Source organism: Numenius arquata, chromosome Z (genome assembly GCF_964106895.1).
Source record: "Numenius arquata chromosome Z, bNumArq3.hap1.1, whole genome shotgun sequence".
Lineage (NCBI taxonomy): Eukaryota > Metazoa > Chordata > Aves > Charadriiformes > Scolopacidae > Numenius > Numenius arquata.
This window is the reverse complement of record NC_133616.1, coordinates 30,763,780-30,835,868: the sequence shown is the minus strand read 5'-3', so window position 1 is coordinate 30,835,868 and position 72,089 is coordinate 30,763,780. Positions and strand designations below refer to the sequence as shown.

Below are 72,089 nucleotides of genomic sequence, written 5' to 3'. Positions count from 1 at the left end.
ATCAGCGACTCTTATCCAGCATCAGATAGCAAAAAAAATAATCTTAGAGACAGAAAATTTAAATTCACATTTTAAGATTTAAAGATTTTGTCTTCGAGTAAGAGATATGGCACAGTATAATACAAAACCAAGCCCCCATTAAATGGAATAGAGGCATCAGTCTCAGCATGTTCTTCAGGTCAGAATCCAGCAGCCACTGAGCTGTTCCACCTGAGAAAAAACAATAACTTTACAGCCCAAAAACCAGATACCTGCAAGAGCACTTTATCCAAAACACTTCTAAGCTTCTGAGCAACCAACTATTTAAAGATGTCCCTGCTTACTGCAGGGAGGTTGGACTAGATGACCTTTAAAGGTCCCTTCCAACCGAATGCATTCTACAGTTCTATTCTATGATTCTAATGATCTCTGAGAAAAGTGGGCTTAAGAATCAGCTTTGAGAAACAGATTTTTCATAACAAACCTTTCATAAAAGGTTTCAGACTCAAGAATAGTCAAGTTTTTTGGACTTGGAGTTGAGAGTGGAAGTTAAGTGTCTGTGAGAGCAAGCACTCTGTATTGCAGAAAATGCTTTCATGATGCTGGGCCTGAAGTATCTGTTGTGAAGTTTTCCACCTCCTCTTGTTCTCAACTTCTTGCTAAACAAGCTTATGACTGGATAGTGAAATTTCTCACTGTTGTATTGTAAGTATAAACACATTAGCAAATGCCATTTCAGGTGCTGAAGCAAACAGTGAGCAATCACACAACAGGCAAATTTAGTGGAGAAATACCAGAAAAATACAGACAAATTTAGTGGAAAATATCATCTGAGGTCTTGGGGTTTGGTGATGTAAACTTCCCCAGTTGACTTTCTCCCAGCTGAGATCCAAACCAGAATTTACCCTACCAAGGCACCTCAATCCCCGTCTGCAGTTACATCATTTGATCACTTTGGGTACATTGTTTCTAATGCCTTATTTGTCACATTGTTTCAAACCATCACGGTGATCCCTTCCTCCCCTCATATTGAATCTTTGCATAGGGACACACACAAATAATTCTTTTGTCCCTTTTGCCCTTCAGACTACTTATTTCTTCCTACCTTTTTCCTTATGTTTTATACTCTCAGTGGAGCTCTTACACCATCTCCTTTATCTCCAGCTCTTGTTCCAATACTACCTTCCAGACTTGTTCTCTTTTCCACTGCATTCAAGGCTCTCTTCCCTGTATAGTCATGCTTCCTTACCTCATCCTTTCCTCCAGTCCTCTCTGCTTCTCCATGTATATTCCGTGAAGTTTATTGCCCCACACCTCTGCCCTTCTTTCCTCTCTTTCTCCTTTGACAATCCTTTCTCCTCCCCTCCTCTCTTCTCCTGCGAGCTGCCCCTGCCCCACGCAAAGGTTCCATGGGGAAAACGCAGTGCTTCCACCTCACCAGGAGAATAAAGACAATGGCTGCAGGCAAATTCTAGTGCCTAGCACAGGTGATGGGATGCGGTATGGGTCACTTCAAAATTAATCTGGCTTCTCTGACAGCACTGACTGCAGGTTAGTGTGTGCGCTGTTAAGCTCATGTAAAACTGGCCGCATGAGAGCTCGGCATCCAGTTGTGACTCCTCATCCGTTTTAGATAATCAATGAAGAGAGGTAAGCACTGCTACAGTCCGATACACCCCAGTGTCCTCCGATGGTGATTTTATGAAAGAGCAAATTCTATACAGAAAGAGCTGAACTGTTTAGCTCAGACTCAGTGTCAAACCTGTTTCTGGCTTTAAGTACCTTAGATGATTGCTATTTCACTGTTGTCCATTCAGTGTTCTTCCTGATGTTACTGAAGATGCTCGTTCAATTACTAATGAAGAAGCACTAAAACCAGAAGAAATAGCATTATATTTGGCTCCGCCAGCGCAGTGCTACAAAGGCTGGAGTCAATGAAGAATGGGCAGACAACGACCAAGAATGAAGCACAAGAGGAGGAAACATTCCTTTCTGCTACAAGTTTGGTATTTTGGCTGAGCAGTACTTGGCAGAGATGGCCAGGAAACAAACCTTTCAGCACACGACTGTACCTGCAGATGCAGAGCAATGGCTCTAGAGCCTTTTCCTGTCAACACTAATTACCTTCTGCTGCTGCTAATCTAAGGCAGGTTTGAATTCATGACTGGGAGTGAAGCAACCCTCTATCATATCGTTATAATGACGTGTCCCAGCTATGGGGTTTATGTGAAAGACTTTTGCACATTTGACATGGCTACAACTTCTTGGGTCCAACTGCCGTGTTGTCTGATGTAGCAATGCAGCAAAATGCTGACCTGGTCTCAAGTCAGTTCCAGTCTTTCAGTGCCCCAGCAGGGACGTTCTTTAGCAACTGTACAAGGAATCCGAGAACGAAAATAGGATTTGCACAAGTAATTCCCAGTCAAGATCATTATGACACTGGTTTTGCTGCTGCTAATACTCAAGCAAGTTAGACTAGTGCTGACATAAGTATGTTTTTACTTACTACATCCCCACGTGAAATGCAGATGCTGGCAAAGAGCCCTTTGCTCTTCTCCATTTTGGCCTTGCTGTAGGCTACTTACAAGCTAAATTTCTCTACAGTTTTTGTTAAAATGTCACCTGTAAAGTTGTAAACAGCTGTAGACAGTAAAGTAAAGTTGGGCAGGGAAACATCAGTATAGTCTACCACTATTTTTTTTTCACAATTAAAGGTTTGAGGGGATTTTTAAAATTTTTTTTCAATAACTTTGGTTACTTCTGTGGGTCTTCCATTTTTGCTATGCCAAAGTATCATGTCCCTCACATTATCTCCATGACAGATAACTAGAATTACCCAATATTGTTTTCTGAACCACCAACCCCCCTCATGGAACTCTTCCGTTAGTATACATAGTAACAGAAGAGACCATTTTCCACTCCTTATTTTTCCATTTCGTTAACTCAGGTAATTGATGCTTCATAGTTATCAAAAGATGAAGCTAAAAAAAAGAAAAGAGTGTATCAGTGACTATTATTGGCACTTCATCTTAGCTAAAGTAAAAAAGAAACCACGCAAAATGTTTCTTGCAGGAAATGCTCTTTGTAATCTCCATTACATTATGTACTTATGTTGCAGTCTTCCCATCTGGAGAAACTGCTACTAAGAAAACGCCTCCATGAGATAATACCTCTTAAATTTCTGGGTACTCTAAAGAAATATGTGTGGATAAGAAGGACCGATTTGTACCAATCTATCTCTCAGAACAGAAGTACACAGATCTTCCGGGACTGGGTGACTTTTTTGTAATTTTCCAGTATGCTGACTGGATTATGAATAGTTTGCATATGGCGAGGGACAGAACAGATGTCACATGAACACTGATACAACATCATACTGACACAGGGATTCTGGCTGCCCATGGCTTGGACAGGAGCACTCTTTGCTGGGTAAAAAATAGGCTGGGAGGCTGGGCCCAGAGAGTGATGGTGAATGGAGTTAAATCCAGTTGGCGGCCAGTCACGAGTGGTGCTCCTCAGGGCTCGGTATCGGGGCCAGTTCTCTCTAATATCTTTATCAATGATCTGGAGGAGGGGATCGAGTGCACCCTCAGTAAGTTTGCAGACAACACCAAGTTGGGTGGGAGTGTCGACCTGCTTGAGGGTAGAAAGGCTTTGCAGAGGGACCTGGGCAGGTTGGATCAATGGGCCGAGGCCAACGGGCCGAGGTTCAACAAGGGCAAGTGCCGGGTCCTGCACTTGGCTCACAACAACCCCATGCAGCGCTAGAGGCTTGGGGCAGAGTGGCTGGAGAGCTGCCTGGCAGAAAAGGACCTGGGGGTGTTGGTCAACAACCCACTGAGTATGAGCCTACCTAAAAGGAGGTCATGGGGAGGTGGGGGTCGGTCTCTTCTCCCAAGTAACAGGTGACAGGACAAGAGCAAATGGCCTCAAGTTACATCAGGGGAGGTTTTGTTTGGATATTAGGAAAAATATCTTCACTGAAATCCTTTCAGTGATTCAGGGATTCAGGGATTATCAAACATTAGAACAGGCTGTCCAGGGAAGTGGTGGAATTGGCATCTCTGCAGATATTTAAAAGATGGGTAGATGTAGTGCTTAGCGATATGGTTTAGTGGTGGTGGTGTCATGAAAGGAGGTTGTAGAGAGGTGGGTGTTGGCCTCTTCTCCCAAGGGAATAATGGCAGCACCAGAGGAAATGGTCTGAAGTTGCGGCAGGGGAGGTTTAGATTAGATATTAGGAAGAATTACTTTACTGAGAGAGTGGTCAGGCACTGGAACAGCCTGACCAGGGAGGTGGTGGAGTCGCCATCCCTGGAGGTATTTAAGAAATGTATAGACATGGCACTTTAGGGCATGCTCTTGTGCCCAAGATTGTAGGTTTGTGTTCGTTTGTGGGGTTTTTTTGGTGTGTGGTGTTTTATTGTTTGTTTGTGTGTTTGTTTGTCTTTTTTTTTTTTTGGTGGTTGGACTCGGTCATCTCAAAGGTCCCTTCCAACCATGAAGATTCTGTGATTCTGATAGTTTGACTCGATGATCTGAAAGTTCTCTTCCAACATAGGCAATTCTAAGATTCTATGATTTTACCCCCCTGTAAGTATTTCTATTCATGTGAGTGGACTTTGGATGAGGACCTTCAGAGGGCCTCATTGAAACAACAAACAACTGGAGTAAATACAAACTGAGTCAGAGAAGGAGAAAAACATTGAGATCCCATTTTCCTGAAATGACTTCAAGATCTGTTGTCTTCAGAGGAGTATGATGCATAACAAGGGGGAAATCCCTTGGTGGAACTCCTGCCTGTGTTCATGTTCTGCTCCTTCTAGCCAGGTATTGCTACCTGTCCAGCCCAAACAGCGTTTTCTTTCGTGAACAGTTCATCCGAACTGAAAACCAGTACAAGCCTACATATAGTTTTAAAAAGATCTGTTTGAGATAGGTGGCAATATCAACAGCGGTATTAGCCCTGTTCTGTTATTACTAGCAGCAAGTTACAAGTACCTCGTTTCACGTGGGATTTAAGAGAATGTCTTGCTGATGTAATACTTTGCCTTACGGTAAGGTAACGGTGAGGTTACTTCACTGAATAATTTAGAACTGCCCACCTAAAAGCAAAGAAATAATATGAAGATGCACTTCTTAACATACAATAACTTGGTTTAATGTAAAGCATCTCCAGACCTCACAGGCAATAATAGATTCATTCATCCTCCCTTTCTTATTCTTTTTTTTCCCTCCTCAAAAGTGCAAAAGTAGGTATCCAGCGTAACGCAAACATTTTTTTGTAAAATCACCTCCTCTAAAGACACAGTTTGCTCAACTTTGTAGATTTAATTTTATAACTGGAGACTTCCCACACAACATAAAGTTTCAGGACAAAATGTACAGCAAGAAACATACAAGTTTGAAGAAGCTAAAGGGACATAGTATTTCTGGAAGTGAGAACCACTTTTTTACTCTCAGTTTCCTACACTGGCCCTCAACTCTCTGCTGTGACAGTCATTCTAAAGCAAGATGTCTTCTTTTAAGAGTGAAGTAATGCTGCTATGAAAGAAGCAACCAGAGTTGTTACTGTGAGAGGCAGGTTCTTTCTTCCTCAGAGAAACATGTTCTCGGCTCCCAATTCCTGTTGACTTGATCCCTGCTCCCAGGGAGGAAAAAGACTCCTTTTCCCCCCTTCCAAGCACAGATTACCTCAGTAGACAGCCCCTTAATGCCAGACCAGTTGTCCTGATAGCCCATCACTGCACTTTCTCTGCTTTCCAGGCTAAAATATAAATCCCCTCAAAGGACTGGTAGCGATCCCCAATGCCAGATACAGGCTGGAACTCTCCTGTGATCTCATCAGCTCTCACTGCCCACTTCCTCAAGGGGGACAGCAGAAGGGCAGGTGCTGGTCTCCTCTCTCTGGTGACCGCTGATAGGACTTGAGGAAATGGAATGAAGCTGGGTCTGGAGAAGTTCAGAGTGGACATTAGGAAAAGGTTCCTCTCTGAGATGCTGGTGGGCAACTGGAACAGGCTCCCCAGGGAAGTGATCACGGCCCCAAGCCTGTCAGAGTTCAAGGAGTGTCCGGATGATGCTCTTAGTCATATACTTTAGCTTTAGTCCTGCAAGGAGCTGGACTCAAAGATCCCTATAGGTCCCTTCCAACTCCAGATATTCTGTGATTCTACAATTCTATGATTCTTTTTTAATGTGTTTGGCAGTAAGATGGCAAAGAGTATGAAGACAAAGCCCAGGTCAGCAAGATTAGGAGTCTGTTGCTGTGGCTAAATATTGTGCAGACATTTCAGCATGGTCATGAGATGCCATGTTATTGGTTAATTCAGAATGGAAACTGTCAGTAATGTATGATACATAAGAAGCAGTGTAGAAGCAACCTGCCCCAGCCAGCTTGGATGAATAGGGAACCTCTGACTGAGTTTATCTATCCATGAAGAATAAGTACACAGACAGTGTACTGTGATGTGTGTAAGCAGTGATGGGCCACCAGGCAGGAAAACAAAGATGTTGCCTGAGCCTGCAAAAATGACGTTAGAAAAGCCAACTTCAGCTGAAGTTAATACTTGCAAGACAAGAGAAGGGCGAATTGAATGAATTCTGTAAGTAAATTGTTGGGAAATTAAGTACATTACTAGGACTAGATGACCTTTAAAGGTCCCTTCCAACCCAAACTATTCTGTGATTCTATGAAAATTAGGGCTGCAGTAAATAGGACTCTTCAACATCATGTTCAGAGAACCATTACAAAGGACACAGGAAAGGCTGAGGTACTTACTGAAATTTCTGTCTCTGTTTTCACTGGGAAATCCCCTCTCAGGCCTCTTGCCCTCTTAGCAAGGTGCAGGGCAGTGAAGCTGTACCCACAGTAGAAGAAGACACACTTAGGGATCACTTACTGTGGGTAAAATGCATCTGGGGATGCTCAGGGAGCTGGCTGATACCATTTGCATGGCAGCTCCCGTTTTCTTTGAAAGGTCACGGCAACTTGGTGGAGAATCCTGACAAGAGGAAGCAAATGTCACACTTGTCTTCAAGAAAGGCAAGAAGGAGGATACAGGAACTACAAACCAGTCACCTAACTTCAGTCCCTGGAAAGTTTATGGACTAAATCCTCCCGGAAAACTTGTCCAGACACACAAAGAACTACAAGACATGTAGAACAATGTTCCCCCAGCAAGCTGACAGACAGTACCAAGCTGGGAGGAGCACTTCATATACTAGACAGCAGGGTTTCTATTAAAAGAAACCTTAAAAGGCTGCACAAATCTTATGGAGTTCAAGAAAGGTAAATGGAAAGTCATACATCTGGGATGGAACAACCCCATATAGAAGATGAGTGTTAACTGGCTAGAAAGCAGCTTTGTATAGACCTGCGAGGTCTGGTGAGCAGGTTGAGTCTGAGCCACCAGTATGACCTTCCATCAAGGAAGCCCAGCGCATATCCTGGGCTGTTGAAGTGCACCCAGCAGGTTGAAGGAAGTAGTTCTTTAACTCTATTCAGCACTTGCAACAACACATCCGGAGGGTTTGGCCCAGTTTTAGGCTCCCCAGTATAAGACAAATATTGGCATATGTGACAGGCTAGCAGAGGTACACCAGGATGGATCAGGGGGCTAACACACGTGACATGCAAAGAACTGGAGAGTCTGAGAAAAGTAGATGAGGACTTCTTCAAACAGGAAGAAGCCAGATATTCACAGGTGCTGGTCTTCACTAGGGACTTGAACCACCCTCATATCTGCTGTAAGGAAAATACAACAGGGCTCATGCAACCTGGGAGGTTTCTAAGCTGCACTGATTACAGCTTCCAGGCAGAGGTGATCAAGGAGCCAACAAGTAAAAGTGCTCTCCTAAACCTGGTATTCACAAACTGGGGAGAACTGGTTGTGGATGGGGCAGTGTTGGCTGCAGTGACCAAGAGACACTGGAGTTCAGGACCCTGAGAGGCAATGTCAAGGCAAAAACCAGGAACACAACTCTGGATTTCAGGAGATCAGACTGGCTTCTTCAGGAATCTGCTTTGAAAAATGCCATGGAATATGGTCCAGGAAAGAAGAGGGCTCCATGAGAGTTGGCTGATATTCAAGGATCACCTCCTCCAAGACCAAGAAAGAGGCATCCCAGCAAGTGGGAAATCCAAGGGAGCAAGAGACTGGCACGAGTGAGTAAGGAGCTCCTAAGTGAACTCGGACCTAAAAAGGAAGTGTGTAAGGAGTGGAAGTGGGGACAGGTGACCAAGCAGGAGTATAGAGTTACTGTCTGATCTTGCAGAGGTAGTACTAGGAAAGCCAAGACCGACCTGGAGTTGAATCTGGCAACATTTCTGGATGTAAACACATGGAGTTAAGTTTTTGTTGTTATTATTATGTTATCCCTTACAAGTTATAAAGAGAAACAAGGTCTTCAAGGGAAACTAATCCTTGCAGTTTTAAATTTGGATTTCTTCTGAAAATGCAGAAAGTGTTATCAACACGTCATGATTTCTTATTTAATAATAAATTAGCAGGTACAGTGACCATGGAAACCCATGGAGCAGTCAATTGGTTTTAATTATAAAATTTAGCTCCTATTGCTACAGCATAGTGGCAGTTATTTATAAAGAGAAAAGAGGGTCTTCATGGGAAACTGATCTTTGCAGTTTTAAACTTGTATTTCCTCTGAAAATGCAAAAAGAGTCATCACCACATAATTATTTCTCATTTAATAATAAATTAGCAAGGTGCAGTGACCATGGAAACCCATGGAGCAGTCAATTGCTTTTGTAATTTTAGCTTCTATTACTGCAGCACAGTGGCAGTTGTTCTTATTGGAATTGGATTACTGACTTGTTTTCTTGGTTTGTCTTTGAATGTTGTGGTTGATGACATGGTTTCACAGTTTTTTAATCCCTAGTGGTAATACCAGGGGATAAACAGAAGATATTAATTGCATGTCTGCCTTTATTACAGAAGATAGCTTGTAACAATGTTCTGGCGACATTCTGTTATACTGAAGCCCCTATCCACCCCTAAAACATACAGTCACACCATTCTAAATTCAAGAATTTTTGGTAAAAGAAAGTCAGTGCCCTTCCTGCTAATGTGCAGTGCGGTTCTTATCTGGAGCTTACTGAACAGGAGAAGAGCTGTATTTTTGCCTCATACTGTAAATTGTCTCAATACACTGCCTACAACTCTGGTGTTGAAGAAAATATTACCCTGCTAGGTCCTTGATGCTTTGCTTTAATAAGCAGGAAAAGCATATTGATCAAAAAGAGGCTGGTTACACATACACCCGTAAAACAAACAGCCTGTGCAGGACCTCTGAGAACAAAGAAAGAGACTATGTCATCCTACGAGGAACCTTGGGCAGGAGAGTGTTATCAAAGCTATCTCCTGTCCTTGGCAAGAATGAGTCACTTAGTGGGTGACTAAGAGTTGGAGGGTTATGAAAAAGGATTAATAACATATATCTTGGCACATCTTTTATTTAACTAGCATTAAGCTGGAAAAAGAGTGTGAGCATGGAGTCCCAGAAGACTTATGTATACTTAGAGCAGTAAATCCCAACCGTCAATCCAGAAGTTGGAGTAAATGTGAGGTACATTGTTTTCTTCTCTTCTTTTCTTTTCCTGTGTGTCTAGCCAATGTGTCATGCAGTTAGCATACCAAACTTATATCTTGGTCACTTGGGACCTGGGTCTGTAGGACTGATATTCCTTCCAACAGCAACAGGATGGGTACCCCTCCAGAAAAGGTCCATGGCAACTGAGTGGCTGTGCGTATTCTTTTGATTGCACTTGCAGTCTGTGTTTGCTCCACTATTGTGATTTCTTCACCGGTTTTGAGCCTACGTTTTCCATTCTATAATCATTCACTACATGTATGTGATGGGCTGTACTGCTTTCCTCTTTCTACCTAGAACAACATGTTCTCCCTTTTACTGAGCTATTCTGTCAGGAGGGGCTTCCACTGATTTCAGAGCTCCTTCATTTGCCTTAAAGTCAGAGAAGGCCCTTCTTCAACTGTTTGCTCATCTCTGGCTGCAGCTCAGCACTCCACACCAAGATGCACCAGTATTTTTCTGTCTTAAAGGTATTTATATTTTTGCTGTGACTGTTGCATTATCCCTATGTACCTTCTTTAGCTCCATTCAAAATTTCTTCTATTCTGTTTGCAAACATGATAGGCCAGATTTTGTTACCCTGATGTAGCCAGAGTAACACCTTTCTTAGGGACACTCTCACCTTCCTCTTAAAAAACACTCCTCCCCAGCACTGAGGAGGCATTTGAACGCCCAGATTTATCCCCCCCCCCCCCCCCCAAATGTAGCAGGAGTGGTGGAGGAGGTGACAGACCATCCCATGACTTGTGTGGCACATATTCATCAAGATTCAAGATTCAAGGCTAAACTGTATGTAGAAGAATGTATGTAACAGCTTAGTTAATTTAGATCAGGTGTCACTACATGAAGCTTATGAAACATTTGTTTGGGGTGTAAAGCAGATTTTTGTTCATTTACACTGGCTGTTTGAACCTGGTGATTATGCTCGGCTCTGTCTTGAAACTGCCAGGAGAAGTAACTCTTTGTAATCTCGCACTATAAATTTATGCTATATCAAGACTGTGAAATTTGGGTCAGTAAAGTTTTGCAAAGTGAAAAAGAACTGTGTTTTCATCAGTCTTTCTGCCTAATTACCATTATGGTAAAAGTCATTAGGAATGAGGTATGCAGAATCCTGCAGTCTATCTTCCATTCCAAAATTATGGATAAAAAGTGATGTTATTCAGTTCATCTAAATAGCAGCCACAATAATCTCTGTTTTGCTGGGAGTCTTACACAGAGCTTACAGCTGTGAGGGATGTAACAGATGCAGAATTGTTAAGCAAAGCAAACGAGCTACATGACAAACTAGGCTGGGCTGTGCACAGGAAGGTCATGCTGAGTGACATCTCCTAGTCTGAGAATCTTCAACGTGTAAATACCCCTTCTGTCCGAAGGAAAAAAAGGGTTGGGGGACTTTTAAGCCAAGTCATGGTCTTTGATATCGCAAGATCTGTTTCCTGCTTTTACATGATTAATATTATTATGATATTAAGGATGTCGGGAAGCTATTTGGGGTAGGAGACTTCTGTGACTTTCCCACCTCTCCAGGAGGACAGTAGACCTCTGCTAACAGAAGCTGTGACACAGAGGTCTACTCACATGCTATTACACACGCTTATGAGAGGAAGCACGAGACAATCAATTTAACTCAAATGCAGGGAAACTCTTCTAACAGGGTATGAGAGGAGTTGGTTGTGAGTCAGATTTCTTCAGGCTTTTTCCTTTTTTTTCCTTGAACGCTGCTGTCACTTCTGTGGCTGTCCTCCTCTCCTTGGATGCTGCAGGCCCAGACAAGAAAGCAGACCAGCCATGTCACACTCCCTCCCGAGCCCCACTTAGTCAGACAGAGTTTTCTGAAACCTTTTGTAAGGTCATTGACCTAAAGAGGGAGACAACATATATAGCAGCAGCCTGCACCCCATAGTGGTCTTGCAGGTGTCTAGAAGAACCCCTATAACCACGGGCAAAAGGAGCTCCCCCCTCCACTTGTCCTTTCTGTGTGACACCTCCAAATACAGTTTGTGGTTCACAAGCCCATTGGCTGGTTCTTCTTGTTCCATGGCTGTTTGGGCGATTCCCTTAAGGTCTTTTCCTTCTCAGTCCAGCTCATGATTGGTCTCTGCATGTGACAGGATTTGCACCAGGCCGTCTTGCTGGCCTCCGTAGCCCTCAGGCACGTTCCAACATGTCTGTGCCTCACCACCCTTTTGGTGTGTCTCTGCCCTTTTCAAGTCCCCCCCAGGCTGAAAATGTAGTGCTTGTTCTGCTGCCTGCTAAAGTGCTGGACCCCGACCCAGCCTGTTCGTTCCATTAGCTCTCATTAAAGAATGTTTTACCCATTTTACACCTTTCTCTTAGGGCTGTTACGTATTTCTGTATCTGGATAAATATGTGCATATTATCTGTTATATAGTATAGGATAGTAGTAGTACTGTCCTGGTGTGGGGTGGAGCAGGGCCAACCCTCTGTTCAGTGAGAGGCTCTTGCTGATGCTTGTTGCTGTAGCAACCAGGGTCAGCTGACTTGGTTGTTTAACTCTGTGTGGAGGAGCGGGCAGGTCAGTCACCCAAATTGACCAATAGGGTATTCCATCCCATCTGCCATGATCAGTATAAAAGCTGAGGGAACAAGAAAGGTCAGGTTGGCTCTTTAGCTCTTCTTTAGCTTGTGTTGAAGGATTTTTCTTCAATGAGGAGGATCTTGTGAGTTTGTCTACCTTCGATCCCCATCGGAGTGTTCCGGAATCCAGTTCCCATTCACCATTGAGGCCAGTCTGGGATTTTACTAGTGCCTGCAAGTGACATCTCCCTGGGAACTTAATACGGTTTTGTATATATTGCATCTATTTCATTATTTTCTTTTTATTTTATTACTAATAATTCATTAAAGTAGTTTAGTTTTTCCCTAAACTCATAAATCTCTTTCTCTCTCTCTTTCCTCTCCTTGGAGCGAGAGGTGGGGAAGAGCATCTGTAATCTTGTCATTGGCCAACCCAGCCTAAGCCTTGACAAGTATATATATCATGTAGTATCATGTATAGTGTATCTTTGCATAAATAAAATATATATTTATAAATAATTATACACTCCTTTCTATTTAGAATTCTATATATGTATATATTGTATATCTCATATGGTGGGTGAGCTTTGGCCAGCTGCCAGCAGCCCACCCAGCCACTCTCTCATGTGTCCTCAACAGGATGTGGCAGGGAAAAATTAGATGGAAAAGCTCATGGGTTGAGATAAGGACAGGGACCTCACTGACCAACTACTGTCACAGGCAAAACAGACTCCACGTAGAGAAAATTAATTTAATTTATTGCAAACTAAGAATAGAGTTTTGGATGGTAAGAAACAAAATCTAAACCACCTTCTCACCCACCATCCCCACCCCCCACTTCTTCCCAGGTTCAACTTAACTTCTTCATTAACTCCTTAACTCCTCTACCTCCATCCCACCCTGAGCAGCGCAGGGGGATGGGGAATGGGGACTAGAGTCAGTCCATACAGCTCCTCTTTGCCACTCCTTCCTCCTCACACATTTTTCTGCATGGTGGTGACAATGTAGTTTTTTGGGGGCCAATGGAGACTGTCAAAAACAGTGCAATGTTTGATAAACTCTATGACGAGTAGTGAGTCAGAAAAAAAATATCTCGTCTACTCAAGGGTTTGCCTTTGCCAACAGCCAATGGAGATATTGGTTCCCATAAAGAACATTTATAGACAGGTCACAGCCTTTCCCCATTACAGTTTCTGCACTTTCAATGTGCAATACCAGTCTGGTGGTCAAGGGGCTGTGATTTGGTTGCTGTACTTCACCTGGTCTACCTCCTATGCCCTGACAATCCTGCCTTCCCTGTGCCCGCAGTCTGCCAAGTGCTGCCAAGTGTTGGGCCAGGAAAAGCTGGAGACAGAAAACATGGAAAAAGGAAAACCAAGAAAACTCTGCCTGGCTGTAGCTCTGCACAGCTGGGCACACTCCGCTGTTTGGCATCTCACTTGCTGGGTGACAGTAAATGCTCCAAAGTATATTGTACACAATCAAACAGGGCCTGAAACTATAACTTAGGAGAGGGCCCTGGCCATGAGTCTGGGGGAGTGGCTGATTGTGTCTTTGAAGATCTCAAACCAGGCAGTTCCTGTTCTTATCAGGGAAGATTAAAGAACAAGTGAACTGCACGTCATGGCTGTTTTTATGCAGTTTAAACTCTTGTGGAGCTGATATAGCTGACCTATGCATGTTGACAGACCTGTGTATGCTTATGTCCAGGCGCTTTCTTTTCTCAGTGTTGAGTCAATTACAAGTCCCTCAGTATCCCAGCAGGGATGTGTGAGTGGGTAACCTTGTCTTCCATGACATAAAGCCACACATGCTATTCAAAATGCAGGATCCGATCCTGTGATAGCTTCTGCAGCCCCAAAGACCCTACAGGAACATAACAATATGGTGTACAGGGCCAAAAGCTGCAGGTGCTTTTTTGATGGGAGACTCTCCACCACTCTCCAAAGCTTCCAGACCAGGAGGCTATGGTGAAGAGGACACATGGCCCATGCATGGTTTTTCCACATACATAGAAGGTACTTAGAATATTGCGTCCAGAAAAGCATCCTTGGACTTAACAGTATCTTCAGTATATGGTTTGGTCTCTCGGTGGTGAATAGATGCCAAAACAGCACCATCAACCCCTGCTTAGTCGAATCTGATCCATATACATAAATAATAAATAATGAATCCCCTACTTCGCACGTGTCTAACAGTATACTCCCAACCCAGAACATCTGTAGTTAGAGGGCATTCTTACAATCTCCGCACTGTGCTCTTAAGCATTTATTTTATTGGAAGAAGAGGGTGATTCTTGCCAAAGTTACCTCTGAGTCACTCGTGAAGATAACATAAATCTAAATTCAACCGGTTTTGTTTTTCTTGCTATAGCTAAAGTAACTCAATATTCTACAGTGAGGACAGTAGCCTGAAACAAGAGTAAAGAGAGAAATTATTTATTTAGAATACGTTAGGAACACTTTTCACAGTACATCATAACCGGGTGACTACATAATGGGGTGATCATAAAAGGGTGACCTAAAAAGCAAAGAAAAGACAAAGTGTAGTTGTGGAAACTTGCAGGTTTTTTCTTCCCATAAGCAAAGCTGTACAAATAGAGACTGTTTCATACTATTTCTGCACAGATAAAAGATGGATTTACTCAGTCTTCCTTATTTTGTATAAACATACCAATACTTAGATTAACACTTCCATATAGTTTACAATGTTTAATTTAAGTACAGTATTATGTCTCATTCACTTGTTGATTTAAGGTGCAATTTATCAAAACCTACAGTAAATATTTTCTTCTTTTCTTCATCAGTTCTCTTTGGCACGCTTCCGGTTTATTTAAATACAAAAATGTAGAATTGAATCGAATATATAACACTGCAGGAACTTGAAGGGTTTATTTGTTAGAATATGAGTGCAATTTTAGGTTTACCACAACCTTATTTACAAACAAAGAACTATATATGAATTTCACTTTACTTTACATATAAAATGGCCAATGACTTTAATGTGCAAGGCAAAAAAATTTGTTACAGCAACTCCTCCCTTGAGAGTGATTTCTGCACCACGGAAATCTTGTATAAAATGTTTTAGAAAATGGAGATTTTTTACGAGGAAGTTCTTGTTGCTTCTTATCCTACAGAAAGCCACCTGAACACATGACTTTCTGGGTCCCGAAATGCTTCATAAGATACAGTTTAGCTGATATGTTGGCACTGTAGTAGTGTTGCAGCTACAAACTTGCATGTTCAACTGGCAAACTAAACCAAGGAGCAAAAAACCAACCAGTGCGTGTAAAACGCTTCATGACAGTGGTTTCTTTCTAGAAAAAGATATGCCTCCTATATTCTTGATATTATATCTGGTTTTATGGCAAGGAGGAAAGGTTCAGAATTTGCACTACGCGTTGCTATATATTGTTTAATCCTCATGACCTCTTCATGGCCTGCTTTCGGGCTGATTAATATTTGGTTAGAGTCAAAGGTGACCAACAGTAACTGAGCTTACTTATGCTTCTGATGGAAATGTACTAAGTAGGAGGCCATCAAAATTGACTCGAATTGGTGAATTACCACTACAACAACTCTTCAAGTGCCAGAAGAGCAAACCCACAGCAATTTATTTCACATCTGAAGGCCAATCTCAGCAGCTGGCATTCATGTGAAAGGCATGGGGAAACCTTGATACATGAACACTGGAAATTCTTCCATGCCCAATTATTTCACAATTAAAGAACAATGAAACCCTGTTCACAGTAAAATACTTATTACAAGGCTTTTCAGGTCTGTTCCTTCCTGAATCACCCAAGTGGTGTCCTCTCAGCTGCAGAAATGATATTTTGGCACGTAATCAAGTTACAGTAGGTGTCAAGTACAGTGCAATCTGTTTAGAAGGCAAGGATGTTAAAAGGGATTTCATACAGGTGCTTTGTAATGTGGGTAAGATGTGGAATGCTGTGCTACTCCTGAGTAAAACACGTTTGGCTGTCCCAGCTAAGATCCCCATTTATGAGCATGCTGATTCCAAAGAGGCATTTCATAGCCTCAGCAATAGAGTATATTCTTAAAAGAAAAAAACAAACAAAAAAAGAAAGTATTTTACAACTGTCTTTTTCTTCAAGCTATCCCCAAAGACTAAAGATGGTGAGTTCAGATTGTTGGGAGAGGTGATGAGAAGGGGGCAGAAATGGTAAGGAGAATCAGAGTCTGTGTGTCACATCAAATGCATGTGAGACGTAATTCATTTTTAATTATCCTTTAAGCTTTTTGAGATATTGCATATGGCCATCTCCTTTAGCGTTCCTGTTTTACCTGAAAGCTACTGACTTTAGAATTGAGATGTCTGCGTGAAGGATATGGTGTCAGACTTATCTACAGCAAAGCCTCCATTGACGTACGATTTCTTGGTCTCTGTTTCATCGTTATCAAGTGTGGTTGTTTCCAAGGCAAAAGGATTCACTATGTTGACTTCAGAGGTGACATCCATCTGCTCCAGCTCCTTCTTAGAGAGCTTCTCCACTACACCTGTACCAAAGGCATCTCCCAAGACATTCACCATTGTTCTGAATCGATCCCTAAGGAATAAAGATGTTGTCAGATAAACCATTCTGTACATTAGTTCAAAAATCCTTATACTAAAAGTAAGCTACTCTAGCAAATGCAGAGCTGTTTTTTTCCCAGCGTAGATTCTGGGTAATGTGGCAGTTGAAAGAAAAAAATTCTTGTAGAACAAGAAGCACAATTTGCCCCACATGTACTTAAAGGAACCTGGAGTCACCTTCATGACAAATTACTTGGTACAGAGTGTGTAAAACTGCAAGTCACATCACTAGTCTCTTAGAGCAGCAATCACACTGCTGCACGCAGACTTACAAAATGCTGTAGGGATCACTTCTCAGGCACTAAGGTATGCTATGCAGCTGGTTCTCTTTGTGATGAGACTGCTTGTGTTGGGAGGACAGACTGTGGGGTGTAGCAGAAGAGTCTGCACTGTGCCTTTTGTCTTTCTAACAGTCAGTTCTTCAGCAAGAGGAGTGTCTACCCCAATATCTTCAGTATTCTGGCCCAAACCCTGGAAATGGGAAAGGCTATTTTCTATTAGCTTCTCCTTGTTAAGGGGCTGAAGTACAAGTTGTATTAAACAAGTCAAAGGAATATGATACTTCTGTACTTGATTTTTCTCACAACAGAAATGTGACTTGCAGGCCGTAAAAATTTGCCCCTGCATGGCAGAGGAGCAACAAACCCATGCAATATAGCGAAGTTTGAAAACTGGCATGGAAGTAAGGGAGGGACTGTGGAAGGTCATGCTTCCTTGTTTTTCTTTTCAGCTACAAAGCACCACAAAGGCTTTGTGGCAGAACAAGTTGCTCTGTCTGTGCAGAGGTGTTGAGGTGGATATATTCACAAATAGAAGGGACTGCAAAAACAGTAGTGAAGTGAATTGATGTGTCTCATATACATATTTGTCTACTACAACTGCTAAACCTGGTGCTAAAAAGTGTCCATGTGTTCTCCACGTGGAAAGGAAATATATGGTAGAGAAAGGAAGAGAAGGGTAAAGTAAAATTTTGGTAGGACCAGATTGACAAGTGAGGCAATCAACAGCACTGGAAACTTATCTTTCATATACTTCTGTTATATTCTCAAAATTTTTCTGTTCTTCATTAAAAACACGGAAGTACTCCTCCAGTCTATGTAATAAAATCTTGGTGAGTTCAGAATTAACTAGAGGATTGTTAATGAGCCACTACTACCAGGTTGCAAAATAATAGATTTTAGGCAATAAGTACAAAAGGCGAAAGTGTTAATAATCTACGTGGCATCACGATGTGCATTCCATCTGCTGAGGTGCAAAATGCACTGGCAATGATCCCTGGTACATTCAATTAATCTTTAATTTGCTTTACAGAGCAAGACACCTTAATCTGAAAAATATCTCAATTCGAATCAGAAACAGCTTGAATTCTTTGTCTGTTTCATGGTGGAACAGGTAGCTTCCATATATTCATATTGTGCCTAAGAATCACATAAATTGTGGACATTCAAAGGGGACACAAGATCAAAGCCATGAAAGTATCGTTTCTATGAGAAATAGGGAATTACTGTTCTCTTTGTCTCTCACTCTCATAACAGAATTAGACAGCATTGAATAAAATTATTAGGACATAGATTAAAACAAACAAAATTAGTTATGTCTCTGTGCAACACACTGTTAGGTTGTGGAATTCCTCTCCACAGGACTTTTGGAAATCTAAAAGTTTATATGGGTCCCAAAAGCAGCAAGGTATAGAAGAAGAAGAAATTGAGAACTGTTAAAACAAAAACCACCTCTAGCTCAGGAACTCTGTAAGCTGCAATTTGCAGGAGGTGAGGGGGGGAGTACTTTGGGAAAAGAACCAATATACATTTGCTGTACTATATTTGCTTACACCCTTCTTTAGATACGTGCTCTGAGCCAGTGGTTTGTACCGATCCTTATCATCCTTAACACAACTAAATGTCCACTGGGAAAAAAGGAAAGCTGGGGAAAATTAAATGATTGTGGAGCACAGCAAACAAACCTATTAGACACTCTTGCTGACAGCTGATCGGGAGAATGTTCCTGTGGCTGGTGCTGGTTTGTTTGGAGCAATTATACTTGTACAGAAATTGAATTGATTCTTGGATCCATTCAATAGCCCTGGTTATCTGGAGACTGGCATTTCTCTCTACAGCCTGCAAGACTGCATTATATAATCAAATAAATTATATATATCTCTGAAATACACAGAATTTCTGTTGCCAGAAATCCTTCAAGAAAATTATTGGAAAGGATGGGGGAGGAACAGGAATGCGTTTACCTTGAGTGTAAATATAAGCTTAAGAAGATATGCAGAGTCTATGAAATAATTAAGATCTCTGCATTGATATCAATGAAATGTCATCCATGCTGAGTCACTGCAGGTGAACAAGACCTTGGTTTGAGCATGAAAGCTTGCATGGTTTAGGAGGCAAAAAAGCTGTGTTACAAACTAAAGTTATACTCCTTAACCTGTGAATCATGTTTACTCTTTCCTAGTGGAAGAATGTTTCTCTCCAGAAAGAGCTGCTTAATGTGACTAAGGGGTTATGATGTGCTCTGAAGTGAGGTAGTTGGGCTCAGGCATAAGGAATACTTTCTGAGTTTGCATGTGTGTGTTTGTTGGTGAAGGGGCTGTGTCTTTAAAAAACTCTCAGAGAAGAACAGAGCAGCACAGGCCCATGTACAGCCCACCATGTGTGTGCACGTGGAGTCAAGGACCAGCTTTGCTTAGTTCCTGTTGTGCTCCACTCCCTCTTCACCACTATATGGATTTTATGTACTCTGGAAATCAGCTGAGATGTTCTGCTTGTGGCTGCACTTGATTTTTATGAATGGTGTATGAATTTATCATAATATGGTGGCAACAGAGACACTCCAGAGGCACTCTTTGGTACTGTCAAATTTGTCCTTCCTGAGTATTATGCTAATGATTTATTAATGCTGTTGCCCCTATTTTAAGATTGATAGCACCTCTGAGGTGAAGAATCTTTGTCCAATTCCTGCAACAGTTCTAAATGGTTTTGTTGCTTTCTTTCTCAGATCTACATGTTCCCACACAACTTATGTAAACATTGAAAAAAAAAAAAAGGAGAAAGAATTAAATATCAAGTGCCTTAAACTTACAGAAGCCAGTCAACTGCAATGATCAGAGTAACATCTTCGGCAGGCAGGCCAACAGCGCTCAGTACAATAACCATGGTGACAAGTCCAGCTTGGGGGACGCCTGCAGCCCCGATGCTGGCTGCTGTAGCTGTGACACTAAACCCCAAATAAAGCCCAGAAAAGACATTCAGAATACACGTTGCTCACAGAAACTCTATTTTCTGACAGAGATAGGCTTATTTCAGTGCAAGAAAGAAGCCCAAAAGTTCCAGTTTTCTTCTTGAATAGTATCTACTCAAAGTCTGGTGACAAGTTCATGGGACAGGTCATGCATAGATACTGTTATGGTTACACTGCAGAACAACAGGCAATGCATGATGAAGAGGAAACTGAACAGGTCAGAGGCATAGACCGAGTTGGGTTTGCAAGTGTTTGCAGTGGACGAATAATGGCACTTTCCAGAACAATGCTGAATACTAGCTGCATGTCCTGGCCCATCCCACCTCCTCATCAGGTTGCACAGGCAAGGCCTTGGACCAAGAAGTGAGGATGTTTCTGTTACTTGCTGTGCTGTGAATGATAGTTTCAGCCTTCTCAAGGGGTAGCCGAAGTTAATGTACCATTCAAAAAAAACCCAAAACCCTCCAACAAAATGCACATGATGTCTTTAGTCTTACCTAATGGTAACTATTTGGCCAATATCCAGTTCTAAGTCATTCAGCTGTGCAATAAATACAGCTGCTACTGCTTCGTAAAGAGCTGTGCCGTCCATGTTGATGGTAGCTCCAACTGGAAGAACGAACCTGGTAATTCTTTTGTCGATCAAGTTTTTTTCTTCTGCACAGCGGAAGGTGACAGGCAAAGTTGCTGAACTGGGACACAGAACACACAACGTAAGCGCAGGCAACAGCATACCATTTCCCTTACCTTTTCATCACAGCTTGACTCACATGGAGATCTATAGCAGGCAGAAAGGCTGTACCACGAGAGTTGGCTTTTAAAGCAAAGCAACTTTTGTTATCTCTTCTAATTACAGGAAGAAATAACAAAGTCTTAGTTATCCTCAAAATTACATGGTAAAACCATCATGATGTTTGTAGTCACAGAGACAGTGCAACAGCTTGAACTCTAGCAAGCCTGTGACTAATGGATTGAATGCAAAGAACTGTCTCCTCCTGGGAGGGGCAGACTCTTGTTCAGCATAAGGCCAGTGCAATTTATGGCACCGCTTTGGGTACTGCAGAAATAATGATGAACCTAATATTTCAACCTCCAGGGAACCTAGAATTGTCCATGTGAAATCAGGGTATGTAAAAAACAATATAAATCAGAGCAAAACCAATGCAATTACTACCAAGAACATTACACAAAATAAATGTTTCTTTTATTTACCTGGAAGAAATCATGAGGGCTGTCAGAAGTGCCTGAGCCATCCCCATGGCAAACCGAAAAGGATTTTTCCTTACTATTATTAAGTAGATCAGTGGCAGAATTATAGTGGAATGGATTGCAAGTCTGCAAAATGAAATGGACTGCTTAAACAAATGGATACATCTTATTGATTTGTTTGAATAAGACAGTGATAACAGGTATCTAGTTCTGTCCTCAAGTACACTTACGAAACACTACAGGTGACTTTAGTGACACATATGTTCAAAATTCAGAGACTATACCATCTTAAAAAATTGCAAGCTGATACTCTTCTACACTTTCTTTCAGAAGGAAGACAGAGATTATTAATAGTCTCTTTTTCCAAAGTAGAACAAGAATTAACTATTATATTGGAAATAATTTTAAACTGATGAAGACGACAAAACTAAGGTAATAAATAAAATTTAAACTGGTATGCAGAGGGCGATTTGAAATATGGTAAAACACTCCTCTCTCCTGCCAAATCCTTACAATGCAAACTAGAGACAAATCAGAAAAACAAATCACATTATTTTTCTACGTTTATCTGCCTTTATTATATTTTGGAATTAAGTTCCCAGATCCCAGTCAGGGACAGATGAAGTCCACAATGTTATGCAGAAACTTCAAACCTGATCCTGTAAAAAAAATCCACAGTTACTTTGTGGAAAACTGTGTAAGCCTGAGTCTAAAATTAAAATGTAGTGAGGTATTTCAGACTGTACAAATGAGACATATGTAGTCTCATAATCTTTAATGTTGTAAAATGCTGAAATAATGTCTTTTGAAACTATTACCCTTTAAAATTAAGTGTGTTGACATGCAAAAGATCAAACTGTCCTCTTGACTTTAGCTGCTCAGGTGTATTTGCCTGGATATTTGGGTGGTTCTCAGGGACAAATTCATCCTTCAACTTGTGCATTAATTTTGAACATTCTGCATTAATCTTGAATGCACATGAATGCAGAGCTTTGTGGGCATTATGTGCCCACAGCAGCCTGCTGTGAGCATATTTAAAAGGAAATATGCATGAAGGGTCTGGGAACTATTTCCCGTGTTCCAAGGTCATAAGCAATTATAGCAGCATCAGCTTCTTGTGAAAAGAAATTATCATAGCCTAGAAATGTGAAGCCCGGAACTGTTGTCATGTATGACCTTGGGATTTTTATTCTGTCCTCACAAGATGTTCTTGTGAATGTTACTGTGTTGTAAGAGTGCTTTATGATTTTGGAGCGGCTGATAAAGATAGTGACAAATTGTGGTACTATTTGTTCTGCCAAAAATAGGCAATTAAAAGAGCAGTAGCCACAGCACAAAAATCCACAACAGCACCAAAATTCACCCACAAACCTAACTATTTTGTGGCTTTTTACAAGCCACAATCATTAAAGTTTTCATTCTGTATGTGAACAAGTGATTTATTTAGTGGAATGTAAATAACAGCATACAACATGTATTGATAAAATTTTCTAAACAACTCTAGAAAGATACCTAACAGTTTATACAGTGGTGCCTGAGAAAAAAATGAATTCTGCAGATCTTATAGACAAAAATATAAAGTGGTATGAGTATTGTTGAGTGTCTTAACAAAATGTTGATGAGAGTAAACATTTCAAGTGTGTCCACATCTAGAAGCATACTGACTTCCAAATAACTATTTTGAAAAATTTACATCTACACTGTTTTAGTGGCAGCATGAACATGGCATTATCCAAATAAAGTATTTGTGCATAGCTGATTTTAATGAAACAAAGTTGAAGTCATACTGATTTTCATGCATAAAATGCAACTCACAGCAAGTAGCAGAAATTATACCAAAAATCATAATCAGCAACTGAAAAAAGAAATTCTAATAGTGCTCAATTCTAAGATAGGAAGAATCTTGTCCCTCAGAATGCCAAACTGGCATGCCTTATAGCATCCAAAGATGCAGCTGCCTTGCTGCTTTCAGAAGAGAGAAAAGTGCAGGCAACAGAGAGTCTGCTTGCTGCAGCTTCCTTTGTTTTTTTTTTCCACCTCAGCCTGTGGGTCCTCTGGCACTTGTATTATGCCTTCTACTTTGATTTTCTTCCTCTGTGACTGCTAATGTGTCCTCATCCTGACTCTGACACCGTTAAAAGTGAGAGGCTGAAGATATTTAGTGGCCAATTGGAGCAGAAACACTGGTGGAAGTCTGTTCCCTCATGGTGACCTGAACAAGACATAAAGACTGATGAGAGCTGGCAAGGCTGAGAATGTGAAAGGTCGTGAATAATCAAGCTGGGAAGAAGGTGAGACAGAAGATGAGCTGCAGAGAGAAGTTAAAGGAAAGGAAGAGGATGATAAAACACACTAGCCCTCATGCTCTTGCACATTTTTCTTGACAGGGTATACAAGAAATATGTTTAAGATAACGTGCAATCCTCAGGATCAAGCTTAAAGGGAGGATGATAGACAGCTACAGAAGACGCTGATGAACAGAACACACTGCAAACACACAAGGTCAAGCAAATAAGGATGAACACCAAAAAGATGGTGGGAACAGCAGCATTTAAGAAACTAAAGCAAAGAAACATCACAACTTCTATTTGCTATGGGATGGGCAAAAAGGGTATTCTTGCAGACTGGGAGGAAACTATGGAACAAGCACCTCTTCCCTGCAGCCTATAGCCTTGTGTGTACATTGTCATCTTTGCTCCTGTGATCTGATGACAACGTGCCCTCCCTGATGGTGTTTTGCAGAGAATATGCTGCTGTTAGCCCTCCTCCACAACACCTTGAGCATCACCTGCTGTAGGCCATCCTGTAAGAGACAGAAATGCTGCAGAGACCTACCCTAGCAGCCATTAGGGAACACTGTGGCACGTGCAAGGAAGTTGGGTGGAACAGAGACTTTTTGTCTCCGAGGACTTAAAGGTGGGCAGCCTTACTATATACTTTTTGATGGCACCTGACAACCTACTTAAAATTGTTGTGCCTGTCAAGCCCATGGTTACCAGCTAAATGGGAGACTATATGTTGCAATTGAAGTACTCGGGAGAAGGCACTGTATCTTCAGTCACATCTAAAAGACGATAGGCCCTGTCACAGTACAAATAGTAACCATTAATAGGTAAACAGTCGTAAAACTTGTTATCAGATCTAAAACTAAAGTCAAAGGGCAGAAATAATCCATGCAACTTATTCCTCCTCTGAGTTAACTGGAGTTAATACATAGAAAACCTGCAGAAGTGATACAGTCTCATTCTATAAATGACTTTTACCTAACTTGTGGCCATGGTCTCATTTATAACTTATATAGAAAATACTAGTCTCTTGATTTACAGTCTCTTGGTAAACATCAACTTTTGCATCCTTTGAAAACTTGGGGTTTTTTCCAAGTCTAAATGGGAACTCACAAAAAATTGCATTATGCATTAGACAAACATAACTTGCACTCATCTCTGTAACATTTTGAAAAAGTCATGATTCAGTGCTATTTCTGGAGGTGCAATTTTTATTTAGAAAGTCATTATATCTCAGATGATTTTTGAACAGTTAGTCCAAACATAGTGGCTTATGCATAAAACAAAACAACTTTGAAATAAATATGATTATCTAGCAGAGATTAATGCAAAAAAAAAAAAAAAAGACATCCTTCTTGACTATTTATAGAGAAGTTTGCATTTAAGACTAATATATTTCCCTTCTCTCTGCTTGGTTGTCAGAAACCATGTGAATGACGTTTGAAGAATAGCATACATATGCATAAAGTGGGGGGAAAGAAGCTCTTGAACAACTTTGGATCTAGCCTCTAGACAAAACATGAATAAATCCTTAGTATACTGAAGGAATTATAGGAGTGGATGCTAAGGCAATGAACCAAGGCAGCCTAGAAGTTATGCTTCACTGAAATGGAAATAGAAATTTAAATGCATTTAATTTACTGGGACTGTAATATCCATTTATCTATCAAAAGGGTTCTTTGCTGAATAGTCTTCAGAAATATATAATGATCTAATATTATAAACTATATCACTCAGAGCAGTTAAGTTCCCCCTTCTAAGGCTCCACATCTGCAAGGCTTCACCATTGGGCAGGTATAACCTCCTCCATCCCAGACTATTCTACACAGCCAAGGGTCTAGAAAAAGATCAAAAAATATTTTGATGCTTGGCTAAGTTATTCAGATAGCAACTGCTGCTTTTGCAGCTTCACCGGCTACCTTTGCCTTGAAGGAGTAACTAACAAACAGTGCCATCCCCAGGGCTTCTCTTGATGTCAGCTGCCTTCTCTCCACTGAGGTGGAAAGGGATCGGTTTCCTGTTTGGCATCATTTATTGTGCACTGCACTTAGCTATGCATTTGTGCTGGGCAGTGGAGCTGGGCCTGTGCTGGTACACCTTGAGTCCATAGGTCCCACTGAGGTTCCCAACTTAATCCAGTTATTTGTGTATTTTCAATAGGCTGTCAACCCCCAGTAAGCCATAATTCACAACCCTTTTCCAACTTCTTCTAGTATCTAACAGAAGCATTACTACTCTCAAAAATACAATGATACTACCTGTTTCAGTACCGAGCAGAGAAGATGAAACAATGAATACAAGAAAAGCCTTTGCTTTTTTTTAGAATGCAAGGCAGTGACTTTTTAAAACAAAGTATGCATTCAGCAAAACATGTATTCAAAACATCCTCACATAATTTTCACTGACAAGAACTTTTGTCTCTGACCTAGAAGAGGCTGGGTGTTTCGGATAATTCAGTTGTAATCAACTGAGCTCTAAAAGCTGCACGCAATTTCATCTTTAGGAAATTACATACCCACTTAGTACTGTAGCCATATAAAGACCCAGTTTACGAAAGATTTCCCAGTCCTCAACTTCTATTATCTTCCCAGCAACTAAAAACACGATACCAACTGGCATATACCTAGAAAGCAAAAATAAAGTAATTACAATGCATTCTCAGAAATATTGCATGCTTATCACGGAATAACTTCTTGCACAGTATAACTTTTTACAACAGATAGAAGATTTCTTTTTTTCATATTCTATTACACTACTGAAGATTTTATTTAATATTCTGTTATACAACTAACAATTCACTTACAGCAAGACTATATTAAAGGTGAGGTAAAAAGATTAGAAAATCTTTTTTCTAATGTAAATGTAACCCTATGTATAGTCTAACAAGTACTATATGACATATTGTTGCAGAATACACAGAAGGTGTGAAGGGGTGTGGGCTTTGCCCTACTGCAGCAAATATTGATGCATAATCATAAGCTTACTTGGAGGTGGAAGTTTGGAGGGCTGAGACCAATACCTGTGCGTTCTGCAATCACACCCAGCTGGGAAAGGTCTCCTGTGCGTACAGCAGCTGTCCTGCAGCACTGGGGCTGTATGTGGGGCACCCGCACAGAGAGTGATTTCAGTATGTTGGGGTAGTACAGTCATCAGTGTGTTGCTAGATGGAGGGGTCCCCATCCCCCAGTAAACTTACACAAGGGCATGCCTTACAGACATGACTAGCTGCACGGGCTACTGTCTACAGAAAATTCAAGGCAAAGATCAGGACTTATGCTAGCACTAGCTCCACTGCATTCCTTTTGGTACCAGAGAGCAGGCTGTCACAAAGACAAATGGCCACTTCAGAGCTTTGAGTAGTATAAAATTAATTTATAGATTTGCAAATATACAAAATGTATAAATTTAAAAATATGAATGTATAAAGTGTGTGTATGGTATCTCATAAATAAAACAGTACCTTGTCCCTGTGCAAAGCAGGGACTGCTACTTCCTTCTGAGTCCTGAACTCAATGAAACTCATCAAACTTTACTGTACTCTACTCAATGCAACAGCTCACACATCTGTAGAAACACAGGGAGCTTGTAGCCACAACTTCAGGCACATGCAAGACAATGGACAGTCAGCTTATGGGTAGGATCCTGTATTTGTGGTAACTCTCGGGTCTTGTAAGTGCTAATTTGCTGCAGAGTGAAGCAGCCTATTTCATGGGGCTGTAGCTCCACCAGGGACTGAACCAGCTGCCTAGCACAGGACAAGCTGCAGAAACCAATTTACCTTTCTTTAAAGGCAGCAAGAAGTGTGGAACTAAATTCTGGACAGGTTTACTGTTTTACAGGCATTTCAGTGCGCTGAGTGGAAGAAAAATCCATGGAAGGGCCAGATTTGATAAGCTACTGTTTGTGTAAAATATGTGGATATGAGCAGAGTATTGTAGTAAATGGCAGAAGGACATCAAACTCTGGAAAGGATTGTGTGTGCTTATAGTCCAGGTCTTGTAATTGTGACCTGCATGGGCAAAAGCTCTGTGACTAGCCATGAAATTCAATCAAACACTATCAGATGATTTGCTACATTTAAAAGTTGTTTTTCTTGTCTGGGAATACTATGAGAGAATATTGAGAGAATGTTGTCTCACAAAACTTACTAGCAGAAGATGTTTTAAGTTGTATTTTGCATACCATTTTGGATTTTGTTCTGTGCTGTGGCTTGTATAATAATCTACATTTCTAAAGAAACTTAGCTCCAAGGACAGCCATCCAGTGAACATAATGGCTATCAGGGACGAGTGTTCAAGACTGAGAAGGGCATGTGGGTGATAATGCCTCTACAGTCCTCAAATCACTAGTGCACTTCTACTGGTTTGATACAAACGTCTAGCAAGAATGTCTGAAAAACTTGGGTTCATTGTGTACCAATAGGACTGTTTCTTGAGTATATAGTAAGTGGAAGCCCTGTCTCCAGTTTCCTCAAAAGGATAAAATTCTGTAGAAAGAAACTTTCTACCAACCTTTCTTTTAAAGTTATTTGCTGTAAAGCCCTATACAAAAGCAAACACGAAGTATGAGTCTGCTCTTGCCTCTTCAACGACAAAGCACACTTAAAGTAGTTGTTAGAAACGCCAGTATGTCCTTGGACTTACCACATAATTATCTGAACTATTCTCATTGTGGCTTCATTCAGTGCATTGAAAAAATCCACCAGGACTTGTCCTTTCTCTCCCATTTTCCCAATAACAATTCCAAAAACAAGACAAAAGACGATCAACCCCAGCACATTGATGCCGTTGGAATACATGCCCACAATTTTGTATTCTTGAGTTTTGTTCTATAGATTCAAGAGAAAAAAGTTACTATCTGAAAACATAAAATTTACTTTGAAGAGTTCTAAAATGAAAACACATTTTGATCTTTCTTTGAAAAGACAGAGACCTCTTCCTCAGTCACTCGATTCACTTTCTGGCAGTGCCAACTGGGTAAGTTCAGCAATTAAGGTAGAACTAAATTGTCTTTGAAAGCTTTGTATTTTAAAGCCATGCAAGGATTTGACCAAACCCCACCAGGGTATAAAGCATCGCTTATAGACTTCTGACACAAAGTATGGCGAGGTCCTGGTATCTGCAGTCATGCCTTCAATATACTCAAGACTTACTCCCTACTGTGAAGAACAAAACACAGCTGATGTAGAATCCTTCTGATTATTTCTGAGCAACTTGAGGGTTTGTGTCTGGATTTAAGATAAATAGTCCATTGCATAAGAACTGAGACAATGATGTCCAATTTTGCCCCAAGTTTTAAATCCATTGCTCAGCTGAAATCAGTGAAATTGCATAATTTATAGCAGAATTGGATGCACATAACATAAAAATCCTACTAAATAGGTAGGTATTCACACATTCCTCTGTGTTTGTGCAGTGAAGTTCATGTTTGTGTATGAACATATGAAGGAAAGGGTGCAATTCTTCACTACATTGTGCTTCAGGATTTAATTCATGTCTTTTAGTAAAGCTCATGTTCCCATGCTCTTATTGCTATGAGATGAAATTTGGAAGGATTATAATGAAATGTGTATTGATTTGGTACTGTTAATAGTTCTGTGGTCATACTCCATCGAATTCCTTTCGCCCTCTTCTCGAGTGTAATTCTGGGCTTTATAAACCATCAACACCCATAAGCTTTCCACATCTCTACTCAAGAGGCTTGTTAAACCTCTCCTTCCCTTTTCTATCTTTACATTTTTTTTGAAGAGTAACGAACTATAAATTAACAAATGCCTTCCATTGTTTTGTTTTCCATTAAGATTTTATTACGATTTTCCATTCCTTTCTTTTTGCAGTGCTTACAGTTATCTCAATGCTGCTCAAACATCTTGTGCTGATATATATCTAGCCTTTCCAAAGTGACTCTTTTCTTTAATTTATCAGCAAATTGACACTTCATTAGCATATACATTTAATGGAGTATACAAATGGATTATTTTCTCACATTATCTATTATCTTTGGGCTGCTTAATCATCAGTGGAGTCCTCTGGTGTTCTTAAACCTATTTGAAGATACTCATAATCACCTCTAGCATTTACTTACTAAGTTTTGTGCCCTTGCTAAAATCTATCTATACACTAGTTCCTTCTTTTTCTCAATCACTAACCACATCAACTGAATCAAATTTTATCTGTTATTTCTCCCCACTTTACATATCATGAAGGAATACAGCAATAAAGGTCTCACCTCTGAAGCTTCTGCTGTCGTAGCAGTGGTAACAGGTTCTTGAGTACATCTGGAGCCATTTTTATCTATGACAGGTGTAGCTCCAACTTTTTCACGTTTGGTTTTATACTGAAAAAGTTGTTAAAAAAATAGAAGAGCTTATTTAGAAACATGAGGAAACTGAAGAATGGGCAAAGGCATAGCCTTTGCCTACTACAAATAAGGGAAAAATGAACCAGTGATGTGTTGTTGATGACCCTGCTAAAGAACGGGGAAGCATAACAGCACCCAGACAACTGTCCATAAAATCAAGCAGTTACAAATCCTAAGGGGGAACTTGGACCAGAACTGCTGCTGAAGAGTGAGACTGCGACCCCCGGTGGAGTGGAACACCTCCACTGTTGTCTGCTTCCTCCAGGGATTAAGGACGTGTATTCTTTTATATGTTTTTCAAGTCTAGATTACAGCTGTTTTGTTGATACAACAAAGCAAATATTAAGATTTGACCCAATCTGCAGAAGGTCCAGGTGATTAGAAATGGTAAACTAAGCAGTGCAATTATAAAATTGTACTACACTGATTCTGCTTATAGAAATCTGTGCTATTCTGATTATTAATTGTGCTATACTAATCATAATATCCTGTTAAGAAAATAAAGCTTTAATTGTAACTATAATTTAATGCTGTCATCATTCTGCCAAGGATCCCTAAAAGAAACTGTCTGTCCCCTTAGTGTCAGGTGATTGCAATTAACATAAGAGAAAAATAACATGAAGAAGTTTATATACTGGAAATACATTTAGTGCTATGCAGAGCAGGGCACTTAACATCATTTCCTGGGAAAGGTTAACCACTTTACATTCAAACTTCAAATAAACTGGTAGGAAGCTGCTGGGAAAGGCAAAAAAGGGAAGCAGAGAGCATCATAAAAAACAGTTGAGGTATTTACAGATAAAGATGACTGAATCTGAAGTTAATCTGATATATAGAGAACTGTTCCCTATTTAATCTTGCAAATCTCACTTTTTCTGAAAGATGTCTCAAAAAGACTCTAACAATTGGCTGCCTTTTCCTTAAGATGGATCATCAGGTCTGGCAAAGGACATTAGATGTGAGACACATCAGGGTCAGGGCTAAGTTATGCAGATTTCATCAGACACTGAGGGCTTTTAAGAACAAGGAAACAGACGTTCATGACACGGTTACTCTAACTCCGCTTGCCCCAAAAGGAAAAATCTTGTGTTATGCACCACTTGGTTTCTGCACCCAACTCCTAAACACTGTCTTTTTGCAATGGGTAATCAAGGACTTCATACCTGATAACAGAGTACTTATCATAGTGGAAATGAAATCCAGATGCCTTAAAAAAGTCTTTTTATGGGAGATTAATATACTCCTGGGCTTCTCAGAAATAAATCTTACCTGACATAGTTTTTGGAGACATAAAAGAAGAATAATTTGTAGTTAGCAATGAAACCTAGCGTAGCAAAGAGGAATGTTCAAGCTCACCTGTTGAAAACAGGCCTGGACAAGATTTTCCGGGAACATATTCCTGTTAAAAAAGAAACATTAGAGCATACTAAGAACCAGCTGTTTATAAAAACAAAATGATAAAATATGCTGCTTGTGTTCCTTTATCCAGAAAGCAGTGTATTTAGCACCATCAGTCCAAAGAAATTAAGGGTTCATGACTGCCAACAATCAGTTAACTGTTCTCCTACTGCTGAATTTTCAGGCTTAATTTTGAGTATTTGACATTCCTGTTGGTAAGCTACTAAACCCAGTGGCTTTTTTTCCCTGCTTCATCATCTCCATCATTTGCATGAGGAATATAGGACGCACCATTTTTATAGGATTTGTCAAGTATAGGCAGAAAAATAATAATGACTCTTATAAATGCTGTGCTGGAAGAATCAGGTATTTGGTGTACTCTACTGTTGTTTTAAATTCAGAAATTGACCTTTGCTGATGGAAGATTCCCGTGTGTTACTCCAGGGTCAAGAACCATTTTCACACATGGAAAAACTAGGAAATTAGATCAGAATCAGTGCAATCCAGTTGTGTGCCTCCTTTCCAAACAGCAATTGCAGATTCAACCAATTGCAGGAAAAAGCATTAATTAGATATTTATTGAATACCCAGTCCAGTGCAGAAAATGGCAGCTTATATATTGAAGCAGAAGTCTTTATCTCCCTTCCAGATCTTTCACAAACTCCTGCCTTTATTTTTTCAAGTTTTTGAAGCAAAATTTCTTCAAAGGGAAGAGTAGTTTGTACAAGCCCAGGAATTTCCTTAATCTTTACAAGACTGTCTTGGATTTGGATCTTAAATCTGATGACTATGAGTAAGTAGGAAAAGTAACTATAATTCCTTTAAAAGAAAATTTCGGATCTCAAACTCCTAATTCACAGTCTTACATTTGTTTACAAGGAGTTGACCTATAAACTGCAGCAAAAACGACTCTGAATTACAATTCATACCACTTCTTACTACAAAAAGACTTTTTTGTGCATGAAACTACATCAGCCCTGTGAATACATGTGGAAACGTTCATGTGGAAGTTACTGGTGACAGACTGCATCGGGTTTTGTAACAGTTTGCACAGTTCCCCTCATTGATTCCTGGGCAAGTGACCATGAGGAATGAGATGAGCCATCCAAGAAGCTGCCATTCTGGTGACGGACAGGCAGGAAGGGACAGAGGCTGGGAAGAGCTGTGGATTGTTGAACACAGGGCTGTGGGGTTGAGGACTGTTAACTATCTCACATACAAATCTCAGAGAAATCAAATTATTTGCAAAGAGGTCTACCTTGATCTGTGCTGGGGCAGAGAGGCCCCAGATGACAGCAAGCATTTGCTATTAAATGGAACAGTGACTTTTTCAAGGCGAATACACACACACACACACATATATATATCTGTCTATGTGTGTGTGTATGTTTTACAAATGTCAAAGAACTATATATCTGGAGTTGCATCTGCAAATGCCGGTCACATTTCCTGAAATGCAAAATGCTGAGAAAGCCAATTTTAGATATGTGGATGTTGATTCTCACATGACAGATTAAGTAGAAATTCTACAGAAATAAAACAGTGGGAAGGAATAGTGGCACATAACAGAGACTAATTGCAGCTAGAGAAAAAAATAATCCACAGAAACATTTTTGAGGGAACTACTTAGCCACTATGGGAGATGCAGCCCTTTTTTATGATTTTTTTCCTAATTCCTTAAATGTGTTAGCTCTGAAAACCTGCTCAGGTCTTCTGCAGACTTTTCTAGGGGTTTCCTTCTTCTAAGCATTTTAAGTATCTATTATTTTCCAGGATGCTGATGGGGAAAGACTCATTATAAGGTTGCCATAGATATTGGTGATGGAGCAAACTTGTTGACAGTGCAACCCTAAGAAAACTTTGCATACTGGGTCTGTTACTCTGCGTCCTGCCTTGAGGAGAGGAAGCAGGTGGTTGTCTATGCTGGATGACACAGAAGCTGCCAGTCAGTAACCCGCCAACCATTCAATCCTCTCTGCATATTTCCTTCATGCTAGGTAAATCTTGCATTTTGGTTTCTGTGGAGGAGGGATTTTTTGTTGTCATTGGTTTATTAACCAGAGTCTATGGTGTAAAGAGATTTTTTTTTTAACAAATGGCTTTGAATACACTCTAAAATGTCTAACCTGTTGGAATACAAGTTGTTTTCTCCTTACCCAAAAAACACTAGAAAGAATTTTTATTGTATTACACATCAGAGCTTTATTTCTATTAGTTTGGTCTTCTGCAAAAAGGGTATGGAAACTAAATATGAAAACCTCACCTGATCAGATCCAGCATGGCATCAACAGTACTGACTTCTGGGGTACTGCCCACTCTGTCAATCTCGTTTGCTTTTTGAGGCACTCCAGGTTTAATGGTCACAACTAAGAAAATCCCTGCAGAAGGAGAACCAGAAGAAAAGCTCACAGTGCAAGCAGAGGCATTGCTGCATCCTGACTCAGTGTGTCCCACGTAGGTAAATTCTTAATGACCTGAACTCACTAAATGTTTTCCTTGGGTGCTCATGCAGGGCTGTTCAGAAAAGAGAAGTCTATAGGTGGTGTCCTTAAATGTGTGGGTTCACCCAGTATGGGAGCTACTTGTGGCCTTGCCACTGGACTTGGGCACCCTAAGCTTTGATTTCGCATGTATGGTACTAAATCACTACTGCTCACCAAGAGGGTAAATTACGGCAGCTGGGCTTCAGCTGAAGTGTTCTGCAACTTTTGCATGGTGGTAGATATTTTGAATTTCTATTTACCTTTTCCCTTATGCAGCTCTTCTTGTTACTAGCTTTCAGACATGAATACACGTGCATTGTCCTGTCACCCCAAAGTACAACAGGATGTTTTGATAAAGTTAGCAATAAAGTTACATAAGAGAAGGGCTTCAGAAACAGACTGAAATAAAAAAAAAAATATGGGGAAAAAATACTAGTTCTGAACTTTTGAATACTGAAATAAATGACCAATTTTCCATTTACTTTAGTGACTTCATTTTAGGTGTTTTTACTATTCTATGACATACTAGGCATTTCCCAGTGTATGTTTTTACTTTTTTTTTTTTCTCCCTCAAATCCAAACAAAGCTAAAGCAAATGAAACTACTAAATCTCAGTGTAGGGAGCAAGAGGCATTTAGATGACACTGCAATCAGCCAGGAACAAGGCCTTCTAGTGACAGGTGTAAATAAAAGCAGAACTGAATTTGTGTAACTCCACACAATGAAACCAGTAATATCATAGTATCACAGAATAACTTAGAATAACAGGGACCTCTGGAGATTGCCTGGTTTAACCCCTCTCTCAGGGTAGAGAGAATTTCAAAGTTAGGTACATATTGATGCTAGCCTTTATTAAGTTTCCTCGCTATGCATTCGAAGAAAATTCCCAGAGAGATGAGATAGCCTAAATGGTCTAACCACCGTGATATATTATTCTCAATGATACTACCTCTAGAAATTAATCTGGCTTTATAAGTCTGTGTTTCCTCTCCTATGAAGTCAGGCTGAGAGAGTTGGGGGTGTTCAGCCTGGAGAAGAGAAGGCTCCGGGGAGACCTTATAGCAGCCTTCCAGTACCTGAAGGGAGCCGACAGGAGAGCCGGAGAGGGACTCTTCATCAGGGAGCGGAGCAATAAGACAAGGGGTAATGGTTTTAAACTGGAAGAGGGTAGATTTAGATTAGATATCAGGAAGAAATTCTGTACTGTGAGGGTAGTGAGGCACCGGAACAGGTTGCCCAGAGAAGTTGTGGATGCCCCATCCCTGGAGGTGTTCAAGCCAGGCTGGATGGGGCTTTGAGCAAGCTTCCTGGTCTAGTGGGAGGTGTCCCTGCCCATGGCAGGGGGTTGGAACTTGATGATCTTTAAGGTCCTTTCCAACCTGAACCATTCTATGATTCTATGTGATTCTTTTTCTATTGTTAAATACTGCTTTGCTTTACAAGTAGGCAACATATGACATACATTTTGTCCTTCAAATAAATATATGTTTCTTTTTAATGGGTGATATCTAGGCACAGTATTCACCCAGGCTTAACAAAATACAAAGATAAGCCACAAACTACATGACATCTGATAGAGTAGGGTTTAATTTTATTTCTTATTTAAGAAGGCAGGCTGAAGATGTTTGTTTAAGGAAATAAGGAAGATTTCATGGTTGCGTGTAGAAAATGAACCTTCTGCAAGAGTAGATGTGGACCTCAGACAAGCAGGAGTGGAGCCTGGCAGTGACAGAGGGGACAAAACCCTTTTAGGAAGGAAATGAGATGATAATGAAAGCAATATTTTCAGTTATTCTTTCAGGTGAGACACATTATACATTCTCGTATCTCAGAATTAGCAACAATCTATCAATTTGCTCTTGAGGAAATTCACTTTGTAGTTAAGGCTGGCCTTTGATGGTCATTCACCTTTCCCAACGCTGGTCACCGTTTACCTAAGCACACAGCTCCTAATCTTCCCTGAGCTGAAATGTATGGCAAAATTGCCTGCGGATTCTTATTGGATGTGAGTACAGCCCTGCTGTGAACAGTGGGACTGACTTCTCCCTGTATCTGGCGACAAGTTTCCCAAGATGTTTGGTATGATTCCAGTCTCTTCCCCCCATCCTGTTTTGGGAAATTAGTAACGTCACAGTGCTGTATATTTGTAATTAGGTGATGCTGAAGATTTTAAAAGTTACAGTATCACAGAGTACCTAGTATTACGGCAATGACTGTAGTGCAGAAATAATATACAACTGCTCGCAAACCAATCTTCCCAGAAACGCTGGAATCCAAGGCAGCAACACCTGCAAAAGAACCACAAAACCAAAATGCCAAAAATCAGTCCTAGAAGAAAGATTTTATTTTTGTAGAGACAATTATTTATTGTTTCTTATTTCTATGCAGGAAGTTTTTCCTTTTTCAAGATATTTCAAAATACCTAATTGTCAGTTGCACTTCTGAAAAATATCTGTAGCAGACCAACATATTTGCTTCTGCTTCTTTGCACAAACCTGGTTTCCCTAGGTTTTTCTAGGAAAAAGAGAATTGACCTCTTCTGATTCCCTGATGTTGGTGATTAATGAGACTTCTTTGGTTTATGAAAGCATGTTACAATTTATTTCCATATTCACTTGAATTATAGCTTCACTTTCTTCACATCTGTAACATTTTGGCTTTAAAACTAAAAGGCATGGGAAGGGAGCTGCTGTGGGCTGTTACCCCAGGTTGCTCAAAGGCACAGACAGACAAGGATCATTACTGGTGGGGTCATCTTCATTAGCAGGTTTATGTAGGTTTTTTTTGATTGAAGCTTTTCTAAAGCCTGAGCTTTCCCCACTCCTCTGCCTGTATCTGCCATTGCCAAGAATTGAGGGCAGTTTTTGTTAATAAAGGTGGGAAAAGTGCTGAGGCAGGTGTTATACTGAGGTCAACTTAACTCCTGGCAGGAATATTATATCAAACTACTCATGAAGTATTTTTTAATTGTTTAAAAGATTTACTGTTATATCTGTACACATACAATTCAGTAACCAGGGTAAAATGAGCACAGTGACTGTAAAACTTGACTGTCTATAACCCTGCTAGTTAATAATTCACTGCTATCTCTTTATTATACATTTGTGATTATATTTTTACGTTTATTGAGTCAGATCATCAAAGACTGGCCAGATTCCCTTGTATAGCAAAGCAAAAATACCACAAGGGTATTCAACCTCAGAGAAGCATGACTTTGTAGGAAAAAAAAAAAAAAAAAAAAGAAGTTTCAAAAACTAAGGAAGAAAAATCAAAAGATCTTTCTCACACAAATGTAACTTATTGATCTTTGAGCTCAAAAAGGATCTTAGCAAGCATACTTTAACCATGTGTTGATGTCTCTTTCCGAAGGTATATTAACAGCAGTAACAACTTGTGCCTAGATCATTCATATAATGCCTTACTTGTTCTGTTAATTGTTATTCACATGCAAACAGTACTGGGAGGTGAGAATGAAGGTTATTTTATTTCATCTTCTATTTGATTATTTTGGGGTCTTCCATGGGACAGCACATCACTGCACTCACTATAGAAGAACTATATATACATGCAGAAATCATGATTTAAAGACTATCTCGCTTGTACAGCAATTAATGATAGTAAAAGAACTATTCATATGGCAAAGGAATAGAGACGATTTCACAGAAAAAAACAATGCCACAGCTATTACAGCAGGCTGTCAGTACTAAGGATATTGTTTGAGGCACAAACAATGGAATGGACGCAGAACCTAGGCCATCATTTCTATTTCCCACCTTGGGAACTGGGAAAATTCAGGTAGAAAGGAGGACTCTTGCATTGTTGTGGGCTCAGCTATGGAAATTATGGCAGTAAGAATTCTAGAGAATGGATAGTACTAAATAATGGGTGCCGTGGACAATAGAAGAGCTGGTTTCAAAGGCTGTCAATGTTGAAACTTTACATCATATTTTTAAAAGAGAGCAAACTGGAATTGCCTAAGTTCCATATCTTTTAATTAGAAATCACAGAATTTTACTCTAAACCCTATTGTATCAACTGTCAGTAGTGGTTAGACAGACAGTGGAGGTTAGATAATAATCTTTGCATGGGATGGAGAGTTTCACAAAGCTTGCCTTAAGATTTTTTTGCCTGAGAGCCTTGCTGACTCAGCCAAGAGCCTAATAACCATGCAAGATTATTTCCCTGGAGTACTCAGTTATAAAGATTCTACAATTAGTATGACATGAAGTTCCTGTGACATTCATTCTGCTTGCTCCAACTGAAATCCCTTTGCAAACTGTTGTGTTCACTGGAGTTACAGAGGTATAATTAAGGGCAAACTTTACCCCTGTATTTTTAAACTGGATAATGATCTTGTTAGTGAGTGAGCTGTGCTAGAATCCAGCTTGTGCTTCCACTGTCACGTTGGTGCTGCTTTGCTAGTAGCTATAAAAAACTCAAATCAGTCAGACAGACATGACTGAATAAGTACGAGTACGCTCTGAGGATGACAGGGTGTGGGGTTTTTGTTTTTGTTTTAAACTGCTGTACCCTGAAACAAAACTGCATTCAGGATTACACTTCTATTTAGAGAATGAAGTAGCATTCACTACAAATGTCACAGACACAGGTTTGCATGGGGTGCTTTATCGTGCTAAGCTGCTCTTTTTCATGTTTGACAGCTACGCAGAGGAAAATACTATACATAAAAAAATAGATTTCCCTTCAGATATATCTTACTTTCACTAGTGAGCAATGGGTAATATATTACAGTTGATACCTACTGGCCTTCTTCTCAAGCCAATTGAAAATAAAATTTCCTTTGAAATAACATCATGGCTTTATAATTTCTTTGGACATAACTGAAAAAGTTAATGGAAGGTGTATTAAACAAACCATACAACTAATGCTGATCTCGGTTCATAGGAAAACTTATTTCTCAGACTAAGACGGCACACATGCTGCTCAAAATGGAAACCCTGCAGTGTTGTAAATGAAGATAAGATCACAAAAGCAGTGTAATAAAGCTTAGGTATCTACTGTGGATTACCACTAAACTTCTACAGCTATTTTATTTGCTCTTTCCCTCCCACAGCCTATCCCCAAGTTTTAAATTGTTTAAACAGGTTTGAGCAGATAAACTGTAAATGTAGTCTACCGTACAGAACTTATACAGGCATCATGGATTCTCCTCCATCCCTGGGCATTTCAGAACTTAAGTATTTCAGATCAGTTTCTTAAATTTTCCTACAAGACATGTTCTAATTCAGCTACAGCCACTGAAGCATAGAATGCAATTCTGTGGCTGTGATGCACAAGACTTACGGGAGATGATCACAAAAGACGCCAACTGGCGTTAAAATCTGTTAATCTATCTACCTCTCTGCAGAACAGAGTTAAGGTTTTACCATCTGAAGCCAAATTTAGGAATCAATTGCCTAGTATTCTGCAATTCAGCTTCCATGTTTTCTACGTTATGGTCTCAAAGTCGAAGCTCCTTGTACTGTTTTTCTCCTTTTGCACAATTTTCTCTAATTTGCAACACGTGCACTTGTAAAAGAATAAAAACGGGAACAGTCAGTGAAATGAAGTCTCTCACATCTTCTCTTTCTTGTCGAGGGAACTCAAAACCCTACCAAAATTAAATGCTGTACTGCATATGCACCACTTTTTAAATTATTTTATTTTTTATTTTTTTTTTAGGAAATGATGGGATGATAACTATTAAGACTGACGTTAATAAATTTGTTTGACAAAGTATTAGAAGGCATCAAAGCACAACAGGGATGAGGATAGTACAGGACCCTCAACAGAACAGAAAAGGCACATACTTCTGGGTAAGTATTTAAATGCTGGGCGAAAACAGAAAACTCTAATCCAGTTGTTCCTCAGATTGCTATAACTTTTTTTATTCTACATATGGTCTTTTTTTACTTGACTCTTTTGGTTAGTATTCCCAGGAAGCCTACCAATTTAATTTTCTTTCATTTTTATTTTTATAGCTGTTATTTTTGCTCCATTACTAGAGGATTCCCAGGACTTTCCTTTAAAAAAAATAAGCAGAAAGGAGGATAATATTGTGAAACTTGCAAAAAATCAGAAGTGGCAAAATGGAATGACAACAACTGACCAGTTTAATCCTGTGTTGTGCTCAACTACTGTTTTTCACATGTGGAATACACTGTGTTGCCAAAGTTAGAGAAAGACATAGCTTCTACAACTATTACTTTAGAACTCGTGTCTACCTGATTAAGTGCATCAAACTTAGAGTCGTTTTAAGAGTGAATGACAGCACCATTAGTCATCTGCAACTTTTGAAGGTTCTCTGAAATTTCTTTCAAAATCTTGTTTTGTTGCATACATTTCAGCTGCTTCCCTGAAATGCTGTTGTATAAAGCTACTTTATCTAAATGAACAGTCTGATTTAAACAAAACCGAGACTAAATACAAAACATGGTGTTCCACAATTTTTTACCAGTAGCCATTGATGGAAGCATGAATCATTCCTTCAGTTTCTCACAGACTGATATATGAATATCAGAATATGAAACTTTAGTATAATACAAGGTTGCAACTTCACTAAAGACCAATATTTACTTCTCTCTTTTCTCTCTGATAAGAGTAACATTTTTTTTCCATTTTGGTTTCACAGGGGAACAGAGAATGTTCTTAAACAAGGCTGTAATTTTGAAAGTGCTGGAAATGCTACAATGAAGTAATGAAAAATCACTGAAATGTATGTTTCAATGGTACTGATGCTGTTGAAGCCTGATGCAAATCCAGGAATTTGATTTTATAAACTTTTTGTGACAAACATTTGTCTCTTTGACTTGCTGCTTAGAAAGGTTCTGGAATGTTCTGAACACAAACCTGTCCTCAGGTTTTCTTTCCTTGTCATCTCTTCTGCCACTAATGACAACCCCACCCACATCTAATACAGGAGTGTCTCTGCTCAACTGCCAACAGAGTCAATCTCTTTCACTGCTTGCATGTTGGTCTACACCTTTCTTATTGTTTCCTAGTACATACAATAAGATTCTCAATGATTTCTATACTCCCCTTTTAGCTTTCAAAAACGAAAGTATAACTGATGCATAACATTTCAGGTAAAAGAAAACAAGCAGCTAATAAAAAACACTCTGCATGTATTGGAGTCAAGTTAACCAAATTCATAGTCATTGCCACTCCCAAATGCCACCTGAAATTTGAACTATGCACAGGTTTTTGTTGAGTAAAAATCCAGCTGAGATCTTTCAAACTCTGCACTAGTGCGCCACTGAAACTGCTGTGGAAAAGTGTAATTATGTGTCTCTGCATCAGATAAAGCACTGTGGACTTTGTAACAAATCCTAGAGCAACCTGGCTTCACATTCCTGATGTCTGAGGCGTTTATTCGGAAAATAGGGAATTCCTATTCTTTTCCTCCCCTGACACCGGAGCAGTGGAAAACGTCATCAACTTGCTACATTGCCCTGTAGCAATTTCAAACTAGTTGTAAGGAAGTATCATTCATCGCACTCGTAACTAGATCACAGACTGTGCTGTCTTTCGAGTGTTGCTGAGGCCAAGAGCTGAGAAGGAGGCAGAGCTATAGAACCTGTACAGAAGTCATAGAAATATCCAAAATCACAGCGGTTAATATAACCTGAACGATAAAGAACCCAGTTGTTCCAGTTTATAGCAATATCAAGTTACTAGATTAGACTGAAACATCTGCAATGTGAAATTATTCTGCATCTGGATACTATAAGGTTTATTTATTGTTCTCTGAAGCTGGCCATAAACACAGACTTAAGAGGTAATGGCAGTTCCTAAGGAGCAACGTATAAAGTCAGGCAAACAAATGAAGTACATGTCAATATTAGTCTTTCCATTTTATTTAATGGAGCACGGGAGAAGGGATCACAGTGCATTACTAAAACTTTCAAAGATGTTGAAAAGTTACTACCCCATTAGCTCCTCCTCCAATCTTGTTTCTGCCTGTGGGAATGACCTACGCTTCTCACATAAAATAGGAATTTAACACTGGTATCAACAGTTAGGAACCTCATAATAAAATCCACTACAGAACTACATTTTTATACAGGGGGGAGTGGATAGCCGAGTGACCGACTAGAGTTGCTATCATCACAGAAAAATTACCAATGCTTGAGAGATCTACTGTCTGGGGTAGGACACTTGCTCTGTACCACAGGTACCAAAACAGGTCAAAACCTGAAACAGTGTGATCCATGAATAATAAATCTTTTCTTCTCTCAGAGAAGTGTACAGTTGGGATAAATATTTTAAACTGAAACAAGCAAATCAGTGCCCAATATGATTAAAAGTCAAGTAAAGAAAATGGTCTCTGTACAAGATGACATTGCACTATGTTGTGTCATTTGTATCAGGGTTTACTTTGGAGGCCATTACAAATGAACATGTGTCCAATGGCTTTGGCACAAGGTATAACACTGTAATTCTAGAGTTATTCACTGTCCTTCATTAATCTGGTGGTCCTGTGAAGTCTGGGAGTGAAAAAGGTTGCACTAAGGACTGGAAACAATCACAGGGCTCTTCTGATTTCCAGTGATTATCATCCTACTGGTTCCCTAGGGGACAACACCTACATCCTTAGAGCTGTCATACTGTTCTACAGAGGTGTACCAACTGAGCACAAGGGTTTATGCTCCCAGGTGTTCTTTTTCAATACATATGAGAGACTACATCTACAATTTAGTGCTGTGATTGACTCTGTTCAGCAGCAACAATCATACCTAGACACCTTGGCACTTTGTTTTTGCTGCTCTACAAATTTCAATGTCATCATCAAGCGTATCTCCTGCAGTACTTCTTAGCTGTTCTCAAAGTTTCTGAAGATTGGCAAAAGCTGATGGGATCCATTTCTTTCACCATGTCACTTCACCTGCATGACAAATTGATCATTAAGACCAATCAGCAAAAGGCTGGGCTACTTACCTGCCTTTGCCAATGCTGCTATGCTTGTTGACCAAGACATGAGTTTTCTCTGTACAAAGATTAATGCCACTTAGATCAATCTGCTCAGAGCAGGCAGCTCCTAGCACTGGTGACAGGTTCTTCTCCTTAGGTGTGATGCAGAGCCAGAGGAAAGAGTTTGGCTCAAGGGCCTCCCATGCCCACACAACTGCCAGCCATGTCATAGCTTTCTCAATGAGTTTTATGAGCTAATCACATTTCTAAGGAGAAACGACTGAAGTATGGCACACTTCAACTGTACACAATTCTCTCAGAGTTCTGATACTTAATTGCAACACAAGTTCCTGCAGAGTAGAATGCTATGGCTTTTACACCTTCTTATGTATAACAAGATGTTGATTCAAGGACAAAATGCAGTTCTAAAACTGCTCCAAACTGCCATCAGCCTTATTGCTTTAACTGAGGAATTTCTACAGATGCTAGAGGCATCACTAAAGAATTCTCAGCTTCTCCCAAGCATACATGTTTTAATCCTTTCCTTCCACCTTGGCTTTTCTGGTTGCAATGTGCAGTAACTAGATTATAGAAGTGATACAATGGACAGCCAGGATATCCTATCTGCAAATAGGACAAGGGGTAATGGCTTTAAACTAAAAGAGTGAAGATTCAGACTACATATAAAGAAGAAATTTTTCACTATGAGGGTGGTGAAAAACTGGCACAGGTTGCCCAGAGAGGTGGTAGATGCCCCATCCCTGGAAGCAGTCAAGGTCAGGTTGGACAGGGCTCTGGGCAACCTGATCTAGTTGAAGATGTCCCTGCTCATTGCAGGGAGGTTGGACTAGATGACCTTGAAGGTCCCTTCCAACCCAGACTCTTCTATGATTCTATAAAAATTTTTACAGAATGTTGCAACAGACATATGAAAATAGAAAAGCATAGGAGAATCTTGAAATGCACACAGAGAATTTCAGCAAGCAATCCTTCTAAGAGGACCACAGTGTTTTATATAAAAATACTAGCGTTGTTTTATTGCCAGGGGTGCGCTATGTTATGTGTTGTTGCAAAAATATAAGATTTACTTTTTGAAAAATACTAGGGGGACAAAAAGAAGGAATGAAGCAGTGCAGACACAGTGCCCTTGATAAATGGATAGCTGTCTGAAATGCATGAAGTTACTTGGCTTTAAAAGATGGAGCTGGGAGTGTTTCTAATTTAAGACATGAGCAGTATCAAAATTTCAACTGCACCTGGCTATGGTATGACCTCTCCATTCTAATTTGTTTTTTGGAATGTCGTTTACCTCTTACTAACCATTCTCATTTCATCCTCCAATCATCACAGAGCAGTTGGTGAAGTCCCAACAGCAATCTTTCTTAGAGGCAAGTGACCATTATGTCACTTACAAAAAGTATGTTGCCATACATTTTTTCCTACTTGCAATGGGAAACACTGCTAATATTAAAACAATATTTGGCTTTTATCTTCAGAACTGACACATGATTTTTGCTTGAGGAACTGAATAACAAATTCTAGCTCCAGTGTTTACTTGTGTAGCAAATTTATCATTTATTTTCTTATTCCTCTATGTGTCTAAGAGAATTCAAATTTGCATTCTTGTTCCATGGGCTACTGCCAGCTCTAATCAGCTACTGCCAGAAAAGGAAGGAATCTCACACATACAAGATTAGATTTCATCCTATTTCCCTGTAAATTTTGTTATTGTTTGACAGTTGGGTGATGGAAACGTGGGAAAGTTTCCTTTTCACAACAGCATCAAAGAATCACAGAATGGTAGGGGCTGGAAGGGACCTTTGGAGATCATATAGTCCAACCCCCCTGCCAAAGCAGGTTCACTTAGAGCAGGCTGGACAGGAACACATCCAGGCAGGTTTTGAATATCTCCAGGGAAGGAGGCTCCACAACCTCTCTTGGCAGGGAAAGGTATTCTCTGCTGTCCTATGAATTTGGCACAGTTCATAAACATGAAGTCGGGTTTGGAGAGATCTTTGTGCTCAAAATGCCTGGCATCACCTATGCATTTTCCTTGTAACTTATCAGTCCACAGCAATTCTTCCTAAACAAGGATACAGGTTAGAGTCACGCTCCCTGAGACTCAGAAAGGGTATGAATAGACTAAATATTAAATTCACCAACTAATCTGAACTTTTTTCACCCATCTTGTGGTGATGTGGCTATATCCATTTTGGACATGTGTTTTTGCAAGGGAAGTCCACCACTACCTCTTCAATTCCTGCGTGAAAAATGCTCTTCTCAGGTCTCATGAAAAGGAAGAGTATCCAAGCCAACAGTCCTCTGTCCTTTTGTCCTTGGCCCAGTATTTCATTTTGTCATTGGCCTATGCTCACCTTTTGAAGGGAAAACCATGCTGTATTCACTCCAGACAATAAGAGCTGCAGGGGGAATGACTGTAACACTGGTGAAATCACAGCTTATACTTTATAGAAGTTGTCTTTGACTCATATGTGATTTTTCCCTCTTCCATTCCAGAATCTGAGCCTTTTCTCTCCTATTCTGCCCTTTTAGTTGGAATGATCTTGTCATACCAGTTTACCCTGACTGTGATTAATCTCCTGAAAGGTCACTTTCCTTATACTGCCCCTGAAATCTAAGTTCACAAATAAGGTTGAACAGGAATTCCTGTTGTTTCCTTCCCAGGGCTGATCAGTGAATCTTTTCCTCTTTTTGCCTTTGCTCTGTGGAACTCTGTAGGGAATGCAGTACTGCATCCCTTGCATACGAACAAGACTGTCAGGACCAAACAAGGAACTCACTACTGTCTACTAATACTGCCCACATTCAGGACTTCACTCAGCACGACTCTATGTATGACTTCACCATTCAGCTGAGACACAGGACTCAGATGCTGCTATCTGTTATTACCTGTAGATCATTCTCAACCACCTTTTTCACTTGATAAGCATCTCATATAATTTTATTTTTCCCTCCTGCTTACTGTGTCACGGGGCTCTGAATTATCTTTTCTGTCTAGTCTTCCACTAGCTAACTGAATGACGTACATAGCTAAGTCTCATTAGAAGGATAGTTCTGAGTCAGATGTTGGCTGAGAAGATCAGGTAATGAAGAAGCTATGCCAAATGGAAGGTGCAAAGACACTGTGAATATGCAGTCTCTCAAATGAGATTTTTGGTGACCTACCACCTCTGTCTTTAGTTTTTGTGATTAGAATTCTTCTATTCCTATTCTGATTTTTAATTATTTTTTTAAAGCAAACTAAAGCATGGAATGCAATAATAGTTATAAAGAATATTCCAAATACTGAAAGAGGATGTCCTGGATTATTTAGGATGGGGTTGAAAAAGCAACTGTTATGAACCTTCCTAAATACCAGACAGAAAAGTAGGAATAAATGGGAGATGAATAGCTTATGGCAATGAAAGGGATGAAATCATTATAAAATGGAAGGAAGTTCAGATAAGATGTAAAGAAAATAAATTTCTGACCCTGGATATCAGTTTGCTAAGGGACTGTTGTGCTGCTCTATAGGTAGTTGGCACAATCAGCATCGCAGCATTGTATTATGATCTTTCCCTAGAGAGAGTTTATTGGAATACATGCATAGAAAGAATGTATTTAGTACTGCCTTCCATTCCTCTTATTTGCAAACAGTATCACTTGTAGGAAAATTTTAATTTTCCTCTAGAAAGCTCTTAAAGGTTATATAATCTCAAGTTAATGTTTTTTCAGGAGTTATGATGTTCCTTGGGTGGAATATAATAAGAGCTTATAAGGAGTGAAGATGACACATCAATCTGCCAAGATGGACAGCCTAGCAAGATTCACAACAGATATCAGATTCAGTTCATGGATGTAGCAGAAATATAGCTTCTGTACTGCTGCAGGTGAAATATGTATGGAGTGAATACAGAAAACCTGGAGTACTGAAAGTACTTGATTTACCTCAAAATTGTTGGTGGTAAAATATATAGGTGACAAGTTTTTGCTGCCAGACTCTTAAAAAGAAAACATGACATTACATTTTTTTAATTGATCATGGTGTTCACATACAGGTAAATGGAATAAAAAAGTGAATGCAATCTTTATATATTGCGGAATTGTTGTTTACATCCTGAGCTCCAGAACAGAAGAGCAGGACACTCACTCACTTCAGACCCATCCACAGTGGTGCCACCAGCAGCCCCTAGTGATATGGCTGGGACAGGAGGCAGGGAATGCCAATGCTGCAGAATGGCTGTTGTGTTGGGGCTTTGCCCTTGAGAGCTGCTGGTAATCATGCTCCATGAACCAGAGGTGCACTTCAAAGTTTTATTGCTATAATTTAAAACCTTAAATAATGTAGGGGCTTTCTCAGTTGCATAAGGTCAACTGATATTGATGGGAAGGGAGTAGTTGACTGTGACAGAAGTAATCTGAAGAGAACGGGCACAAAGCCTTGTCCATTAATAGCCCATGACTCTGCAGTCCTCCCCGCCTCAATGATTGCACATGGACAGTGGGGACAGGACCTCCAGCATCTCTCAGTACAACTGTTGGCAAAACTCATTAACAGTAGTGTAACATTTTCTGTCCCTTGCACAATGCACATGATACAAAGGGACAAGGTGAGTTTCCTGCCTCAGCCCAGGTAACTAGGTTACTAATGCTATACAATGGACCTGCATTATCAGAGGTTCTTGTAACTTCAGAAACATAGAAAAGCAAGAGAAGAACACACAGATATCCCAAGAGACAGTCTCTGAGCATGTTAAGTTAGATCAGGGACTCCCTAAGGTGTGGAAGCTAGTGTACCTGCTAGTGGTGCACAGGGCCTGTTAAGGATGCCTCAGTCACAGACCATCTCTCAATAGCTGCGCTTCTTGGACTTGTAGAAATGGAAACTGCTGATGCAGGTACCACCCTGGGAATGGTGATACCAAAGGAAAATTGATTTGGAAGCCCTGTACTTGACTTTTTCTCATTGCATTCTAGCTCTTTTGTCTCTCATTTTGTACATTTTGTCTCCATTCACCAAACTCAGTGGCACTGTGATAAAGCAAACTAGTAGCTTCCCAAACATAGATCCAAGGTAGGAAATTGACTTTTTAGTTTTGGACATTGGAAAAGAACAAATAACCTATTCGAGATACCCATCCATCAGCTACGATTCAACATCCTCTTTCTACAGGGAAAGCAATGGTCTCTACAAATGGGAAAAGTCATATAGCCCAGGTACTTCACTGGGACATTTTTCTGTCTCATGCAGTTGTAATAGGTCACTGTCAACTAAAATAAGCCAGATTTGTTGTGCAATCTTTATTCTTTATCTTAATCTCTTTTGAGTAATGTGTGACATCTTTTAACCCAAAACATGATGCAGAAAACAGAACGGACATGATCGCTACAGAGCTAAGATCTCTGGCATTTATGGATAACCCCGGAAACATCATCAAAGAAAGGTCATTTATCAGACATGTGATGCCAGCTTTTACGGGAATTTTTTGACAGAAAACATTCTAGCCCTAAAAAAAGACCTCCACATCATGGTCCTTGGCTTGTAGTTTGAAAATCAATAATATCTTTGCACTATGAGCAAGAAGTGCAAATCAAAGACTGTGCAGTTGGTACTGAGAAAGGTGGAACTGACAGGATGCTTCAGACAGAACTGCAGCAGTAATAAAAGCAGGCCCGCAAGTAAAGGAATAGTTTATTTCTATAGTCATGGAAACCTAGTGGTTGGAGAGTCGTCAGACCCACAGCAAGGCACATATTGTGTTTATAGCTCATATACAACTGCCCCCAGAAAAGCAATTGATACTGTCTTTTTTTTTACTGTTCTGAGGTATGCTGTGTGCAACCTACAAATACCTCGTCAATTGCTTTAAGGAATTTTGGTGTTCCCCATAGCTGACCCTGCACAAATTCACGAGCCAGGAAACTCCCATGCATCTGTTCTAGCCTCTTTGGAGCTGCCTGTGAAGATCAGAAGTGTCAGAAACATAAGGAAAATCTTCGTTAATGTTTTGTCAGGGAGAAAAGACAAGAAATGAGGGAGAGGTTATTGCAGAACTTAAAACAGATGTTAAATAGGTGATAAAATCATGAGAACTGAGAAATGGACCTGCTGAGTTACGTGTGACAACTTTTAACCCAAAACATGATGCAGAAAACAGAACGGACATGATCGCTACAGAGCTAAGATCTCTGGCATTTATGGATAACCCCGGAAACATCATCAAAGAAAGGTCATTTATCAGACATGTGATGCCAGCTTTTATGGGAATTTTTTGACAGAAAACATTCTAGCCTTAAAAAAAGACCTCCACATCATGGTCCTTGGCTTGTAGTTTGAAAATCAATAAGACAAGCAGTCTGAATAACCCCAGTTTAGAAGGACTGATTGAAGAGAGATGGGAAACAGAGCCACGGCACTTTGGTAGTATTTGGAGGTCTGGGAGTGTTTGGTAAGATACAGATCTCCTGACCCTAGCTACTAACATAGGACTTGGGTGCAGGAAAGAGGCCAGACACTTTGAGTTGATTAGTTAGCTCCAGCCTGGGCATTCAAGTTTCTCCAGCTTGTACCCAAGTACAGGGGAACAATTGTCCGGGGAACAGTTGTCTCCAGCCTAAGTCCTGTTGCAATCCAGACAGAAAACATATTTGCAAACATTTACTGCCATTACATACCCTGGTAATCTCAGTCCATGAAAAAGAAGGCTAAAAGTGATTAAAGGGGACTAGTCTGCTCAGTATGCGGATGTGATTAAATATACTGCATGACTCTAGGGAATTTCCATTCTCTGAATGAAATTAGAGTTGTGAGTTTCCAAGACTTTCAAAGACATTTTATAGGCTTTTAAGTACTCCCAGAATTATTAGATTTAAGTCTCATAACTCCCAGGAAGCACACAAGAGTTTCCTCCCAATTCTTTCTCCCTACTGGGCATCCAAAAATAATATATTTTTGGTATTTGCCTAACCATTTCTTCTTTTAGAGCATTACTTCAAAGTGGATTTGGGGTGTGGAGTATTACTCTCAGTACCTGTGTAGTTCTGGATGACATAGCAATTATCTTGAGTAAATCTCTAGGTTTTTGATTTTCATTTTCAATTTTCCCATGACACCACAGCAGGAAACAGAAAATACAAATAATTCCTTCACATGAATGATGCATTAGTGTACTATTAGCTAATTTGAGGGATAGAAATATCTATCCCTCTATGTTCTCTTGTGGAGAGCCAAAAGAGTAGATGTTTTGAACTGAATTGTCACTGGTGGGCTTATGGGTCAAAGTAATTTAAACTTACATCTGCCATCCATTAAAATAATTATGAGAAGAGAACAATTAAAATACAGCTCTGAAGTTGACTAAGAATAACTTAAAAGAGCATGGCCCTACTCAGACTCTTCTGTCTCGGTCCTATTAACCATCCTTTTCAAATTTTTCCAAATAAAAAAACGCTTAGTGCTTATATTAGATTTTACTAGATTACGGTTCAGCCTCCAGGTAGGACAACAGAAAAATTCCCCAAATTGCAACTCTTATGCTATGTAAAATAAGTATGTAAACAATGCCTTCTCTCTGTACACTCTGAGGAACTGAATTTGCGAAGGAAAACCACATTCTACAAAGTCCTCCATTTAACTAACGAAAGAGAATTTCGCTTTTTCAATGTGAAAATAGATTAAATGTGTTCTTACTCTAACTGAAGAAGTCAGTGAGAGTTTTTCCACTAAGACAAGATTTCCCCCAACAAATTAAAATGACTAATAGTTTAAATTTTGCAGAAACTCCTGGAATCTCAAGAATTGATTTCTACCACCACTGTCTTTGATGTGGGCTTGATTTACATCAAATCCGAATGGACAAGAGTCTGGTCACGGGACATGTATTTGTACATAGCTCACTGTCTCTAAAGCATATGTATGAGTTGATGTCTTTCAGGATGTGACGCTACCTTTTAAGACATTCTAACCCTAAAAAAGAAAACTACAGATTGTATTTTCAATAATTTCCTGAGGCTGGTCAAACACGTTGCCTTGAGAGGTTGTGGAGTCTCCAAGCTTGAAGATATTCAAAACCTGACTGGACATGATCCAGGATAACCTGCTCTAGCTGACCCTGCTTGACCAGGGAGGGTTGGACTAGATGGTCTCAGGAGGTCCCTTCCAGCCTAAACCATTCTGTCTGACTCTGTGTGAAAGAGGAAAAATAACTAGTGTGCTTTATGATTATACGCAGGCCGACTTATTCAATTCAAATGTGCATTTCTGATGCTTGGAAGGTTACCAGACTTCTTCTAGAAGAGGAAAAACATCTCATCAACATCCTGAAGAAGGATGCAGGTGAACAGTGAAATGCATCATGCATGGACACACCTGGTCCATTTGCTCGTCACACATTTCAACATTATTTGCACACAGGCAGCTAGTGCTTTTGCCTTTAAGAGCAGCAAAGCTTTACATACTGTACTGAAGCGGCTTCTGTTCTTTATCTATCTTGTTTCCTTTTGCTTGCCTAAAAATCTAACATAGAAGTGGAGAAAAAATGAGCCCTTCTTTTCTATGTAAATTGGATATGCCAAGGTCACAATCAGAACATCTTGTTCTCATCTCTGTATATGAATTTAACTCCTGAAATCTGCTATCTTTAAAATCCAATCTTCTGCTAGTAGTTACAAATGCAGTTTACTCATACTGTAATGTTAAACATTAAATAGCAGCATAGTATTTTCACGAGCATGATTCCTGCTTCCCCTCACAAGTGCTGGACAGGGACACATTTAATAAATAATTCATTTCATGGTTGTCCTAATGATAACATTTATTTCTGAAGACACGGGCCTAATTTCATTCACAAATAAAAGCTTGTTCAAAAAAAGAAATGTATTAGTCTTATCTTGGCAGCTTTTCCTGGATCTCCTGTCACAGACTCAAGTTAAATATGATAAAAGTAGAGTTCAGTTTTCCTTTGCTTTCTGTCTCATTTTCTCCAGTATATAAAAATGCTGTTGTCCTGTCTATTAATTAAAACACCAAGTGCTTTTTATTTCTCTCTCTGTTCTTCTCTCCTTTACATACTAAGAACTGTTTAATCTCCCTTCATTCCTTTGGACACAGCCCTTGACTATTTTCTGCTGCCATTTGTCACTCTGCCTCTTGCAGCTTTCCTTTCTGGATGTTTCCATGTTGCAGCTCTTGACATTCTCCATTTCAATTCTAACACTGGATTCCTGTCACCCTGCATCCCAGATGCCCCAAAGACCCTGGCAGCTTTCCTTACTTAGGCTCTTCCTGTCACAGGCCCACTTTGGGGTTCACTACTGAAATTAGTGATATTTTTTGCCATTAAGTTTGAGGACCTTGGGAGTTTGCATTCAGTGTCCTATTCTTGAAGGCACTTTCATAGCATGATTGAAATCCCCCTTTCATTTTCTGATCACAACATGTTCTCCTTTCCTGCGAATGTCTGATATATTTCCACGACCATCCAACCAAACAGCAAACACCTGGACATGAATATATTCCCAAAATAGAGGCTTTGTGGAGATGAAAGCGTGCACTACAGTGACAAATGTGTCCTGATTCATTGTAGGAAGCTAAAAACAGTCACAACGCCTGTTCCCTCAATAAAGGCTTAAAGAATAAAGATTAATTTGTTTGATTTTCTTCACCTTTTCTTTTTTTCAGAAAGGGTATTTGATATCCAGTCCTGCCTCTTTGCTTCGGGCTTGCTCTGGCAAGTCTTTCCTACTGGGTGAGCTGTTAGCAAATTCAAGCATGCCATGGTGGGGTTCCAGCCAAGACTTGTTTGCTTCTTCCAAAAGATGGAAGCTTTGCTCTTCTTTCCATAACCCCTTCCTGGCTCCCCACTCTCTTGCACTTCCCCAAACCTCTTTTGAACCAAGCATACCAAACAGATGGTTTTTTAATCCCCCCACCCCCACAATTTAATAGTTTTCCGTCAGGTCACTGAATTGAATGGACTCACAGAAGGATTCAGCAAATGCCAGAGCTCATGCAAGGTACCTCATGGGAATTTGTTAAGACCAAGGAAGTGCAGGTGAGGAATCTCTTCATTTTATGACAGTAAACTATGAGATCAGCTCTCCCTTTCTTGTGAAATGGCAGCATGGGACTACTTACAATAATTAATTCTGTACCTCAGAATATGCAGTTGCAGCTTTGGGCTTGCAATTTGCAACTGTTTAACCCACTCCTGAAAGCAGGGAGAAAGAGATACAAAAATCTATAAACATTTAAGTTTTTATCTCACAGCTCTTTATAACTTCATTACCAGATAATGGTGCTAATCCTTCCAAATGCATTCTCATTATACAGAGATAAATGTATGCAATCTATACTTCTCATTATTGAGTTCCATCCAATTGTTTTTAAAGGTTATTTATCTTAGAAAGAAAGCCAAACCACAATGATAATCTCATCAGCTAACAGTACGTTTCCAGTCATACCTGTGATCATACTTGATATGATTAATGGAAGAATGATAAGTTTGAGCATTCTCATCAGCAGTTCCCCAGGAAAGGAAAAGTAGAATTTGTCCAGGTTAGATAGTTTGCCATATTCCCGTACCAGCATGCCGATTCCAATACCTAAAAGGCAAATAAAAAATGTGACACAAATTAGCAGGAAGTTTTGGTAGAGACATAGGGGAAAAGGAAGAAAAATAGGAGAAGAATAGTAAAACAAAAAAAGGGAGCAATAGACCCATTTTTACAGCCATGGTAGAACTTCTAAAGGAAATTAGTGAAGAGTTAGTAGAGAATTAGATGTTTCCTTTTTTGTTCTATATAATGATGATAGGAACAGTATTAACACATATAATTCTGAACTTGGAAGGTGTCTTTAGGTATGTCAGAAAAGACATGATTATGCCCTCTGATTATCAGTCCAGTCCAGTAGTGACTTCATACCTGCTTTCACTACCTCTAGAAGACCCATAACTGGCATTAAGAAAAATCAATGTAATATATAAACACTACCAAACATTAAAGAAAGTGATATGATATAAATATTTTAGATAATTTGTATTGTCAAAAAATATGTCTACCCACTTTACATAATTAGAAAAGAGTGTGACTATGATCACTAAATTAATTTAATAATTTCCAGGAAATTGATCAAGAAAAATACACTCAGCATATTTCACACTCATTCCACAACATGACCAATCTACAAAATACCAGACTACAAGTATAATCAGTGATTGAATCATGGCACAAGGCACCCTCATACTTCCTCATATCTTTCGATTAAATGAATTATCAGACAGTTCAAGCTTCTGAGAAAAATCACACATAAGAATTCTACCAAAAGAAAATAAATCATAGGTCCAAAGACACATTTCTTCAGTTTCACAAGTTATACCTTCATTTTCCATTTCAACATGATTTTCAAACAAAAATCACTCATATAGGAAACATGCTCATCAGTGTTTAGAAAGCGTTATGACCGTTGTTTCACATACAAACCTTGTAATGCTTCAGTCCTGGCTAAACTGAGCATCAAGAGTTCTGATTTCTAACTGGATTCAGTGAGAGACACAGCAACTCAGGTTCCTTCATTGCCCACTGAGTGCTTAAAGGTCCTACTCATCTGAATAGCCCCACTGAAGTTAATGAAATTATTTCATTGACATGAGTGCTGTGTATTTTGCAAAGCAGAATTGTTACAAGAGCACAAGAAGATGCTACAAGTCTACCTTTACCAGCCTCACGCTCATGTAAACTTGCAGGGTCCCAGGAAAGCTGCTAGTGCCCAACCCAAATTCACCTCTTCCCCCGGTTTTATTTGTGATGGTATACAAGGCATTTAGGTTAGATGTTGTTCAAGAAGCTGGTGTAAAGTTTGACTAAGCAGGCTTATAGGATATGTTCCTTATATTAAGTGACTGAAGTTGTGGAGGCATGCAATACCACCAGGTTTAAAATCAGATTTAGGCAATTCCACAGACACCCAGCCATACTGTTTATATTGAAGGAAATAGACAGGGATCCCATGTCCAGTTCTCTACTAGAGAAGAAACTCATTAAAATTCACTTATAGAAAGTAGGGATTTTTGCAAAAATCCTTCCTAAAGGTTCCCCATGGTTCTGCTTTGCGCTAGTTCACACAGGACCTGGTTATTAGTTGATGCAGAAATGTAAACTACCAGTTACCTTCACAGAATTTGACTCAGAGAGAACAAAAAGATAATGAACCATCTTTTCCACACTCTATCTGCACTTGCGAAAAGAAGCTGAAAGGAAATAGAGGCAGATTATTAACTCCTACCGAGTCTTTCCTATTAATAAAGAGATGGAAAAAGAGTAAGTTAACCTTTCAGGCAAACAGGCTGCAAACTATTAAGATTTCTGATTTAGGTCTCATCTGTGCCAGTGAACACGGACAGTCTAAATTCCTTGCAACAATCTTGAATCTTGATAGTCTTGGAGATATTTGCAATATTATGTAAATGCTTTTGTTCAGTGAATGATAAGACACAATAATGTCTATTTCTAATCTAGTGACTAAACTAAATGTTTTGAAAATAGTCTGCACTTTCAGATAAGCCCAAGCAAGATGAAACTCGGCTTGTAAAATGGTTACGTGTATTACAGTAAGTTGCTAAGGCTTTGATCATGAAAACACTAGTGTAAATAGCTGAATCTGAGCATACAGGTACTCTCCACGTCTTCAAACTATTCACACAGCTTAGGGTAGGCATATGCTTAAACTGCAGCAAGACTAGACTGTATGTTTATTAAAAGTTGTGTAATGCCACTTTACCTTGAGCAGGTGCGACTAGGACGTGTTCTAGGTGGTGACTGTCATGTTTGGCCAGCTGAGAAGTTCAATCTTTGTACATTTAGCAGTATTGATAGCAAGTAGAGAGATTCACCCTCATTTTCACTCTTCAGAGTTCTCTTTTCCACTTAATGAAGTGGAAAACTTCCCATATGCTCTCAGAAGTTTAGTAGGGTTTCCTTAAGCTTTTTCACTTACATATTTCACAGATTCACAGAATGACAGGGGGTTGGAAGGGACCTCTGGAGATCATGTAGTCCAACCTCCCTGCCAAAGCAAGTCCATCTAGAGCAGGTTGCACAGGAATGTGTCCAGGCGGGTTTTGAATGTCTCCAGAGAAGGAGACTCCAACACCTTCCTGGGCAGCCTGTCCCAGTTCTCTGCCACCCTCAAAGTAAAGAAGTTCCTCCTCATGTTTAGGAGGAACTTCTTATATTCAAGTTTGTGCCCATTTCCTCTTGTCCTGTCACTGGGCACCACTGAAAAAAGACTGGCCCCATCCTCTTGACACCCTCCCTTTAAGTATTTATAAGCATTGATCAGATCCCCCCTCAGTCTTCTCTTCTCTAGACTAAAAAAACCCAAGTCCCTCCGCCTCTCCTCGTAAGGGAGATGCTCCAGGACCCTAATCATCTAATCATTTATATTTGTTTTTTTGGCAAGGCTATTGTTTATCTAGTGCTAGTAACTGACAATAGACTTCCTCATTCCAACAATGTCTTGAAATTGCAGTATTGCACTCCCTTCCTTGGTTATGCTATTCCTTTACCAGACAGAGCACTTAATATCCACATTAACTTGTGTAGTATGCCAAACTACAGTAAAATCCAGCTACCTTTTAATTGGAGCTAGCATCTAGCATATGCTGCTTGAATTTAGCATGGGAATATAGGAAGAAATTTTATTTTGTAACACTAACAAGAGAAGGTTAGAAAGTTAGTAGAATAAATTTGCTTATGTACTGAAAATCGATATAAATAGAACTTTTTGATCCTCATCTCAATAACCAAGTTCAACTGCAATTTTCTTCCTGGGAATTATGATGTACAGAAAGATGTATGGCCCAGCATAAATTATTTCACATGGTCACTAGAGCTTTTACCATCACATTGATGACAGTAGCCCTGAGCAAGTACATACTGAAGTCTTATAAAATGTTCATTTCTCTACATGAGTACTTCTGATACTGCACCATTTCTGAAACTAATTCTTACATGTATGATTACTTCTAACATCTGCAAAACACTCTATAGTAGAGAAAGCCTCTACTATATATTAGGATTTTTCCTTTCTTTTCACTTCTCTCTTTTTCATTTATGGAATAACTTCTGCTTTTTTTTTTAAAGAGCAAACCATCATTTTTTCTGCTTGCCCTCCTCCTTTTCCCTGTTTCAACAGGAAATGATGGCTGTGTCTAATCAGGTGGCAGAACCAGTCTGGCCTATGTACATGTGTACAATGAGTGAACCAAAGAAAATAGGTAAAATATGTCTTGGGAGAACATTATGTTGTAGGTTCTGCATATCTGCTAAGCAAACTCTGTGACATTTGGGTATCTGGTGAACACTCATTTATCACAATCTGCCCTATGTCTAGAGTACATATTTTTGCATATTGTTTTTGAAATGTTGTCTAAGGATAAAGGCAAATTATTTGCATGCAAACAGCTATAGGACTACTACGGTTTTTTTTCAAGTACTGTGCTGTAGTTCATGACACAGATTTGGAAGTGAGTAAGAAAAAAACCACACACCCTGTTCAAAAAAATTCTGTAATCTCTGGGCTCATCTATATTAGCAGACATGGGGAGTGTCACAGATTGTCCTATTGTAAACTTGTAAAAATGTGCTGTCCTCTCAGCAACCACCTGAGCAACCAAATGTGGAGACTATTTACAATTTTTCAGGGAGTGATGGCTAAATGCTGAAGCCTTTTTTTGTATAATTATGTGCGGTCAACACAATTCAGATATTGAATTTGAAAACTCAGAACACCTGAGTAGCTAAATCTGTTCAGGACGTGCAGTATGCAGTGAGTATAGTTACTTGCTTTACATCATTACCATTGTGGGTTAGATGTTCTTCATAATCTGATTACATCTTTGATAACAAGAATAGCACAATACTATGCACCTTTACTTTCTTTACCTTCACTCACAGGTAAAAAACCTTGTAATTTAGAAACTAATGAAGTCCACACATAGACATGCCTGGCCCTATTTCTCGTTGAAAGAGAATATAAACCAGATAAAAATGGTATCTAACAGGTAGGACTCCCTAACATGTTGTTTGTGCTCATGGATAGCAACACAGATCTGGGATGTACAGTGTTAATTGGCAGGGAGTTCTCACTCCACCAATGTGCATGGCACCGCAGAAACAGTGCATTACCTCAAACTCCTACTGACTTTATTATGGGAATGAATATTAGGAATGAACCATAAAGATGAGGAGAAAAGAAATCTAGTGTATATTTCCGGAGAACAAATAATCTGTTTTATAAAATTATTTGTTCTGAATTACAGCATGTCCCTCTCTGAGAAAAAGTTGTGGTATTTATTTTTCCTGTTTTCATATAATTCCAGCATGTAGAAACTCCCTTTCACTGGAGCACAGTTAATGATTCTGGTTGACACTGATAGCCACTGGGGAAATTATAGGAATTTTGCTTTAATATGGCATTGCAAGAAGAGAAAACGTGCACACATTTAATGGTTCAAACCCGAGATTTAATTGTACTGCAGCAACATGGATTGTGCTACTAACAAAGTGATTAAGATCTTCATAATTTCACATGACTTGCTGTTCATATGATAGACTAAAATACAATTACTTCTATCATATTAGTAGGTCTTAATTGGATTATCTTTGCAGAAGATGATTCATGGGACTGAAAAGGCTGGCAAACAAAGTTCACTGACTTCATTTGAAACAATACAAAATATTCAATATAAGCATGTCAAATTTCAGCACAGGCAGGCAAGATTGTTGCAGTCTGTGACACAGTCTGAGTCCTTTTGTAACATCTTATAGAATCCATTTTTTTTCTGCTCTCTCTAGAGTTTCTGTAATATCATTTGCTGTCTCTTAACTACAAAGAAATACAGTGCCAACTACAGAATACTAAAATAGAGCATGTAGAAAAAATTCTTACTTAGAATAATACTTATAAACTCATTATTTCAGCTTATTAATTCAGGTCTTATTTTTAATATTTTCTAATGGTATGCATTTTACTGTTTTACATTCTGCTTGACAATTAATATTCCTTCTAATAAACATACTTGATTGATTGATAAAAACAAGCTTCTTAGAAAGATTCTTATTTGACTGAAAAAACCCCCAAGATTCTTAGAAATCCACAGGCAACTACTGAGGTAGGATTTAGAGTCTCTGAGGTATAATTGCATGGCAACTGATCTTAACTCTCTGGATACTGATGTTGCCCAGACTACCGGCTTGCTTAGAAAGATCTGTGAAGAACAGTCCTCTCAGAAATCTTCCAGAAGATATTGGACAGATCTTGGGCTACTGCAAAATGTTTAATAGGAATGTATTGGAGGAAGGCATGCTCATTCCCCCACCATGGTGAGACCCTCTGTGTCCCGCCTCCGATTAACCTGTTGAGGGTGCAGCAGCTGTAAATTCCTTCACACAAATGACACACTGTCATCTGACTGCAGCGTGAGGAAAGTTCGGGTGGACAATGACTCCGTGATGGACCTTCAGGAATGAAGGCAAGGTGGGGCACTGGCCAGAGGGGTAAAAAACCAGCTTCTCCAGTGTGGGGTACTCCCCTTACAGCAGGTGTAAAGGCCACTGCAACCAGTAAAGCCACGTAACTGCTGCTACTTTCTGTGCTGTGGGAGCCTGTAGCAGGGCTGATAACACAGAGCAGCCTGTAGCAGTCACTGATAACACCGAGCGGCCTCTCTGCAGAGCCGCCCTGCATGGGGCCCACCCCACCCTCACTCAAACCAAGGTGGTTATATCATTCAGCCAGAAAAAGGGAAATAATGGCCATTCTCCTGCACCTATGAGTGACCACAGTTCTGGTGAATGCTGAACCAGTGTTGCCCCTGAACAGCAATGTGCAGATGGCTGAGCAGTTTGATAATTTAACAGTCTCTCCTATAGGACACCTAGTTTCCTCTCATTTACGTAAATAGCTGTAGATGAATTTCATGTGTACGTATATTCCAAATATTTTCAGTATGCAGATATAACTTCTGAGAAAGCCAAGATAAAAGAATACTGTTGAAGGAAAGCAAAAAACTTTACAATCATGCATTATCTGTGTATGTATCTCAGTACACTAATGAGAATTGCTGCACAGAATTGCTGTACCTACCGGAACAGTCCATTAACATACAGAAAAAATACCAAGGGTGTTGTGAAGAATTAATTCCTTGGTTAGTCCTTAACTCTGTTGAGGTAAATTAAGTTGTATCAGAGATACAATGTGCCTCTTTCACAGCTTTTCAACGGACTTGGTAACTTAATAGATTTGTGAAGGTAACAACAGTACTTACAACTGTAACATAATAAACACTGTATTATAAAGATTATGTCATAAATCCAGTAATTTGGGGAAAATGCCAGTTCTTTCCTAGCCCACATTTTCTTATTAATTTGCATGTGTACTGGTGAAAACACCTGTTCTGTTGGGGAAAAGTGTGTGAAACTCATCAAGCCTTCAGGAAAAATGAACTCAAACTGGGACACATGCAAAGAAGGACTGTGAGTAATGGAAAGAATCAAAAGCCTACTTTCTGAAAGGAGATTAAAGAGCTTGGTTTGTCCAACAGGGATGAGTGAGCTAGAAATATAGAAAATGGGCAGCAGAAAAAGAGCAATGTTTTGACAAATGGATGCATACTGAACCTGAATACATTCAAACTGCAAATTGTAAGGCTTTCAACAAACAGACTTATGAACACAGCTTCCTAGGAGGATGTGCAGCACCAAGAAGCCTATCCAGCTTTAAGGTGGAGTATAACATGCTACAGAAGTGTATATAAAATGCCGTAACCTGAAGCAGTAGTAGACCAGATGTGATAAACCAGGAGGTATCTTTCTATTTCATATTCCTGTGTTTTACAATAAATTCTAAATGTAATGTCACAATGGTAACTTCCCCTTCTTTTTTGCAGACCTTTCCCATGAGACCTCTCAGCTGTCGCTTCTAAAACCACTACCACTCTCCTTCACTCCACCCGTCTGTAACTCAGCTGCCTTCTTTCACTGTGACCTCCCTCCTCTGCAGTCATCCAGACGTGTATAGGTCTTGTTGCTTCCTCCACATCTCCAAATCCACTTGATTTCATAAAACAGTACTTTCATTTGGACCCTGTCTGTCACTCATTTCTGATACTGTCATGTCCCCAGCTCTGGTGTTCCTAGTGTCTAACATTTTGCATACATGGCCTAACATATTACAGCACCAATGGTGCCATTCCAATGCCACACCAAAAACCAGAGCTTCTCATCTTTCCTTGTAAAAGCCCAGTGATCTTCAGTTCTCTTTCCACAATATTTGCTTGCTGTCCCAAAGCTGTATTAGAACCTTTGTACAACCTGTATAGCCCAAGAGATATCTCAATAGAGCACGTGAGGAAAAATACATCTTCATTTAAGACCTCTGACACACACAATAAAGTAAATGGTTGACAATGGTATAAGAAAGGCGAAAGGCTGGTAACTGGGAATATCTGCCAGATTCTGACCCTTGTTACCGCTTCTGTTTTAAACTGTGATGACAGGAAAGGACAGTAAACAGGACATACTGTTCTAGCTATCCCCTTGCTGGAAGGGCAGTGGAACGATTCTGACTGTAATAAATTGAGATAAGCAGCCGGAAAGGCAATTTAGTGGAAACTAAAGAGAGACAGATAGTGACATGCAGAACCATCCTTATTATGAAACTAATGAAGACATCAAAGCATTGAGAAATCAGAGATATGACCTAGAAAATTAGTTCAAATTAAGCAAGGCCAGGTTGTTTGTGGTTCAAAAATCATGAAAGGACCAAGAAATGGCTGTTTTGCAATATATTGTGAAAATACTTAGATTACATATAATCCACAGAAATTGTTATCACATGTCACATTTAATCTTCTGGCATGCTAAAGGGTTCTCATGGAATGTGCAATACATGGAACAACAGTAAATAGAGGAATAAATCTGAAACACTCAGTCCAATATTGCCCTGATCTTCAGCATAATATATAATATAGATGTGATCTCACACCATGAGATAGTGTTGCGGGGCCATAATGAAGAATGCCTTCCACAAATCCTAGGAGGCTTCTATTTAAAAAAAAGAAAAGTAGGTTTGCAAACAGTACAAGTGTTGTTTGTGAGTAGTCTCAACCTGAACATTATCTATTTGCTGGGATATATAGAAGAAAGTGTCTTTATGATTTGTTAAGATGTAAATGGAAAACAAAAGATATATTTGCAATTATATTATAGTATTTTCCCTTAAATAATATAGGGAAATTTGAAACAGTAAATATTTTGCTGGTATTAGTATTGGTGTTATTTTTTCAAATGAAAAGAAATATTTCATTGACTTTGGTAGTTTTGGAGCTTTGTAGAGTGTAAATTGACCTTAGGGCCACTCCTTCCAAAACTCTCTTCACATAAAAGTTCAGGTCTAGTGATAGTTTCACTTCATTCACACAAAGTGAAACCCAAGGTCTATGTTAATACAAGGCACAAAATGTATGGACAATAGGAAAACACTTTACATGCCAGAAGAACAAGTAAAAGTTAGGTTTTCTTTGCTTCATAACAGTGCAAGAGCAAAAGCAGCACCATGATTATCTTCAGGTTTCTTTATTCTTTTGTTGGCTGAAGTTTCTGTCTCAGAGCACGTTTGATCCTAGTAGTATGTGAAACTCTCAGATGAAACTGTTGGCCATTCTGCATTTTACTTTGTCTTTAAAATTAAATTTAGACATTCTTTCTGAACAGCTTCCATCCTGTATTGATCTGTATGCAGTGTGACAGGGAAGAACCGGCAGATAGGCACCACAATTGTCTAAAGAGGCATAAAAAGTCACAAGTACCATCTGCGCTGCTCTAAATCAGACCAGGAAGAAACCAGGGTCTTTTGTTAAATTTCCATGCTGCCATAGTTGATTCAGGATGTTTGGTCTTTACTTGTTACAAATTCCAAATTAATAAAATGTTGTGCTTCAGAATTCAAGAAAGGAATCAGATGTTTGCTTTACAACTATACTTGTCAGAAATGGACAGGGTAATAACTCCTTTACTTCTGCACATCGCCTTCAATTTTTTTCCTGCTGTGAAGAAACAGCTCTGGTTTTGCTAGTTTATTTCAAGAGGCAATTAATCTGCTTCATTGTTTGTAAGTTTCACACTGTATTGTGCAAGCAAAGAGAAATGCCACAGAAGACAGCCTAAACTAAGCTAATAGGCCAGTTTTTGGTAAAGGTACAAGAAGGTGGAAATGAAAAACAGCAAAGCCTTAGGCCATATGCAGAATGGGCTTTCTGTTCTAAATTACACTTATCAGAGAGAAAAACAACTTACTGGGAGAAACTGAAAGACTTTATAGGTTTATGGGGTTTAGAGGCTGCAGGCTACACTTGCAAAAGAAACTTCCTACCCTCAGAGGTATGGTGAGGATTCAGGGTGGCCTTCTGAGTGGTGAGAGGCTGTGAATAGAGTGATACATTACTAATTGTTCTGTTGTTGTCTTTGTCCTGTGAGGCATTCATTCTTGTAAGAATGCACTGGTGGGCTTCCAGTAATGCTAGCATGTGCTGATACTGCTCTGATATGGATGGAGCTGTCAAATCCCCTCGTATCTGATTATAGAGGGAGCCTAGGTCTGAGTGCACCTGACAATCTTTTTTTTTTTTTTAAACAAGGACCTGTGAACAAAAAATATTCTTATGTGGAGATATTACCACTTAATACTGTAATATAAAATAACTTTCATTAAAATTAAAGAGAACAGATTTTTTGGCATACGGACCGCTGGGGTGATATCATAACACAGAAACCAGAAGCTCCAGTGGCTGCTGCCCTCATCAAATCCTGGCAAATAGCTATAGCTGCACCACTTTAAGTTTCTGCAATGCTGGTGTTACAGATAGGAACTACGTATATTCTAATCTCACTCTCAAAGGCAGGGAGAAAAGGAGGTCTGATGCTAGCCTCGAGCTTTTCCAACGGGGGAGCTCCAGGAGCAAGGTGTCTGTGCTGCAGAGACGGAGTAAGCTTCCCTTCGTTTCAAAGGTGCCCAAACCAGGTATTCAGGCATGCTGGAGACCTTCACACACACACACACCCCCCACTCCAGTCACTTCACCCCTGCCTCCACCGGCAGGATCCGCCTCCCGCCGCCGCCGGTGCGTCCCGCAGCCACCTCGGACAGCTCCCGCGCGCGGGGCGGGGACCGGGAGCCGCGCTTCTCTTACGCGCCGGGGGGCACAGCCTGGGCGACAGAGCCGTGCCCACGCGTGAAGAGGAGGGCGAAGGAGGGCGTTAATGGCAGAGTACAAAGCCGTCCCCAACTGCGCTTACACACCTCCGATAAACAAGAGCTGGCAGTGTGCCCAGGTGGCCAAAGGCCACCAGCATCCTGGCCTGTATCAGGAATAGTGTGGCCAGCAGGACTAGGGAAGTGATCGTCCCCCTGTACTCGGCACTGGTGAGGCCCCACCTCAAATACTGTGCTCAGTTTTGGGCCCCTCACTAAAGGGAAGACATTGAGGTTCTGGAGCGATGAAGCTGGTGAAGGGTCTCGAGCACAAGTCTTACGAGGACTGGCTGAAGGAACTGGGGTGGTTTAGCCCAGAAAAAAAGGAGACTGAGGAGAGACCCTAAAAGTCAGTTGTAGCAAGGTCTCTTCTCCCAAGTAACAAGTGATAGCATGAGAAGAAATGGCCTCGAGTTATGCCAGAGGAGGTTTAGATAGGGTATCAGGAAAAATTTCTTCACAGAAAGGGTTGTCAAGTACTGGAACAGGCTGCCCAGGGACGTGGTTGAGTCACCATTCCTGAAGGTATTTAAAAGACGGGTAGATGTGCTTAGGGACATGGTTTAGGGGTGGTTTTGGCAGTGTTAGGTTGATGGTTGGACTTGATGATCTGAAAGGTCCCTTCCAACCTAAACAATTCTATGATTCTATGATTTATGGTTGGCTGAAGAAAGGGTATCTGCCATTCACAGTCTCCTGTGATTGGTGGCTGTATCAATTTAAATATTGCATTTCTCATGTCTTCTTCATGAATATCTGAACAATTTCAGTGTCCCACACGTGTCCTGTTGAAAAAACACAGCTCTTCAGAGTTGCAGGCAAGCTCACAGATATCTGAAGTCCTGAATTTGTTTAGGAAGTGACAGACAGACATCCCATTAAGTGACAAATGAAAGTACTTGTAACCTGCAAATTTATGTGAACTGAATCTCTCAGAATCATGTTCCCCAACCACAGAACTATTACAAAAAGATATTGGTCTAATAGGTTTGAAAAACCTAAGTATTTTTAAAAATTGCAACCTATTTGTGTATTCTCTCCAAGTATGTAGAAAGATCTCTGCTTCAGTATATTGTGCTACTGCGACTCAATATCTGAGATCATATGTACCCAAACCACTTACACTTTTATTTCCACTGTAAGAAAAAAGCTGTTCTGCTGAAGAATTGCCCAGGACTACAAGCTATTAGACTATGACCCACAGACTAATGAATGAGTAAGTATTTACACATCATCAGCCTTTTACCTTCATGACTGGTTTGGTTGTGTCGCAGCAGTGACCTCTTGGAGACAAAGTGATGATGAAAAATAGATGCTCTATGAGAATCCTATGAAGTGTGACTTAAACTCTCCCTTTGCAATTGTCCTTTGGAAACCTGTTTCAGGGTGAGTAAATTTCAGGGATATTTCTGGTTTATTTTTACTTGATTGTACAAACTGGAAGCAATATAACTTTCTTTATTAAAGGCTGAAGAAGCACTTAAAATAAGTTGACTTTTAAACTGCTCTTGCTAGCTCAGCTGCTTTGGGCTCAGTCAGGCCAGTAGAGCAAAAAGATGCAAGATATCCCTCCTTTTGCACTCATCTACGTGAGGCTGCCACTCTCCTGCCCCTCTGCCTCCCAGAGAAGGGCGAGACAGGCTAAGTGCAGATGAGCTCCAACCTCAACTCCCAGTCACTGCTCAGCACAAATGACCCATTGCAAGTCCCACGTATGTACTAAGAACTAATGAACAATTAACTCGCTTCTCGGGCCCATGATGCCAGCAGATCTACCGCTGAAATTATACACAATGCAAGCCTCAGAATTAGCCCCGAATCCAAAATTCAGTCAATTTCTGATTCCAAATCTGAGTTCTCCCCACATGAGTTTGGTGGTCTTAAACAGAACCTCTACTAAGGTAAGAAAAAAAACCCTCTTGAGCCTCGAGTTTTGTTTTCTTTGAATAATACATACAGGTGTTTTCACCAAAAAGATGTGACGTTCTTAAGATATTTTGTGTACAAATTTTAAATAATTCCCCCTCCCCCATTATAAAAGAAATTCCAATGTTTTTGAAAATGTAAATGACAGGCAAATGATTGAATGGTTCAAATATAACACACAAAATAATTCTCTTGAAGGAAGAAGTGTTTGGAATTCTGAGGGGTTTCTGTCTCTTTCTGTCTCCTTTTGTCAGAGATGGGCACAACAAGTAATTGGGAAATTTTTTCAGCTTAGTAAGGGTACTAGTAAACATAAGCATATCTCACTAGGATGCTAAACATGGCTCTGATAATGATGAACAAAAATCATGATTCCATATGATAGTGCTGGAATATCAGGCACTTTGCAGCACAGCTGGACAGCTTTCACAGTACATTTCCACAGCTTCCTGCATTCGATATTTCCACTCCTCACTCACACATACCTCTCTGAAAATTCTAAACATATTTTCTGCTTTCAAAATGATAAGCGATACTCTTTTGTTCATGCATGCTAAATTGTTGCTCCAAACTAAGTAGATTAATAAGCCTCAGAGCAATTTCCCAGTGTATATTAAAAAAGAATAAGTATGCAAATTTAATTATGAAGGGTTTGTGGACTACAGGTATATTACAAACATTCCTCAAGCTGTAATAAAAAGATAACATACAATTCATCTGAGCCATCCTTACAAGAGTTTTACTGTTCTCCTTGTGTAACTTATTTCACCTCCAAGAAATATTGAAAATGCAGCAGATGCATAGCTACTTGCAAAATGTAATTTGGTCCATAGCTCAAGAAATTTTTATGAAGACTCTCTTTGGTGTATCATAGAGTTCCCCTGAGTTCTGGGCTGTTAATTACAGTGTAGCAGGTAGAGAAGTCCAAAGACACAAGAGGTATCTGGGTGCCTGCTGCTCTCTCACTGTGAATTCCCTTTGGGTATTAGGGGGATTAGGGTGAAATTGTTCCCAACAACAGTTCCCACATTGCCAGGCTCTGTGGCCCTCAGGGAAATCTCATTTCAGAATGATCAGCTTGTAGGATCACATCATACATTTCAGTTCCACCTACATTCATTGAAGATAATAAGAGGGGAACTACTTCTGTAATTGGGAAGTATGTCAACTCATAGAAGGGTACCTGACAGGAGTACATGGAAAAACAACTGTACACACACAAACACAGACACATACCCACTCCTCCAGTTGTTATAGTCAGATTTTCAAATCTGACTCACAAAAATCTTTCCACTTAACTAAAGAGGTGAAAACCAACTAAGATCTTCCCAATACTGAATGCGTGGAGGAAAACACACATATATACATAAGTACATCTCTGATTACAGCTTATAAATAGCTGGGTTGAATTCCAAAGAATAATTATCTCCTGAACAATTATCTCCTGTGAACAAACACACACAGAAATAGGTATGTTCCAGCCAAAATTCAAATCAGCAGAAAAGTCATTTGAAAGAGACCCATCAACAGCAAGCGCTGTTAATGAAGTCCTTAAAGCAGCACTTGTCTACAGGAGCAATAATGTCAAGGAAGCTCTGCTTGCTTAGCATCAAAATAATGACCAGGAGAAAATGAAAAGGGCGCGTGACAAGGACCAAAATTATGTCCTATGGAAAAGTCTTTTTGGCCATGTATTTTGACAGCTTCTTTTGGTGCTTTTACCCACCAGTTCTTAATAAGATGGCATTCAAATAATTTCTCTTTCAGAAACTTGTTGTCAAGCAGAGGAGAAACACTCCTACCTTTACAATGAAAATCCCACTGAGAGCTGGTTGGCACCGCCGAACTTTTCCCATTGCACTGGGATTTGGGACATCAGAAGCCACTACCAGTGCTCTCCTGCCCAGCAGCCTCCGCCTCAGCAGGGCTCCAAACTGCAGACTGACCCAAGGCTCCCCGTGGTCCATCCCGGCCACCTGCGGTCCAAGGCGTGCCAAGGTGGCCCAGGGTCTTGAGGCTGGGGAGACCTGCAGCACCCACCCACCCACGCACGAAGTGCTCACGGCCATCTACAAAGGTCTCACGGCCAGTGAGACCACTCGCGGGTTTTTCACAGCACGGTTTTACCCTACTAATTACTAGACCTTTGTCACACAGGCTGGAGGGAGGGAGGCCCGGCCCAGAGGGTCCCGGGCACCCCGCGTCTGGGCGCCCCGCTGCCCACCCGATCCTCCGGGGCGGGGGAGCTGAATGGACCCACGCGAAACCCCCTTTTAGCCCGGTCGCCGCAGCACCGGGCCACCGCGGACCTGTCCCCGGCAGCCGCGGCTACGCGACCGCCGGGGAAGGGCAGCTGGCCCCCCCGTTAGACCGGCGGCGGGCGCGATCGGTGCGGGTGGGAAACGGCGGGTCGTTCCCCACCGCCCGGCCCGGTTCGGCGGCCGCGGAGCGCCCCTCGCTGGCGTTGCCCCGGCGCTCCGCCGCGGGCCCGGCTCTGGCGCCACGCCGGCCCTGCGACGGGCAGGGCCATAACGTGCCGGGCAAGGCCGGGCGGGGGGCGGCGGCGCCGCGCTCCCCTCCCTGCCGCCCGCCTTCCCCCGCCACTCACCCATCAGCACGGCGGCCACCGTGCTGAGCAGCAGCCAGTTCTTCCTCAGGAAGCCCGGGCAGCTCCATCCCTTCCTGCCCGCCTTCGCCATAGCGGGGGCGGCGGAGGATGGGGGGACAGAAGGGCGACCGGGCCTGGGTCTCTCCCGGCGTGCGGAGCCGAGGGGAGCGGGAGCGGCAGCGCCTGCCTGCCTGCGCTGCTGCGCGGTTACGGAGGGGAGGCGGAGACGTTGCACCTCACCTGGCAACGGGCGAGCCCGGCCCCCCGCCCGCCCCCCTGCACTCCCTCCGCCTCCCCGCCCCTCCCGGCCCCGCTGCCTCCCTGCCGGCCCAGCTGGCCCACCGGGCCAGGCCTGGCTGCCGGGCGCCCCTCCTTTGCTGGCCCGTCCCGCCCCGCGGGGCCGCTGCCCGGAGCGCTTCACCTCTCGGACCCCAGCAGCCCCACGTCGCGGGGCGGGGTGGGGAGGAAGGAGCCAAGGTGGCCGGTGGTCCCTGCCGACAGCTGGCAGCCTGCGGGCAGCGGCTGGTGGGGTGCCATGACCGAACCCCGGCTTGCTTCCCTGCTCCTGTGCCCTTTATGACGGGCCGCTGGGTTTTGTGCCAAAGAGAGGTGGAAGCCAGCCCCCCGCGATGGCTGACAACCCCCCCGGCAGAGGGAAGGTTGTCCCACGGCGAGGCCTGTGCTGCCCACACCGCCTGCCAGGGCACCTCCTGCTCTGTAAGGCCCACCTCCAGGCAGAAGAGTCGGTCCTGGGTGTTGGTGGCTGGTGGAAAGCCACTAGGGGTTACGCTTTGGTGGATAATCTCTGGTTAAATATTAAAGGGGAATATTCTGCCTTGTGCTCCTGGTGGGAAAGTTGGGGGTAGAGAGTGCCGAAATGGCTTGTAGCATTTCCGACTGGGGTTTATCCTGGTACATTTAAATGCCAAAACTGTGAAGAAGCATCTGTTTCTCCATCTAACTCCTTGACAATGGTCTCCTTCCCCCTGCCCACCCCATAAGCATGATTAAGATGTATATACAATTGGGACCCAATTCCCTGTGGGATTATGGTAGGGTTTTCAATATCTGTTTATAAACTTGTTGATCATGATTTTCAGACTTGGAGATCAATTGGTAAGTGTAAGCAAGAAAACAAAAAGACTGCTATCGTCTTGCTAAATGACATGAAGGAGAGTGCAGAATGAAAGTTTAATTTATCTTATTTAATTACACTTGACACTATGCATTCCAAAACGTAGGCTGGTGAATTTTGTATGATTTCTGTCTTTGATGACTGGGTAACTCAGGCCTGGGGTAGATCAGCAAAAACTGCAATTGAAACCTTGTCATATTTCCTCTTCACATGGATTTGGCTGTTCTGATTGACAGATTGGGGAAAGAGACAAATACGTCCCTTGCTGAGACAGGGAAGAGCACTGAAATCCACCCGGATGAAAAGAAAGATCCATAGTCTATCCCAAGTGTTAAGACCTGGAGCTAGCCATGTAAATTAATATAAAGACTCCTAAAAAAGCGACCTTATTTTTCAAATGTGTTGAGTAACTGCAGTAATTTGTCTGCATCTGTCACCATCAGGAAAATTTAATCAAAAAAATAAAAGGAAACCTAGTGGTAGAAAGGAAGCAGATGATTAAGTATCATATTAGTTTAATTAAATCATAAAAGGTTCTAGACCACTTAAAAGGAAAGCTGGCATACTGCCATGTAGCAAAGCCACAGAAAAAAAAAAGCAAAAGAAAAATAACTAATGCAAAAAACCAGTAAGAAACACCATGACTGTGTCCAGACTTTGGTACAGAAATGTGACAAAGTGTGAGTGGCATTGAGGAGGTATAGAGAGAAAAAGGCACAGTGAGGTTTCAAGGTGGGCAGGATCAGGCTTACCCTGTGCAGGAGAGCTCTGGCCTTGGTTCTCACTGCCACAGAGTGTAAGGTTTTTGGTTTTTTTATTATTTCCTCCCATATAATACTGGGAATCTCGGATGTTTCAGTAAGTAAAAGGTCTGAGTTGTCCAAGGAGGCAGGGAGGTGGTGCCTCTTTGGGCAGTAGCAACAAAATCGGTTGCAAGACAACGTTAGCATTTAGGCCTGCCTTTAATTTTATGTCTATTCACTTTCTCATGTACCCTCTCTTACAACTTACTCTGCTTTTCTTATGAGCTGTTTTGGTGAGCTAGAGGAAGTAACTGCAATACAATGGTTCCTGAAAACTAGCTAGAATTAAGTTAGAGCTTACTTTTTCCTTCATGGTTTGTGTGTTTCTTTTAATGCTTTAAGTATCCTTTTTTCACATTAAGGATTTCATGGTACCTGCTTGGAAGAGCTGGAATTGTCTGCAGCACTCTCAGCACAAAAAAAAATGCCCCCCTGCTGGTATATAGCAATGTGATTGTAGCTGATATATGCCTTCCCGGAGCTTGCAATGTCTTAGAGGAGTTGTGCAGCCTTAGAAAAAACCTAATACAATTATACTATATAACTTGTGAAGGCTAGAGTTGTATCTTATTTCCATGTTCTGCAACAGTAGAATTAGTAGAATAGTAGAATACATTGAATTGTATTAAGACCTCTACATACTTTTTGTCTCCTGCTACATTACAATGTTTCTGTTTTTTTCTGCTAGTGTTTTGTCCCTGAAAATTTTAAAGAAAAAAAGCATGCCAAAATTCTAGGGTGTTTTTCTTAAAAAATTATTTTTCTTTTTTTTCACTTCATCAAATCTAATTCCATGGACGTGACCTTGAAAAAAAGAAGTTGATAACTCATGGCCTCCATAGAAACTTAAAGAAGCATTTTTAAAAAGACTTAGGCAGGTGAAATGAAGATGTCTTAAACATCCTGATGAGCAAGCTGTTTTTAATTTGATCTTCCTATTATAGAATGACAGATACTGGCTTTGATCCTGGATGTAGAGTCAAGCTGGCAGTTTCTGTATGGGGAGCTATAAATGAAAAAACTGTAATAAAAGTGTCCCAATAAAATGGAAAAGAATTAAAGGTAGCCCAAGCCCATGGATCATTCTTGAAATGTTGAAGTTATTTTAAAAATGAACTCAGCTATGGAAAAAGACCAAAAGAACTAATACTTTGGGAGACTAGTGGCCTGTAAAGCTACCAAGCATAGCTGCTGAGCAAACAAAAATCTAAATTCTATTTAAACCATTTTCAGCTATGTGTGATTTCGAGACATCCTGGAATAGGTATGAAATGAATAGGATAGATGTGTGAAAAAATGTCAGTACACTTCATGTGCACAGATAATAGGAACACTTTATTTAGCTATATTGCTCACTGTTAGGAAGTTCTCAGAGTGGATCATGGGTAAGATTGTATGCGTGACGATATGGTTTTATTTTCTGTGTTTAACATGTTGATTTCTTTGTATGTTTCATTAAGATTAAAAAAACCAGTCTTGAAAAATCTGAAAATTTGCCCTGGGAAAAACTGACATGCATTTACATGTATGATTTTTTCCTTGGAGCTAATCCAGGATACTTTGTTGTAGACCTAGGATCATGCATAAATATATAACTGACTATTATATTGACAAGTTATTACCACATGGTGACCTGATCTGTATGTAGCCCTGTGTCTCAATGTTCATTTCCAACCTGTAGAACTGTCTTAACA

At 40.4% G+C, this 72,089-nt stretch overlaps 1 protein-coding gene across 1 annotated transcript; it reads right to left on the bottom strand.

The window, feature by feature from the left end:
* Positions 1–16,449: 16,449 nt before the first annotated feature.
* SLC1A1 (solute carrier family 1 member 1) lies at positions 16,450–68,548 on the bottom strand. Its single transcript, XM_074166841.1, has 12 exons — positions 68,458–68,548; positions 53,075–53,215; positions 35,899–35,991; positions 33,484–33,598; positions 31,179–31,221; positions 29,691–29,798; positions 28,106–28,290; positions 25,978–26,085; positions 21,181–21,303; positions 20,466–20,660; positions 19,810–19,944; positions 16,450–16,696 (listed from the first exon to the last, which is right to left on the bottom strand). Exons 1-12 carry the CDS (start codon positions 68,546–68,548, stop codon positions 16,450–16,452), a joined length of 1,584 nt encoding a protein of 527 aa, XP_074022942.1.
* Positions 68,549–72,089: the final 3,541 nt, after the last annotated feature.

What these genes read in the sequence shown, in the direction of transcription:
- SLC1A1 (XM_074166841.1), bottom strand. Translation starts at nt 68,548, where the DNA reads ATGGCGAAGGCGGGCAGGAAGGGATGGAGCTGCCCGGGCTTCCTGAGG. An exon ending in AGTCATTGCCGTAATACTAG is followed by an intron (nt 33,599 to 35,898) that starts GTACTCTGTGAT and finishes CTCCTTCTGCAG; the next exon opens with GGATTTTCTTAGTTGTGACC. An exon ending in GCCCTCATGATTTCTTCCAG is followed by an intron (nt 20,661 to 21,180) that starts GTAAATAAAAGA and finishes TCTGTGTCCCAG; the next exon opens with TTCAGCAACTTTGCCTGTCA.